The following is a 69157-nucleotide window of genomic DNA, read 5'->3' as shown; positions in this document are numbered from 1 at the left end:
TGACATGCGGGTCCCATGGGCCAGCAGGTTCCTCAACGTTTTCAAGGGCGGCATGAGATCGAAAGAAAAAGGCAAGTGACCAAAAATCAGAGGGTGAAAAATAATCCAAGAAAATAAACTTTTATTGTACATAGAGGATGACATGCTGTCCCAACGATTCAAATGCGGCTTGAGATCAAAAGAAAAAGAAAGTAGCCAGAAATAAGGGGGTAAAAAAAACTCCAAGAAAAGAAAATTGATTGTACATAGAGGATGATATGCGGGTCCCACGAGTTAGCAGCTTACTCAACGTTTCCAAGGCGGCAGGGGATCAAATGAAAAAGGAAATAGCCAAAAATCAGAGAGTGAAAAAAACCCTAGAAAATAAACTTTTGTAGTACATAGAGGATGACATGCGGGTCCCATGAGCCAGCAGGTTCCTCAACGTTTCAAACGTGGCATGAGATCAAAATAAAAAGGCAAGTGACCAAATATCAGGAGCCAAAAATAATCCAAGAAAAGAAACTTGATTGTACATACAAGATGACATGCGGGTCCCATTGTGCGGCAGTGGTCCCAACGTTTCAAATGCGGCTTGAGATCAAAAGAAAATGAAAGTAGCCAGAAATTAGGGGGTCAAAAAAAACTCCAAGAAAGGAAATCTTTATCGTTCATACAGGCTGACATGTGGGACCTATGAGCCAGCAGCTTACTAAACGTTTCAAAGGCGGTAGGGGATCAAAAGAAAAAGGAAATAGCCAAAAATCAGAGGGTGAAAAAAATCCAAGAAATCAAACTTTTATTGTACATAGAGGATGACATGCGGGTCCCATGAGCCAGCAGATTCCTCAACGTTTCAAACGTGGCATGAGATCGAAAGAAAAAGGCAAGTGACCAAATATCAGGAGCCAAAAATAATCCAAGAAAAGAAACTTTATTGTACATAGAGGATGACATGCGGGTCCCATTTTGCAGCAGCGGTCTCAACGTTTCCAAGGCGGCACAGGACCAAAAGAAAAATGAAGTAGCCAGAAATCAGGGGGTGAAAAAAATCCAAGAAAAGAAAGATTTCAATTGGGCTGCATCTGTACATCTGGGCCTTCGAACTATCCTTCTGGGCCTTTTGACTCGTACAATTTCAGCCCACTCCAGAATATGAAAGTTCGGATTTTTCTCAAAAAAAACAGGAAAGTCCTATGCTTCGCCAAAACAAAAAACAAGGAGATTCAAGATATAAGTTGTAAAAATAAAGATTTAATTTATCGCAATAGCTCAGAGCGAAATACACTGTTTATTGTCTGCAAAATAATCAAGATATCACATGTTTCTTGTACGGGGAGGCTGACATCAGGGACCCATGAGCCAGCAGCGTCGTCAATGTTTCAAAGGCGGCAGGGGATCGAAAATAAAAAAAACCAAAAATCAGTTGGTAAAAAAATCCAAGAAAAGAAAACATTTATCGTTCTGAGAGGATGACATGCGGGACTGATGAGGCAGCAGCATCCTCAGCGTTTCCAAGGCGGCAGGGGATCAAAGAAAAAAAGGAAATAGCCAGAAATTAATTAGGGGTAAAAAATAAATCCACCAAAGTAAACATTTATTGTTCATAGAGGATGACATGTGGGACCGACCTGCCAACAGCGTCCTCATCGTTTCAAAGGGGGCAGGGGATCAAAAGAAAAAGGCAAATAGCCAGAAATTAGGGGTCAAAAATAACTCCAAGAAAGGAAACTTTTATTGTTCTTAGAGGATGACATGCGGGACCCATGAGCCAGCAGCTTACTCAACGTTTCAAAGGCGGCATGAGATCGAAAGAAAAAGGCAAGTGACCAAATATGAGGTGCCAAAAATAATCCAAGATTTATTGTACATAGAGGATGACATGCGGGTCCCATTTTGCAGCAGCGGTCTCAATGTTTGAAATGCGGCTTGAGATCAAAAGAAAATGAAAGTAGCTAGAAATTAGGGGGTAAAAAAAATCCAAGAAAAGAAAGTTGATGGATATAGAGGATGACATGCGGGTCCCATGAGCCAGCAGCTTAGTCAACGTTTCAAAGGGGGCAGGGGATCAAAAGAAAAAGGCAAATAGCCAAAAATCAGAGGGTGAAAAAAAATCCAAGAAAATAAACTTTTATAGCACATAGAGGATGACATGCGGGTCCCATGAGCCAAGAAAGGTTCCTCAACGTTTCAAACGTGGCATGAGATCGAAAGAAAAAGGCAAGTGACGAAATATCAGGAGCCAAAAATAATTCAAGGAAACTTGATTGTACATAGAGGATGACATGCGGGTCCCATGTGTAAGCAGCTTACTCAACGTTTCCAAGGCGGCAGGGCATCAAAAGAAAAAGGAAATAGACAAAAATCAGAGAGTGAAAAAAAACCATAGAAAATAAACTTTTATAGCACATAGAGGATTACATGCGGGTCCCATGAGCCAAAGAAAGTTCCTCAAAGTTTCAAACGTGGCATGATATCGAAAGAAAAAAACGCAAGTGACCAAATATCAGGAGCCAAAAATAATCCAATAAAATAAACTTTTATAGTACATAGAGGATGACATGCGGGTCCCATTTAGCTGCAGCGGTATCACCGTTTGAGAGGCAAAGTAGGGATCGAAAGAAAAAGTCGAGTGACCAAATATGAGGTGCCAAAAATAATCCAAGAAAAGAAAGTTTTATAGTACATAGAGGATGACATGCGGGTCCCATTTAGCGAATTTGTATCACTGTTTGAGAGGCAGCAGGGGATCGAAAGAAAAAGTCAAGTACCAAATATGAGGTGCCAAAAAAATCCAAGAAAAGAAAGTTTTATAGTACATAGAGGATGACATGCGGGTCCCATTTAGCAGCAGCGGTATCACCGTTTGAGAGGCAGCAGGGGATCGAAAGAAAAAGTCAAGTGACCAAATATGAGGTGCCAAAAATAATCCAAGAAAAGAAAATTTTATAGTACATAGAGGATGACATGCGGGTCCCATTTAGCAGCAGCGGTATCACTGTTTGAGAGGCAGCAGGGGATCGAAAGAAAAAGTCAAGTACCAAATATGAGGTGCCAAAAATAATCCAAGAGAAGAAAGTTTTATAGTACATAGAGGATGACATGCGGGTCCCATTTAGCAGCAGGTTCCTCAACGTTTCAAACGTGGCATGAGATCGAAAGAAAAATGCAAGTGACTAAATATCAGGAGCCAAAAATAATTCAAGAAAAGAAACTTGATTGTACATAGAGGATGACATGCGGGCCCCATTTAGCAGTAGCGGTATCACCGTTTGAGAGGCTGCACGGGATCGAAAGAAAAAGGCAAGTGACCAAATATGAGGTTCCAAAAAAAAATCCAAGAAAAGAAAGTTTTATAGTATATAGAGGATGACATGCGGGTCCCATTTAGCAGCAGCGGCATCACCGTTTGAGAGGCGGCAGTGGATCGAAAGAAAAAGGCAAGTGACCAAATTTGAGGTGCCAAAAATAACTCCAAGAAAAGAAAGTTGATTGCTCATAGAGGATGACATGCGGGTCCCATTTAGCTGCAGCGGTCTCACTGTTTGAGAGGCGGCAGGGGATCGAAAGAAAAAGGCAAGTGACCAAATATGAGGTGCCAAATAAAATCCAAGAAAAGAAAGTTTTATAGTACATAGAGGATGACATGCGGGTCCCATTTAGCAGCAGCGGTATCACCGTTTGAGAGGCGGCAGGGGATCGAAAAAAAAGGCAAGTGACCAAATATGAGGTGCCAAAATAAACTCCAAGAAAAGAAAGTTGATTGCTCATAGAGGATGACATGCGGGTCCCATTTAGCTGCAGCGGTCTCAACGTTTCCAAGGCGGCAAGGGATCAAAAGAAAAAGGAAGTAGCCAGAAATCAGGGGGTCAAAAAAAATCCAAGAAAAGAAAGAAATTTGGTTCATAGAGGATGACAAGCGGGACCCATGATCCTGCATCGTAAACGGCTCGATCGGAGAGCGTTGAACGAGATGGCGCGATCGAGAAAAAAACAATGCTAGAGAGGCTGCCATCTGGGCCCTACATCCCTGGGCGGTGCGGATTTGCGTTGACTCGGCCGGTGAACCCGAAAATTCGCGATGCACCACGTCCCGGGCCACCATACGCGACGTTTTGGCCGCTTTCGTCGGGCTAGGTGGCCTCAAAAACGAGAAAAAAAAGTTTTGACATGAACCACGGAGGGACCAAAAATCGTCGGCCATGGTGCACCAGCAACCACGGCGCGACTTCAACTTCGTCGGCCATGGCAACTTTTCTTGTAGTGTGTTTACATGGGTTGTACTATATAGACTTCCTTCTAGGCGTAGAAACACCGCAGCTGCGCCACGTTCCACGGGTTTGGCTCGTCCTTTTCTGTCTTCTTGTCCTTCAGCCTGTAGGCTCCTCCTGGAATTACTTCAGTGACTATGTATGGCCCCACCCATGGAGACTCGAATTTTTCATGGCTATCTTGCTTGAGTCGAAGTACTAGATCACCAACTTCGAACGACCTGGGCCGCAGACGTCGACTGTGATAGTTCTTGAGATTTTGTTGATACGTGGTTACTCTCGAAAGTACCTCGTCTCTAGCTTCGTCGAGTGTGTCTACATGGTCTTCGAGTGCCTTTCGCGAGATTTCTTCATCGTATTCTGTTACTCTGGGAGAATTATGCTCTATTTCTATCTGGAGCACCGCCTTGGCTCCATGAACCAGAAAAAACGAAGTTTCTTGGGTCGCTGTGTTGGGTGTTGTTCGTATGTTCCATAATACATTGGGTAACTCATGAACCCAAGTGTGTCGTGCTTTCTCCAGTGGTGTCAGCAATCGCTTCTTGATGCCATTGCAAATAATGTCGTTTGCTTTTTCGACTTGGCCATTGGTTTGCGGGTGCGCCACCGATGGAAACTGTAGTTTGATACCCACGCCTTCGCAATACTCTCTAAATTCTCGGGAAGTAAAATTGCTGGCATTGTCCGTAACTATGCTGTTAGGGACACCAAATCGAAAAACTATTGCCTTGATGAAGTTCACCGTTGATGATGCGTCTACCGACGTTACTGGTATTGCTTCAATCCACTTTGTAAATTTGTCGACAGCCACCAGAAGATATACGTGTCCTCCAGGCCAGGACTTGTGCAATTTCCCGACCATATCTAGGCCCCATTGCGCAAAAGGCCACGCAAATGGTATGAGCATTAATTCTGCTGCTGGTGAATGAGGTTTGGATGCAAACATCTGACAGGCTTCACATGTGCGTATGATTTCCTTTGCATTCTCTATTGCTGTCAGCCAATAAAATCCTGCCCAAAAAGCTTTGGCTGCTATTGCTCGGCTGCTCGCGTGGTGGCCACATATTCCTTCGTGTATATCCTTTAGTATGACTCGCCCTTCTTCGGGTGTAACGCACCTTTGCAGCACCCCTGATATACTTCGTTTATATAACTCTCCCTTAACCACAGTAAACGCCTTGGATCGTCTGATTACTCTTCGTGCCTCCACTGGATCCTGAGGTATTTCCTTTCTTGTGATATATGCTGCATACACCTGCATCCAGGGAATTTCAATCATCATGACTTCCTCTGGTTCTTCCTCATCATCTGACGTGTGTGCTTCTCGAGCTACTGGAGCCCCCGAGTCTTTTTTGGCCTTTTCCTTTTTCTTCGGCTGCTTCGGTGCCTTTTTCGCCTTAGTTGATCTTTCGCTGATTTCCTCCCAAAAGACACCAGGTGGGATCGGCAAGCATTGCGAGCCGATGTTTGCCAAAATGTCGGCTTCATCATTACTGAGTCTGCTGATGTGATTTACTTCGCAACCGTCGAAGGTTTTCTCGAGTTCATTGTACACCTCCTTATATGCTATCATGCTATCATTAACTGCGTCGCACTTGTTCATCACCTATTGAGCCACCAGCTGTGAGTTGCCGAAGATTTTTAAGCGGGTGGCGCCACACACTTTTGCCATCTTCATCCCATGGATCAAGGCTTCATACTCGGCCCCATTATTTGATGCATTGGGTAAAGTCATCCGCAATATATACTTCATGAACAAAATCAACGAGATCAGGTTGGGCATGTTTAACTCTGTCTTGCTTGCTGTCGATGATGCTGACGATGTTGATGATGCCATCGAGATCACCTCCTTGTCGCCTCCAATCCCCGCAGACGGCGCCAATTGACAAGGGATTAACTTGTCAATGCCTACAGATTGTAGAGTTAGGGTTTCGCAGAAAGTAGAGGGCAAGTAGATCTCGAAGGTTCAGCTGAAAAAGGTGCTCGACTATGAAAAACTAGGGTGTATGTTGACAATAGATTCGATGATTATTCACCCATCGGCTCCCCTTTATATAGGAGGGAGAGCCGAGGGATCTCTTGTCGTACAAGTTACAAACTCCGGGAGACTATTCGAGTCTTTCCCGTACAATTATATGACTCTCAATTCCTAATATAACTCTATCTTCCATATTGCCATTTGATGGGCTTCTGGGCCCTGAAAGCTTTGGGTCGTGGGCCTCCATATATCCTCAGGTACCTTATTCGACGGGCCCATTCGGGATACCTATATCAACAATGTTACGAACATAATAGTATTTGACATTAATGTGCTTCATTCTCTCATGAAATATTTGATTTCTAGCTTATTATATGACACTTTAAGTGTCACAAAACAGATCAACTCAAGAATCATCTCTACAAAGCTCAGCAAAATATTTCAACCAAACAAATTCTTTTCATGCTTTAGCAATAACCATGTATCCAGTCTCAGTAGTAAATTGCCCAACAACTGCTTGCGGTGTTGCCTTCCAACTCAAAACACATCCGCCAACTCCTCTTATCCAAATTGTTAGCAAAATCTGAACTCACATAGCCAGCGAGTCCCTTCGCTAGTCTTGCTAAATTTCAAGCAAGCATTGGATGTGCTACAAAGGTAGCTGAAAATCCACTGACCAACTTTACAATGTTCTTTTCTATAATTAGCCATGTATCGACTCACCAAACTCATAACATATGAATATATTATATAGCAGGACGAAAACAAACCATGGCATACATCAAGGAATCAACATCACTAGAATATGAAACTCGTGACATATACTATAAAATCTTTATCAATACTAGGACATTGCAATGCCGACAACTTAAAGCGAGGAGCAATAAGAGTAGCAACAAACTTAGGATCAAGCATATTAAAACGTTGAAGGATTTTCTTAATGTAACTTTGCTGACTAAGAAATAATAAACCACCATACCTAAAATTTTCTTAGCATCACCAAGATCCTTCATATCAAACTCACTACTTAATTGTTCCTTTCAAGTAGTGATCTCTTTCTTGCTCTTGGCAGCAACCAACATATCATCAACATATAACATGAAGTATATATGTGATCCATCAACAAAATTGATATAAATTCACCTATCATATTGAGATCTCTTATAATCATGCGCAAGCATAAATAAATCAAACTTTTTATTCCATTATCTTTGAGACCACTTTAGATCATGAAGGGACCTCTATAACTTGCAAACAAGATCCTTCTTATCGGGCACAACAAAACTAGGTTGGTCCATGTATATCCCATCCTAAAGTTCTCGATGCAGATAAGCAATCTTCACATCTAACTACTAAAGCTTAGGATCATTGATAGCCACAGTACAAAAAAAATGCACAAATTGAACTATGTTTGACAAGAGGAGAGAATACATAATCATAACCAATACGTGAAATCTCGATGAAACCTTTTGTTACTAACTTTGCCTTAAACGTTGGAGGATTATTAGGAGATAAAGCTTTATTTCTCTTGAAAATCCACTTACAGCGAACATCCTTTCTTTTGTTCAGGCAAGCGTGCAACATCCCATATGTCTTTTTTCCCAAGCAACTTTATCTCCTATTGCATAGCAGAAATGCACTTCCGATTGTTAATGGATGCAACGACTTCATTATATGTAGCAGGTTCAGAATTGTTTGCCACATATTCAGCACAACTCAAAGCATAATGAACGACGTGGATCTTTGTTATGCCTCGGCCTATTAGCAGCAATGAAATTATTTGTTTGCCGCAAAACAGGTGGTGAATGTGGAAAATTAATATTATCATTATCATTTTTAGCAACCTCATTTACTTTCTCCTCCATGTGCTCCACCTGCACACTAATCTTCTTCTGCTCATCATCAGAAACATCAAAAAGATCAGAAGCATCAGAAACATATGTAGTTATACATAAAATCCTAATTAGAAACTAAACTCTGGCTCATCAAAACCTTTTTAGTTTCACGATTCCATAAATTTAATGCCTTAAAACTCCCGAACCATAATTAACGAACACAACTTAACATTCCTAGGATCTAGCTTTCCATTATCAACAGGTGCACAAGCTATGAATACTTAGCAGGTTAACCAGACCATACCCAAATGGAAGTTTTCTTATCAAGTGGAATGCATATATAATGACCTGTTTAACAAGTAAAAGGTGGTGGAGGTTGCTTTGGCCCAAAAAAAAATTGCCCATGTAAAAATTTGAAAGCATGCATCAAGCCTTGGAGATGATAGTTCTATTTATACATATAGACACACCATTTTGTTGAGGAGTATATGCGATGGTATGCTGCTTGACAATGACTTTATTTCTACAGTAATCATTAAATCTTGTAGAACAAATTTCCATCCCATTGACAGTAGAGAAATTTACTTTCTTTTCTGTTGCTTCTCTACCATTACTTCCTACTTTCTAAAAGCATCAAACACATTAGATTTAGGTTTCAGAAATCATCAATGATAGTAAGCATATAATTCGCACCACTGATAGAAGTCTTGCGAGAAGGTCCCCGCCATCAGCATGCACATAATCTAAAATCCCTTTAGTGGTATGAAATCTGAAATCCCTTTAGTGCTATGAATGGAAGTATTGAATTTTTCCCTCTTATGCTTACCAAAAATGCAGTGCTCGCAGAATTCCAACTTACTCATGTTGCATCCATCCAACATGTCTTTCTTGTGCAATGATGCATGTAAAATTCATACATGAACTTTGCATTGTATTACTTATATTTCAATCATATTTGCATCATATAAGGGTTATATCATTGTTTTATATTGATTTTGAGGATATTTCACAATTTCCCTATTTTTCTGTAATTAATCCTGCACTGTCAGAAAACCCTTTTTTTTTCTATATTTTGATGTTTTAGGGACTTAAACGGTGTCGAATACACATAGATTTTACGAGGATCATTTTTTGGAAGGAAGGAGTACGAGCCAAGGAAGCGCAAAAAAGGAAATCTGAGGACCAAAAGGGGTAGGCCCACATGGCCAGATTCCTTGGCCGCGTGGGGTGCCCCATCCTGGCCCTCGAGCCTCCGATGCCGTCCGTTTTCATCTCCGTGCTTCCGTCTTGACCTAAAAATGTCTATAAAAATACTCCTCTGATGCCTTTCGGAAGGGAGCGCCGCCAAAACACAGAAACACAAAAACCGAGACCTAGAGCTGCAGATTGGAGGGGGGAAACTCTGGCGGGGCGTTGCCGGTGTGGTCTCCACCTCCTCCAACGACTCCACCATCGTCACCTTGATGAAGAGGGAGTAGTCCACCCCTGGACTATGTGTTTGTGGAAGTAACTTATGTATCTCTCCTCTATTTGATCTTCACTAATTAGCACCGTATGAGCTGCTAAACATGATTACGGTCATCCATGTAATACCTTTGTGGTGGATCTTTTTATGAGTTAATATATGTTTGAGATTGCAATAGTTTTGTTTCACTTATGAAAGTAGATGCATATTATGTACCCCGTTCTTGTTTACTTGTTCTGATCAAACTTGTGTAAGAGGGCATGTGAGGGGGAACGTATGCATTAGATGGAGTAACGAGGGGTGGCTAGTGCGGTGAAAGTGACAGAAATTCCGCGACCCACTCGGGTGTTTACCTTACTTTGTTACCTCGCTAGGGATAAAGAGAATACCATGCTACCGGAGATGTGGGGTGACCTTTCCACTTCTCCATGACTAGATCTAGCATGTTCTTATTTTAACTGCATGTCGTCATAGAACTTAATGATATACTCTGATTTATCTTAATTACTAGGGTATTATGATTTAGTTCGCATCTTGGTGGAGTATAAGAGAGATTAATACACAAAAGATCTCTATATTAGGACGTGATGACCATATAACTAGTAACTTGTCATAAAATCTTTATGTTGCAATCATATATGTCAATTCTAGTGTTCCATTGTCTACCACTTTATAAAAGAGAGAGTGCATTTGTGAAACTATGAACCCTAGTCCATTTTTAATCATAAGAAATACATTTTCAATACTTTATACACACTTTTTTTATATTTTCAGCCATTTAAAAATCCAAAAATACAAAAACACTTTTATTTCTTGCATTCACAATATAAAAGGCAAAAGTATCATCCATTATTGTTTCCATCATCCTTGCATATTTATTTACCATCATTTGCATATCAAGTTGTTTACTGGAGCTGTGCAAGTAGAGAGATCTATCCCACTAGTTTTACACACCACATTATTTTCTAGCACCGTTGCATTACTATCCATATCATTGCATATTTATTCCTTGTTTGCATTTATTATTTTTCACATCTTTTCTCACACCTTGTGCTTAACAACCACTTGGTGAGGTTGAGGGCACAAAACATTTTGCTTTGTTTTGCAGGTCTCATAAGAGAAGGATAAGAAGGTAAACTCTTAACACACACTTCCCCGAGAGTTCGATATAACCCTCGAGTCACCCTCGTGGGGAAAACACGTATTCCACATCTACAAACTCTACACTTGGAGCTCAACCTAAGCGTATACACTCTACGCCCATCAAGACTGTTTTCTGAAGCCATTGCCGCGGAGCTAGTTGGAAGTCAACTTCATCACCAACTTGTGTAAACACCTAAGCTTGGGGAGGTTGCACGCACGTGAGCACCATATTATCCATATTTACCTTCAAAGCATTTTATTTTGTTTTGTTATTGTCTTGCATATTTCGGTTTGTTATTTTATTTTAAGTTTTGCATTTTGTGTTGCATTTTTTATTTCGGTTTGCATTGTTTTAGTTTCATTTTATTTTCAGTTTGCATTAAAAAAATTAAAAACACATAAAAAATTGCAAAAATAGGAGAAAGAACTAAGTTGTGTGATTATACAAACACTCCAAATGATCAATTTATTGCTAGGCCCATTGCCATACATGAGATAAAAGCTGATAGTTATGAAGTAAGTCCTAGTTTGTTGAACTTGATAACTAGGAAACAATTTGGCGGTAGTACTATGGTGGATGCCTCTATGCATCTTTGTGATTTTGTTGAAACATGTGACATGCAAAAATTTAAAAATGTGGAAAGTGGTATTCTAAAACTGAAGTTATTTCCATGCTCACTTAATGGGAAAGCTAAAGAGTGGTTGCATTCATTACCTACTGGTGGCATTAATTTTTGGGATAATTTAAAAGAAGATTTAATTAAGAAATATTATCTCCCGTTGAAAAATTGCAAAATAGAAACAATATTCTTTCTTTAGTGTGGATTTGCTACACACATAGGTAGGTACGCATGCGTCCATGGCCGTTTGATCCGCGCACAGATTCGTACTCACTTTGTTCTCGCTTTAACTGTCCCACGCCATGTATAGTAACCGAATGAGCTAATCCATGAATCCCCCAATAGAATCGTTGTTGCTGGCCACGATAGGACCTGCACATGGAAGCAAAGCCGCTCAAACTCTCTTGATCTGGAACGTCCTCCTCTACGGATTCTGGCACGCCGTCCCTAGATCCCGACGGATTCGCTGCCGCTGGAGCAGTACGAATCGGAGCGAAGCTCCCCCGTTAATAACTAACCGAGGCGAGGTGGAGAGAGGGCCCGAGATTTGGGACGAATCGGACGGGGCGAACCGTGCTGCCCTGGATCCCGACAGATACGACGAGCTCCCATTGACTCGAGCTCCGGTTAAATCGAGTTTGACGAAGAGCTCATGTGGACTCCTCTGGCTTGCAAAAATTTCTTGCTCTCTCGCTCTCCAATTCCGCTCATACCACAGCTGCTAGATGTCGTCGATGTGCTGGTCCGATTCCGCGCGATGTTGACCAAGGAAACCATGCGACAACGGCGTTTAACGACCAGGGGCGGCATCGTTTATCGCATAGTGGCGGCGAAGCTCTGAACCCAACTGTGCCGCCCTTCCCCTGCCCCTATCGCCGCCCGGCCCCATGACGGTGCAGGGCGGCGGTAGTTTTGACCTCCGGTTCGTGGGGCGATTGGGAGTTGCGAGTGGCGGCGCTAGGGAGGAGGTCCTGGCGCACGAACACCGGCGGTCCCCCCCGCACGAGGCGGGGAATGGTAGGGCTGTGCTAGGGATGGTATCAACATGTTGTGGTGTGGCATCCATGTGTGCTAGGGAGACGATAAACATCTTTCACTGTCAGTGTCAGGTTCGCCCATTGTTCTTGCGAAACGGCATAGCAGAAAAACGAAAAGTTAGGATTTGATTATTTGAACACGTTTTCTACTCTCAGTGTCGCCACATGTTATTGTGAAACGATTTCTCAGGATCTTTTGAAAAACAAAATCTTATGACTAGCAGGATGGTTTAGTAAATATATGAGCAAACAATTAGGGAAAAAAGGAATATCAAAGCCAAGTTTCGATCTTGGGACCTGTGGGTTATGGGCCCACCACGCTTCCGCTGCGCCACTTTGATCTTGTTGTTAAGAAGTGGTTCATGCTGCTATTTTACTCGTTGGGGGCACAGGGCAGAGAGCAGTCACAACCACGCATACAGAAGCTACTGTAGTATATCGTACAGATAGACATTGGGCACATAGCAATCCTGGCTTGGCCGTAAAACTGATTGCAAGTTCCATTCACAACCTTGCGACTTACGATCATTAAGTTCAGATCGACCATATTACTACGTATTCCTCTGGTCTTTTTTAATTGATTCGAATTTAGCACAATTTTATACTAAATCTGAATCAATTAAATAGGATCGGAGGGAGTACTACTCACGTAGACAGCACAGTCGCGCTTCCCAGGACAAAGCCAAGACCCCGTCTCTCGAGTGTCGACACTCTCCGTCCTAGGCACCGGCGACCACACCGACCAGCCCCTGTGATCCACCGGCCGGAACCGACGTGAAAAAACCAAGAGCGCAATCCACAAAGCGAACCTTAAAATATAGTGGCCACGGCCGACCAATCCTCGCGGGGCAGGCTACGCTGCCCCAGGCCAAGCACGCGACTACGCGAGGGTGGCCATGTCCGCGGGACGCGTGTACGCACGAACCCGCGCCAGCGGCCACGCTATATATCTCTCCTGCGGCACGGCTCCTACTCGAAGATTATCTATCCCTGATCGATCTGTTCGGAGCTTCCTGCAACACACTTGCGAGTTGACTGCTGGTCGTGGTTCTAGTTTCGATTCGGGATGGAGGACTCGGTGGGCGAGCAGGAGAGGAGGGAGCAGGAGGACGCCGTGGCCATGGCGCAGGGGAAGAAGCGCGGGCGAGAGGAAGAGCAAGAAGAAGCGGGCGGTGGTCGGGTGGTGCAGGGGAAGGAGGAGGTGGTGGCGGTGGCGGTGGTGGAGGAGGCTGGGTTCCTGAGCAGCATGGCGTCCAAGATCGGCGCGGCCATGTCTGGTGCCAACGGGAGCGGCGGCGGCGGCGAGGACGGCGCCGAAGGCAATGGCAACGGAAATGTGGTCTCTGCTGCCGCTGACGGCCAGGATGAGGAGCAGAAAGACAGCAATGGCGGCGGCGGGATCTTCCACAGGCTCCTGTCCAGCTCATCTCCTCCCGCACCGGTCACGGGTAAGGATTTGCGCGTTTACTCTCTGTCATCCAATTTCATACTCTACAATATCAGAAGAACAGCAGAGTTCGCATCTTCCGTCCGTGAAACAATCTGATTATGTGTCGGGGGCAGCAGGAACAGAGGAAGAGAAAAGGGGAGGGACAGATGCGGAGGAAGGCGGAGGCGAGCAGGCTGGCATACTGAGCGCCATGGCTTCCAAGATCGGCATGGCCATGTCCGGCGCCAATGGTCACGGCAGCAGCGCTGAAGACGCCAAGGCAAGCAATGGAGACGCTGATCACAGCAAAGGCGAGAGCAAGGAGGAAGAACACGAGTCCAACTCCAACGGGATCGTCAAGCAGCTCATGTCCAACCTCCCCACTTCAGGTGCATTACCAAGCCTACTCCTTGATCTCGTCCCTTTTTGCCTCGATTGATTCGTTTCAGATGGCCTGATTGTTCTCTCTGTTACTGCCTTGGTTGCAGATACCAGAGGGCCGAATGCTGAAGAGGCTTCCATGCTCATCGCCATAATCGAAGACTAGACTAGGCACTTCTTCAGGGAGAAGACATAAGAGGCTGTGATTTTAGATCGCCAAACGTGGCCTCTTGATGCGGATGTGAACTCTAGGGATGCTAGTGTAGATGTTTTCTTGTTGACCTAAGACATTACAGATGTTGCACCTTGATGAAGTGTACTCAACTGTAGTCACATTTTACTGCTACCTGAGAGAAATGTTCCTCGCTTGTTTTATCAGTCTATCACGCTACAAGTCCGCAAGATTTCAAGTCATTGTTTTTTTTGGGTTTCAAGTCTTCTTCCGGTGTGCAGTGATACACGCATGTACTTGTTGCAGATTTGTCTAAAATAAGAGAGTTCTCTGAAAGTACTCAGAGTAATAGAGTATGCTGCATTATAGGTCACAAATGGGGGCAGTAAGGGCATCTTCACTGACGTGTCCCACAGCGGTCTCGATAGCGTTTTGGGGCCCGCAGCGAAAATGAGCTTACACCGGCGCGACCCAAACGACGTTGGCTAATTTTCGAGCCCAATAGAAGCGCCGGCAACCCCGTGCCAGCCCCTTGGCATCGGGCGCGCCGGCGCCTCGCGCACGATGGTCTTCGCGGGTGGAAGCGCCTTGTCAGCGAGAGGACGCCGGACACACCGAAAAGCGAGGGAAGCGACGCGGGGCCGACGCGTCAGCGACACAGAAAAAATTCGTCCACCGCTCCCGCCTAATCGCGCCTCTCCCGCCGCGCATTTCTGCCATCCCAACACACCTATCCCGCCCGCCGATTCATTTCTCCCTCCTGCCGTCGCTACGCTGTTCCTCCCGCCGCCACCCTCTCCCCATCCATGGCACCACCGACTGCCTCCAAAAAAATGGCCAAGAAAGCGGCTAAGAAGCCGCCGGGCAATGAGACGAAAGGGGCAAAGGCGCCCTTCGCGAAGCCGCGGAAGGCGCCGGCTCCGAAGAAGAAGCCGGAAGATGTCGACAGCGGAGCAGAAAGGACGAAGGGCGGCGCAGCTGGAGAAGAAGGTGTTGGCGGCGCGCGCGCACCAGCACGCGCTGGCCGGGTGTATCGCTGCCACCAACCGAGCCCATGGAGTACGACGGTGCCGCCGTATTTTTCGGGAGTGTTGTCCACGTCGACATCCGGGTTCCACAACGACGGCCCCTCCGCCACTCCCGGGTGCGTGACGCCAAACTTGTCACCGCGGTACGAGGATGCGCTGCCTCATGGAGGCTTCAAACCCAATGCTATGTTCTACTCCCCGACGTACGAGGTAGGAGCCGGCCCAGAGGGCGCCCCGTTCAATGGCCGCAGGGGCCGCTCGAATTCAACGGCGCCGATGCTGAGGAGGAGGAGGAGGAGGTGGAGGAGGACGAGGAGGAGGAGGGGGAGGGGTGGAGGAGGGGGTGGAGGACGACGAGGACGAAGAGGACGACGAGGGTGCCAGTGAGGATGCCGATGATCTCGTGGAGGTTGACGCGGACGGCGTGAGGAATAAGAAGAAGAAGGCGTCGGGCACACGAGGCCCCAATTGGATGCCTCTGGAGGATCAATGTCTATGCGAGTCGTGGGCGACGGTGAGCCATGACTCCATCATCGGCGCCAACCAAAAATACGGGAAGTATTGGGCGAGGATCAAGGCCAAGTTCGATGAGCGCAAGCTCATCAACAGCGACTATAACAAAGTGGCAATGAAGAGGAGCCAAAAGGCAATGTCGACACGATGGGCCATCATCCAAGCGTCGGTGAACATGTTCCATGGATACCATCATAACTTAGAGACCAGAGGCGACAGCGGCGCTGATGTCAGCCAAAACTGGTACGACTCTTTCTTACATAATATTGGCAACTCCATCGCATTTCAAATCCCTGCAAACAAACACATGCAACACATGTGTGGATCGGAGGCTTTGCATATACAACACATGTGGAGGCTTCGCATACAACACACATGCACGTGATCGAGACGCTTTTCGCGCATGCGCATAACACATGAGCTTCGCATAACATATGTGCACACACACGTGTGTGTGCAAGACGATCGGAACCGGTCACACACAAAGCATAAAACCAACAAAGTTACCGATACGGCGAGACCTAGAGTGTTGGATGAGGTAAAAAGTTGAGATTGAGTAGGGTATTGAGCTAAGAAAGCTTCACCATTACTTACCTATGAAGAAAATTAAGTTTACCAACTTAATTTTGGTGAATGAAGAGGTGAAAATGAGGTGGAAAGGAGGGGCAACACGACCAGATCCAGATTTGGTGGTAGGTGGTGGTGGAAGAGTGTTTGAGGAAAGTGGGTGGCACATGTGAGTGGAGGGTGAAAAGCAGGAAATGGTCCCAGGTTAGCAGTGGCGCACCACATAGCCGTGCGCCACTGCTAGGGTGACATAGCAATGGCGCACTGCTAAGTGGTGCGCCACTGCTACGCCTCTCATCTCTAAAGGGGCTCTGGCCACCCCCTAGCAGTGGCGCACCTAATGACATGTGCCATAGGTAACCTATGTAGCAGTGGCGCACCGCAGCAGTGCGCCATTGCTAAGCCTATCATCTCTAAACGGTCTCTGGACACCTCCTAGCAGTGGCGCACCTCTACAACGTGCGCCATAGGTAAGGAATGTAGCAGTGGCGCACCCCGGAGACGTGCGCCACTACTAGGTTGGGGAAGGACCTGGCCTCCTGTCACCACTTACTTATGGCGCACCAGAATCAAGGTGCGCCACTACTACTTTTGTAACAGTGGCCCACCGTTTTGTGGTGCGCCACTGCTAAGTAGTAGTGGCGCACGGCAGCCATGGTGCGCCACTGATGGCAGTCTTACGGCTAGGCCTTTTCCTAGTAGTGCAACTGGTACGACTCTTTCTTACATAATCTGTAGCGCCTACATTGTGTTCGATGAAATGATTGCGCTTCCTTTGGTTAGTTTGACAAAGCCACAAATTTGTACTGGAAGAACTCGGATGGGCATATGTCGTTCACGCTGATGCATTGCTATAGCAAGCTCAAGAAGAACCACAAATGGAAGTTGACGCGCATTTCATTGTCGAAGGGGAAAGACGCCATTGATCTGGATGCGCCGCTGGCAACATCGGCAGGGCGCCCTATCGGCAACAAGGTTGCCAAGGCCGCCTTGGCCGACGCTGCGTCGTCCGAGAAGACGCAAGCGTCGCTCACACAGTGCCTCGTCGAGGACTCCTCGACCTTGCTCTCCCGTGACAAAAAGGCCGAGGAAAGGTGGATGGCGCTGCTCAAGAGGAAAGAGGAGAAGATGGAGCTGAAGAAACACAGGGACGACATGTCCCTGCTGAGAGCGTCGACAGAAGGAATGTCTCCTCGGACGCGGGCGGCGTACAACTTCTTCAAAGGCCAGATCCTCGACGCCATCGAAGCCAAAATGGCGGCGACCGAGGTGGCGGCCCAGGCAGCGGCAGCGGCCCCAACCCCGGAGCAAGAGCCGGCAGACGCTACTACACCTGCGTTGGCCTCTGCCTCGATGTCGGCGACGGAGCATGCACACCGGTCAGATCACGATGAGTTCATCGTGATCGACGGGCCTACGTCGACTCAGGATACGTCGTCGGCGTCGCCCAACCCCTTCTTCTAATTTACATCGGTCTATAATATGATCGCGCGCTCAGTACTTTGATCGCCGCTACTCTGATCGTGACGACTTCGGCGGGAACGATCTCTTTTGAATGCAAACTATTTGAATTCCTCATTGGGGACGGCCTTTGGGGGATGCGACTGGGGAGCGACGTCACCCAAACGCGGCACGAACAAAACTCGTCCCCCAAACGCTCGATCCGGCGCCGTTTGGGGGACGGTTTGGGGGATGCGACTGGAGATGCTCTCAGCTGCCATGAATAAAACTTGGTTCTCCAAACCCGCACCAACGTTCTCCCCGCTTGCACCGCAAAGCTCGTTGTCGACATATCCACCGACCTTAGCTTTCCCCGAGACTCAGCAACCTTCGCCGCCCTCCCGACCCACTCATATTTGTCTTTTTACACATGTGGGGACCAGCTTGGCCACGGACCACTATGAAAAATGTAAAAAAGCTAGGACTTCTCTTACCTCGCCCGAATCTCGAGGACGATGTGCGGTGATAGATGTGGTTGCCACAGCTATCGCACATACCAAGAGTTCTCTCTATATATATATAGATAGATATAGATATAGATGAAAATAACAGGTGATTCTTGTCATTTCTCTCCTTATCTACTTCCATTTTCACTTGTAATAAAAAGTATTGCCTCTATCCATAATGTTAGAGATTTGTTTATGATATATATTTTTTGAATTCAAATATATCTATACACTAAACTTACGACATCTTTTTATGGACAGAGCTAGTATGATGGATGCTAGCAACCACCCTAGTGCAGATGTAACCTTATATCTTAGCTACGTGTCACACCATGTTTCAGATTTATAGGTTTACACAAACCAAACAAAAAACACATGAAGGGCTGCGCAGTTTACAACGATCTGTCTCTTGTATCTTAACACATCAATTACCGGTATGCAATCTTCACTTTAACTTTATCATTGTCTTCAGTGCAGATTGTCTTTTCAGGATCGTCGCGATAGAAGGTAATATCACCTTGGAAGGAGATGGTACGACCATGATCATCATGATCTTGATTAGATGTAACGCACAGGTTCATCTTGATTGTCAGGAGAGGCTTCAAGTATATTGGTACAGCAGCCCAGTTACGTGACAGTGGAAGTTTGCCATCTATAACCTTTGCTTTGTCCTCTTTTCCATGAGAAAAGAGAATGACATCCTTGCCGCCATAGAGTTGGTGGAATGCAGTAATTCCACCATAGACATAGTAGATGCTGCCACTAGATATGAGATCAAGGGTGACGTACACATTGACCTGTGTAGCAGTGTGTATCGGCACAAAAGTAACGTCCATTTTCCTGCCGCGTCGAGTTGAGATGGTGTGCGTTACAGCAATGTCGCACGTGTAAGGGTCCACTGTGTAGGAGAACACTCCTACATCAGTTATCCTGTTGCCATTCTCTGGGATAGTAATCCTAATAGAGAATTGGTCACTAATGGCCTGGCCTTCTGAATGTAGCTTTAAATAACCCTGCAGCGTATATCGTCAATGGGACAAAACGCTTCAGAAGGAGATATGGAGAGCAAAAGGTTAAAGATATAGTATCACATGCATGAATGTATACCTTCGAATCTTGTCCTCTTTGTGAAGATGAATAGCATTCAGAATAATCGGTAAAGGCAACAAAGGTGCCTACGAAGCTGAAGCGAGGACGCACAGCCAGCAGCTCTACCATGTACCGAGCATTGTAGCTATCCATACATATGTTATCGCCATCTCCATGATAATAAGGAACTGTGAAACTCGGTGGTGGACGACTTCGATCAATGTCGTCACCGAGGTCATGGAAGTTGTCGACTGTGACATAGCCGCCGATATCCTCGTCGTAGTAGTAACAGTCGTCCTCGTCCAAGCATACGTCATATTCATCACCAACAGAGCTAGTTTCTGTTTCTGCCGCTCCCGCTAACTTGACAGCATCACTGACGATTTCTTCTCCCGTTCCTGTTCCTCTACTAAAAAGAAGTAGAACAATATCTCTAGTCCAGCCATAAAGGATTATACCGGGCTCAAAGATACATGCCTGTTTCAGAGAGGGAGGAGAGAGATAACAGAAAGAATAAGGCGCCCATCGATCTACAACGATCTGGTGAAAAATTATTTAGACTAGCTAGGAACAAATCAAAATAAAAAAGAGCAGATACAGATATCGTAATACCTGCAGATCGGACAAGATGGTACCAAAAGATGCTTTTTGGGGCTGCCGTCCGTCGTCAACGGTCGGCGCCATACCTCTCAAGCCCTGCGCTAGGTCGGCGGCGGCAGCGCTTGGGGGGCCGAGGTAATCGAAAAGGGTTGGGCGTGCTCTCCCTGTTTTAGCAGACGATGTTGGTCGAGCACAACAAGGCTCTCCGGTAGCAGACAATGTTGGGCTCGTTCGTGGCGATCCGAGTATCATCGTGCGGCCCAAAGGCCTTTGATCGAGCGGGCCTTTTCAGCATCGTTTTGTTTTTTGGAAAATTTTCTACAGGCCACCGTTATTTTCCATCGTTTGCCAAAATACATCGTTCAATTGTATCTTTGCCAGATATCATTAAACTTTTGTGTCACATTTGCCAGAACACACTGGCTGGGATGAACATGCTATGACTGATTTTGAAAAAAAAGTGCAAAACTTTCTGTTTTTTTGGACAGGTGGGGTGTTCGGGCAAATGTTCCATAGACCTATCAGCTAAACAACATGTCCATCCATCCTTTATCACAGGCTATCAACAAATTGTATCATGGCACCTGGCAGAGCTAAAACTCGGAGGAAGAAATACAGCCCAGCCGTAGCAGCCTGCTATTGCATCAGTAAAATTACAGCAATGACATAACATAGCATCGAATCGGCAGACAGACTGCTAGAATTATAGCTACTCAGTGCCAAGGATAGCCGGAAGTTACAAAACTTAGGTTACAAGATCCCTGGATACATGTAACAACCACTAAATATTGCAAAATTATAACTAGAAGTTCTCCAGGCAATGCTGAATCCTGCTAATGCTTGCCACAAAAACGACCACTTGATTTACTGACATGTATAGAGGATGCAATGTTTCCACCACTGATTCAAGTATGGCGATCCATGAACTTCTCAATTGCCACCGAAAAGGCAGCAAAACCCGCACAGCCCATACAAGCAGCTTGAGGGCCACCTGCAAGGAAATAAAAATTTCCTTAGAGGATGAACTTTCGAATCGAGCCACATAACGAACAACAGCATAGGATATTGGACGTGCTAGAGCGATTGGTAATTGTTGTCCATGGTTTTGTCTTCATTCATAAGACCTATTTACTCCTAAAATTAGCTGGATCATAAGTACCAAACAATTATTTCAAAAGAAGCGATCACAACATTGGCTAAGCAGTAAAAAATTAAGTTATAGATGAGGAAAGTTATCAAAACACCATAACAGGCATAAGTATCTCCAAACTCCCAAGTACCACAAAGTATCTGAAATATGAGAATAGAGAATTTGGGACATAAACTGATGGCTGGGCACACCGACTTCATGTTCAAGTAAGATTGAGTGTGCTCAGTCCCTTTCCTACATCCGTAACGAAATGTCGGCTCATCCAACTCAAGTCAACCTAAACATCTCTAATGATCGCATCAAGGGAAATGAACTAGAGAGCATAGACTGATTCATGGTAAAATTATGTTGGATCTCATTCACAATTATTACAGAAAAAACTTACCTTTCACAGCTAAAGCTCCTCCTGTGACACAACCAGCTACTGCTGAATTGGTAACGTCATGCCTTGCCCGAGCCTGCCACATCATGACAATTCAAAGTATCCAAATAAGTATAAATTCTTAAAAACTGCGCACAATTGAAAAAAAACGTCACAGTGCATCTACCTTCTCTACGACACATTCAACTGCAGAGAAAATCAGGCCCATTACTGCAAAGGTCTTAGCATTGCCCATACTTCTCCTTCCCATCTGCTTTGCCTGGTAGACTATTTGTTGCCTTGCTGTCATCTCCTCTGCCATGACTGGATTCTCCAAAGCTCCAAGAAATAGTCCCATCATTACACCAAGACCACCACCTATCAAATGTAAGCAATGCAGTCAACAACAGTTTTGCATGAGATATTTGTCATCGATTATATCATTTAAATATTTGTTAGAATAGGAATTTGATAATATAAATTTGTAGTATACAACATATAATTCATTAGTTATAAATTAATGGTCAAAGCTGGAAGTAGAAATGTGTGTGTGCCAAGTAAATAGGTACATAGGGAGTAGAGTCATTAGCTAACATGGTTTCTACCTTAGTAACCAAATGCCAAACTTTAAGGAAATACTGATACTCACGGTACCGACATCACTGGTTCTATCCTCTAAACCATCAACAAATGAGTCATTACACAAAGCAAAATTGGACGATATATACTTCCACATCACAGGCTGATGCAAAAAAGATTGTGCATCATTAATCCTCGACTCTACAAAAGCTCTTTCAGATTTGTAAAAACTTGGTTTTTCTTAATCCTTGACCATCTGACTGACTTGTAAAGACAAACTCTTCAAAGTTAAGTCTCGGAAATTTTATCGAGTCGACTCTTCCATGACCACAAGTTTACATGACAAATCACTAGAGCAACTTTACACCCCAACTCTCCGAGGCAAGTTCATTTGAAGGAAAAAAAAAAGGCACCTCCATTATGACATTGTGACATGTGTTTCACATGACGGTTCACTGAAACGGGAGCAAAAAGGTTTTCTTTTATCGCCTGCAAGGATTTCCTGTCAACCAAGGTAACTAACAGTAAACAGCTCTAAGCAAACAAAGCCCAACGCATGAAAAGATCAAAACAAGCGAGTGCAACCTTTGAACATACATAAGTTAGTATGTCGCCGCTCCTTGGAACAAAATTAAGTCCATATCTTGCAAAACTAGCACTGTTTTGTATCTAACTCTCGAGACAGACAGGTAAACAGCCAACCATCTAAAGAATGAACCTCTAGCCTCCATGTCACACCATCCAAACTCCGACAGCACGCCACTCGACGAGATCATGGAGACATATTGACTTTTATCATGATTCAGTTACTACACATTTCTGTGCCCCAAACTCCCAGTACAACAAACAAACAAACACTGCCTCAAAGTTTCCCCGTGAGAACCCGTGGCTGACTAAGCAGTACGAGCAACCGAGTAAAAGAGATTTTGAGTTGAGGTCGTTACCCATGACACCACTCAACACGCTCCGGACGACGCAGTTGTTGTACGTGTCCTGCATCTTCATGTCCTCATGCGACGGCAGCCGGATCGGCTCCACCTCGACGGCGGCCGTCTGGGCCGCCGCATCCCCGCCCGCCGCCGACGCCTCCGGCGAAGCCATCTCGCAGTCTGACCGCCCCCTCCACTCCCGGTAGCGCGGCGGCGGAGGAAGCTGCGGGTGGGAATCGCTAGAAAGGCAGAGAGAGGAGGCAATGGGGGGCGGAGAAGGAGAAGGAGACGAGCCGGGAGGTTCCTCCCGGCGGCTACTTGTCCTCCTCCTTTCCTCCGCTCCAAGAAAAGAGGCGGCGGCAAGGAATGGCAGGAAGAGGAAGGGGATCCGGTGGTGGCTCTGGCGTGAGCTGCACGAGCTCCCGGCCACTCTTCTCCACAAACGGTGCTTCGGTTACGTATTCCGCAGAGTACGCTACCGTCACACGAACCTGCACAACCAGAAGTCCGTCAGCACCGTCGGATCGTGCCCCACCCGAGAGAGCGGCGTACAGCAAAGCAGCATATATCCTCTGCCCGCCGCCGCCCTCCCACCGACCAAAAAAAACCCAAGCAAGCAAACCCTAGATCCGCCGCGCGCGCGCCCCCGTCCAGCTCCGGCGACGGCCCGGGGCCCCGCCCGGCCGCCGGCGCGATGCCGAACCTGGAGTGCCGGATGTACGAGGCGCGGTTCCCGGAGGTGGATGCGGCGGTGATGATCCAGGTGAAGCACATCGCGGACATGGGCGCCTACGTCTCGCTGCTCGAGTACAACAACGTGGAGGGCATGATCCTCTTCTCCGAGCTCTCGCGCAGGCGCATCCGCTCCATCTCCTCGCTCATCAAGGTCGGCCGCCAGGAGCCCGCCATCGTGCTCCGCGTCGACCGCGACAAGGGATACATCGACCTCTCCAAGCGCAGGGTCTCCGAGGAGGAGGCGCGCTCATGCGAGGACAGGTACAACAAGTCCAAGCTCGTGCACTCCATCATGCGACACGTCGCCGAGACGCTCGAGATCGACCTCGAGCCCATCTACCAGCGCATCGGGTGGCCGCTATACCGCAAGTACGGCCACGCCTTCGAGGCGTTCAAGCTCGTTGTAGCTGACCCCGACGCCATCCTCGACGTGCTCACGTACGAGGAGAAGGAGATCGGCCCGGATGGCGAAGAGGTTCATATTTTTCTTTGTCCACCCCACCGAATATCGCACATCCATTTCGTAATCTGATATATACACTATGTCCTGATCTTACTGATAAAATGCAATTACTACATGTAATCACTACTAAATCACCAATGTCAGATCTTATTGACTGATCTGACTGATTAAATACAATTTTCATGTAACCAATAATACTCGATGTAATTAAATTCGGAGTTCTTGACTTAGAAATGCACTTCAATTCACTTGCAGGTGACTAAGGTGTTGCCTGCTGTCACACCTGAGATTAAGGAGACCCTAGTCCAGAACATCAGAAGGAGGATGACGCCGCAGCCACTCAAGATCCGTGCGGACGTCGAGATGAAGTGTTTCCAATTCGATGGGGTGCTCCACATTAAGGTTCTTGTTAAACACATGTTTCTGCTTTAGGGTTCCATGGAATCTTTTGTGGTGCTTACTCTATTTGAAATTGCAGGAAGCCATGAGGAAGGCTGAAGCTGCTGGTACCACTAATTGTCCTGTGAAGATTAAGCTTGTTGCTCCTCCTCTTTATGTTCTGACTACACAGACTCTTGACAAGGTTGGTTTTTTCTCCAGCCTCTTTTCATGATTCATGAAGGCTTTGGCTCATGGAATTCTGCTTGATTGATTAGATTGACCAGTTCTCATTTATAGAAAGAAGCTCCTAGTTTGACACGGAATTTAAGATTAACAGTCACTTTAGGCTTTTGCTCATGGTATTTTTCATTGATTAGGTGTACTAATTTTCGGGTAAAGGAAATGATATGGATCAATTTGTATCCTAATTATCAGGATGGCTGTTGTAGTGCTATACTTGTGGATCTTCCTATGGGTATTCAGTGCAATGCATCTTTGATTACAGCAACAATAACACAACACCTATAACACTGCATATAATGTTTGGTAATTACTTATATATAACCTATAGTTTGTTGTTTCTCCTTGTCATCTAGAAATAGAGTTGATTGCCTGGTCACATAGAAGGATGTGTATATTATAATTGCCACATTCAGGTTAATCTCTTTTTCTGAGTATGAGTGCTTTCACTGTTGCTCATGCTTAATTAACAGTTAGATAGAAAAACCGAAACTACCCATTGTGTAACAGTTATTATCTGCATGAAATATCTTGAGCATGTCTTCTGTGTATAACAAACTTGTAAATGCATGCAAATTGTAAGGTCCTTTGAGCTTACAGCCTTTTGATCTTTTGTAGACCTCATGTATCTGAATTCATTCAGGCTTGGTATTGCTTTTGGAAGTTATAATGTTTCAGCTCTGCTGAAAATAATAATTGATCTTTTGCACTTTTCTGCTTTCTATAGGACCAAGGCATCTCAGTACTCACTGCTGCAGTTAAGGCGTGCACAGCAGCGATTGAAAAACACAAAGGAAAGCTAATAGTGAAAGAAGCACCGAGAGCTGTAAGTTTTCCACATGATTTATTAATTCGTAATCTCTAGTATAAATGTTTTAATACAGTTGTACCTCCTGGCTATTTAATAGTTACATAGTAGCTTTTCCTAGTTCATGATTCATTATTTTTTGTATTATTTGCATTTTGTATAAACAGGTGAGTGATAAGGAAGATAAGCTATTGAATGCCCACCTGGATACCCTGGTTGAGAAAAACGCGGAGGTTGCTGGTGATGATGACAGTGAGGATGAAGAAGACACAGGAATGGGTGACATCGACCTTGCAAACAATGGCGTCAATGCAGATTGAGTCTCCTTTAGTTGTTTTGGATGAGATTTGTTGTATAGTACCAGCCAAGATCCTAAATCGCCCTGCTTATAAAAGCACTTTGGTTTCACTTCTAGTGCCATCTTGGGTGTTAATTAGCCAGTGCAGGGTTTTTACTTTTTGATTGAGTAGTACCTATTTTTCTCTGGAGCTTTACAAAGTTTTGTTGCTATACTAGTGTTTTTTATGTCCAATATTGCTGTGTTTATTCCTATGATTCTATTAATGCATAATGTTAGCCCCCTCTCACTTGTGATCCAATTTTCTGTATTGGCTGTAGTTGTTGATTTTGCTAATTCTAATTAAACATATTTCGGTTTAATATGTGGCGAAGCGTGTGAACTCCTTTGCAGTGACCAACCCACCATCCTCGGCCGCATTGTACCTACTCTTCCTTGGTCGTCCTCCATCTTGAACCCTACCAATAAACCCTTCCCATGGAGTCACCTATCAGGCCTTCCCTTTCTTCCTCAACGACCCTGCAGAAAACGTTCTCTCCAGCTTAGTGCTCTTATGCCATTTTCCCTGCATTGTCTACCTGGTGCGAACCCTGCCGGAGTGCTGGTGCTTGAATGCTACGTTGTCGTCGTGATGCTGTGCTTTTCAGTTCACGAAATTCAGGATTTGGGGCGCGCCGGACAAAAAATCGTTCCCAGCCACGTGCTCCAAAGACCTTTTTTGTCCGACGTGGCTCAATACGGTGTCCGGCGACCCGAGCCCGTCCCTGCTACACAGGAGACGCTTCGGACACGCCGGACACAACGAGAAGCGAGGTGAGGAGACACGGGCCCGACGCGTCAGTGGGTCGGACGCTTAACCGCTGCCTACGTAGCGACGGTGCAGTTGCCGCGAAGGGGGGAACCGTCGCATTGGCAACCGCGTCGATCGACGCGCGAACCGCTGGAATGGTGCGCGAACTCCGCGGAGAGCAACCGCCGCTCTCTTCGATATTTGCACCGCCGTTCATCCGCGCTCAGTAAGACAACTAGCCATTCATCGAAACCTCTCTTCTCTCACAATGAGCGACCTCTCTCGGCTTCCACCAGACACCGACAACGAGGGTAAGCCGCCGAGATGGCGCCACTGGTGGGACAAAGCTGCGACGCCTAGCAGCGATGATTCCCCGCCGCAGGACATCGTCAAGGAATGGGAGGCCGAGGAGGAGGAGGAGGAGGTGGAGGAGGAGGAGGAGGAGGAAGAGGCTGAGGCGGCGGTGGCCCGGGCGGAGGCGAAAGCAAAGGCGAAGTCGAAGACGAAGGCGCAGCCGGCGGGCACCGTCGAGGACGAGGAGGACACAAGTTCCTCCGACGCGTCGAACGACACCGCCTCTTCGGAAGAGGTGACGAGTAGGAAGCGCCACCGCGAGGACGACGAGGCGGGGCCATCAAAGAAGAAGTAGTTTAAATTTTTATATGTAATTTGTTTATGTTTTTCGAAGTTTTTATATGTAATTTATTTATGTTGCACCGCTTTGAATATTTGTATAGAGTTACCTACACATTTCTTCTATCCATTAAAATAAAATATAGTATTTTAGAGTTTTAGGGCACCTTTAGGGCGGTTGGGGAGTAACGCCCCCCAAGCACGGCACGAAGGAAACACGTCCCCCAAACATAAATTTAGCGCCGTTTGGGAGCCGCTTTGAGGGATGACGGCTGGAGATGCTCTAAAACTATGAATAAAACTAACTATCGTCTCAATGGGATGGTGAATCTTTGGGAGCATCACTCTGTCCATCGGTGTTCAAAAGGGTGCCCAAGTCATCAATTGTAGCCGTGTACTTAGGGCATATCATCGTGGTACATGTGCATGTGGTAGACATCTGCATACTTTGTACTCGCAAATACAAGTACAGTAGGATGAATTACTTAACCTGAGGTAGAAACATACAATCACCCTAAAAAAAAACATACAATCAGCTGCCTCTGCCTCTGAGTCCGAAACTGCAAACCAGTGTGCAAGGTGCAGCTAGAAACATCAAATTTGGGAGAAGAGCAAATCCCCCTGTACATTCTACATCAACTTTGGTAGGCAGCAGGGCGGCAGTGTACCCGGAACACAAGGCATCGGCAATGCGGCCCGGTCGCCGCCACCCGCTGCCGCCACAGGCACCTGCGCTCCCGCTCCTCCTCCTTCCCCTCCTCCTCGCCGTCGCGCCGCCGCCGCAGGCCGCCGCGGTGGGCGTGAACTGGGGCTTCGCGGCGTCCCACCCGCTCCCGGCGGCGCAGGTCGTGCGCGACCTCCTCCTCCCCAACTCCGTGCCCCGCGTGCGCCTCTCCGCCGCATCGCCCGACGCGCTCGCCGCCCTCGCCGGCACCGGCGTCGCCGTCACCGTCGGGGTCCCCAACGAGCTGCTCCGCCCCCTTGCCGCCTCCAGGAAGGCCGCCGCCGCCTGGGTCCACGACAACGTCACCCGCTACGCCCCCGGCGTGCTGTTCCAGTAAGGCCCGCGTCCCCTTCCTCCCTTCCAATGCGGCAATTCCATTTTCTTACTGATCTACTGTATTTCTTTTCTGGTCGACATGGCATTTTATACTGATCTTGTATCATGAAATGCCAAGGGAAAATGCCTGTTCGTTACATAGTTACTGTGTGTATAACGCTACTAGTTGACTATAAAGGAATCAAGTCTAAATACTTGTGTGCAGTATATGTTTCAGGTTGACCAATTTCTTGTGCTGCTATATTTAGAAACAGTATGGCCACTGTTGGCATCAGATGACTCGATTACTCAATTTGAATCCACTGGATTTGCCCATCATGCAACGCTGACATGCTCAAAACAAACATCATTAATAATGTTGACAGTTGACCAATCTGAGCTGAAGATGGAAAATGCTGGTTTATTTTAGTGCATTGGTTGACCTCAATGTTGACCTCAATGTATATTAGGTAATGTGCTAATATTGCAGTAGGCCACCGGGGTTTTGTACTAGGTATCTCAATGTTTTTTTTTCTCTCATGAATCAAACGAGTATGATTTCGGAAAACTCAACAAATGACATACCAGTGTGGTAGTAAGTGTGTATATTATACAGAGTTTCATGTCCTCTGCATCTGACTTGTGTTGAATTTCTCTTGGTGGGCTACAGAAGATACTACGGACTTGCATTGACCTAGTTCACAATCGGTAAAATTGGGTGTGTAGCACAGCTAATTCCAATCAGTTTTTTCTGAATATTTGTGGGTGGACTATATTATTTTGAAGAGCTGCAACCTTCAACGGGTATTTTGTGAACTGTACTCATCTGTTACAAAACTTGGCCTTCTGGCTTCTAGGGATTTTGGTTCCTGGATAAGCATTCTCCGTTTCTTTTCTAGGCCAAGTAGCAGAGATTCTTCTGCACTATCAAATGTGTTTCTTATATCTGTATTAAGTCTGAATTTATTGTAGTGAAGTGTTGGGTAATAGTGGTTGTGACCAAGATTGCATTGCTGTGTAGATGAGGTGAATCCAGGATTTGAAGCACACTGTCTGTTTCATACAATGTAATCTGTTCTGTTTCATACATGCATCAACGATTTCTTGATATTATATACTTTATTGATAAGCAAAGTAATTTGTAGGTATATTGCTGTTGGAGATGATCCATTTCTTATCAACCATGGGCAGCAGTTTCAACCTTTTGTGGTTCGTGCAGCAGCAAATATTCAACAGGCATTGGACGATGCAAAGTTATCCAGCAAGATGAAAGTTGTTGTGCCTTGTAGCTCCGATGCATATCAGAACGCATCTACTCTGCCTTCCAAAGCTTACTTCAGGCCAGATGTTAACAAAACCATGGCTGAGCTCCTGACGTTTCTTGCTAATCACAGCTCACCGTTTATGATCGAGCTGAATCCGATTTTGAGCTTTCGACAGAAGAAGAATATTTCATTAGACTATTACCTGTTCCAACTAATGTCACGTCCAGTAAGTGATGGTCGTAACAAGTATGACAACTACTTTGACGCGAGCATAGATGCTGTGGTTACTGCTCTAACTAAAGCCGGTTTCAGTAACATGAGCATCATGGTTGGGAGAGCAGGATGGCCAACGGATGGAGCTGTGAATGCAACTCCAGCTATTGCCCAATCCTTCATGACAGGCCTGGTCAACCACCTGGCAAGAAAATCCGGGACACCACTTCGCCCGAAATTTGTTCCAACTGAGACATACCTTTACAGCCTTGTAGATGAAGATCAACAAAGTATAGCAAGCGGAAGTTATGAGAGACACTACGGTGTTTTTACGTTTGATGGCCAAGCCAAATATCATGTCAACTTGGGCCAAGGTCCTAAGGCTCTCAAGAATGCCGTTGATGTGGACTATCTTCCGTCGAAATGGTGCGTGCTGGATGACAACAAGGATCTGCCCAATGTTTCTTCCAGTTTTTCTGCCGCTTGCTCCAACGCCGACTGTACTGCTCTGTCACCTGGTGGCTCCTGCACAGGTATTGGCTGGCCTGGGAATGTGTCGTTTGCCTTCAACAGCTACTATCAACAGCATGATCAGAGTGGTGAGAGCTGCAGCTTCAATGGCCTAGGTTTGATAACCACCGTTGATCCATCTGTCGATAATTGCCTCTTTGCAGTTGGAATTCGCGCTTCTGCTTCTACTTCCCTTCACCCGGCATTTTGCTTGTTGTGGATACTAGCTTTGTGGTTTTTTCATTTACAGTTTAGTCTGATGTAGCTTCCTTGCCTTTTTTTTTGGGCCACTTTGAGGCCCAACTGGAAGTCTTAGTGCACTATCAAGTATGTGTGAAGTTGTGTAAATTCTGATGTACTCATTAGATGACTCTAGCCTTAATCAGATTTGCGGAGATCCTTAAATCACACAAGAGTTGCTGTTTCTAATGGTGCATGATATTTGAAGAAACCATACCCCATGCTTCTTCCATGTATTAACTACCAGGACATCTCAATTTTTTTAAAAAATAAGAAAACAGTAAGAGAAGCCCGGGCAGTATAAATAGGGTCCTACATTTGTGGACGACTCAACAGTGGCTCCTACTAGTAATATAGATCATTGATGGTATTACCCAAACCTTTCATGTTCTGGTGTAAGTTACACCTTGTATTTGAAGCTCATTATTCTGCATTATAAACCATCTAGTAATAGATCTGCATTTCCACTTTCTTTGTAAACTAATAGTAGTATAAATAAAGAAATTTGGTTTTATAGCACTGGCAGATCCAAGGTTTGGGTCCTTTGGGAAAATACCACCAAACTTCTGTTTCATTTTAGTGCCACAAAAATTGCACAAACACTCCCTTCTTTTGTTAGTTCTAGCAATAGGTCGCCATGGGAATTCAATATTTTCAAACTTGTACCACTAGTTTTGTATGCCGATCCACTTTCCTGCACTATTTTTTTTTTTGCAGACCAAAAGACAACATGCATGCTTAATACAATTTCAATATGTTAGCATAGAATGACTGAAAACGCACGTCCTGTGCAGGGCACCGGTCGGAGACAACAAAATGCATGGACATCACATTGCAAAATGAGTAGGAGTACACTTTCCTCTTCCAAATAAGCACGCAACTGGAGTAATTGCATGCATGATCGCACCAAATCAAGCGGACCTTTTCATATTCTCTAAGTTGCAGTTAACACTAAACCAAGGGCATTATGCCCACCACTACCACTAAATACTATGCCTTCCACATTCTGAAATCGAAGGCTTTTCGCCTTACGAGAGTTACTACTGCTAGCACGATGATCGTCATGTACTGCAGTATAAATCGTCAGCTGTCTCACACCGTAGCACAAACGCATCACTCCGTCCTACCCATCACTAGCTAGCTAGAGTCGACCAAAGAAGATGGCATCTTCTCGCGCCCTCCTTCTGGCGCTCCTGCTCCTTCTCGCCGCCGCCACGGCGTCGGCCGCAGGTGCACGTCCTGCAACCACTACGACGGCGGCGACATTTGTCCGGTTCGCTCCGGCGGCGAGCCTGGCGGAGCGTCTGGAGGGCGATGGCCCGCAGCAGTGCTGGGAGTCGCTGATGGACATCAAGTCGTGCACGGGGGAGATCATCCTCTTCTTCCTCAACGGCGAGGCGTACCTGGGCCCCGGGTGCTGCCGCGCCATCCGCGTCATCGAGCAGAGCTGCTGGGCCGCCGACGCCATGCTGACCGTCATCGGGTTCACCCCGGAGGAGGGGGACATGCTCAAGGGGTACTGCGACGCCGGCGACGACGACGACACCGGAGGCGACGGGCACCACCACAGCATCGGCGGATCGTCGGCCCCGCCTCCCAGCGGCGGTCTGGACGACGTTGCCAGCGACGTCACCGTGGCCGCAGCGGCGGGAAGGAAGGGGCGCCTTGGTGCGCAGCTAGATGGTTAATGATCACGGTGCAGTCGTTGTGCAAGTGTGTGTCCACGACCACGTAGGTTCTTGCTAGTCCTGAACTTCTGATGATATGCTTGCAAAGCTGGGACGCAAACTGTTTACGAGTTACGCTCCTGTGTAACACGAGCTGTACCTCTTGCTAACCCCAGCAACGACTGAATAATGCAATAAAAAGCATATTACTACTGCCATTTTGATGTGAACTTTATTAGCAATTAAGTTTTGATTTTATACGAAAATTGTGGTCATGAATATACAGTATATATACAGACCTTGCCTGTCGTCGTCTTCTGGAGTACTAATAATTAACAACACACCAGAACAGCTGCAGTGCTGCACCGTAGGCCAGCACGTGGGATGCAGGCCGCGCCGCACAGAGGCGGAGGCCACAACGGCCGGGACCAAGAGAGACACGCGACACGCCAGCTCGCCCGTGCTGCGCCCTGCGACCAGCTCGCCGCTCGCCGCTCGCCTTGTCCGGCTCTTCTGTGCCGTGCTCGGTGCTCGCCGCTCCGAGCCGCCGTTTCGAATGCCGGCACCCAAGTCGCGCCTGCTGCTGCTCGTCGCGGCAATATGGAGCCTGGGCCTGCTCTGCCCAGCCGCCGGGGAAGCTGGAGGCGGCTCCTGCGAGCTCTCCGTCGCGCGCGGTGGCGCGCTCTACAACTTCAGCCTCGCGGCGCCCACGCCCGCGCACCGCCACGGCGTGCTCAGCGAAGATGGGTAACTAGCTAACTGTTCACTGCCCGCACTACCTCCACGGTTAGATTCCTCGTGATTGGCGGAGACGCGCTTCTCGTGTTTGACGAAATGCTTATTATTATCGACTCCTCTGTGAATTGAGCATACTCTATACAGAACTATAGAAGTAGTTGCGCGGTGCTAATTTGCCATGTTGAAGCATCCGGGGATGACATGCTGTGGAGTTCTGGGGACCCCTATTAGTATTCGCATCATTGGCCGGTTAGGAGATTCGTATATATACTCCATGGGGAGCAGAGCAAGATCTCTCACCATGTTTATGCGTTGGTCCCCGCTTGGCTTGTTTCTTGAAAATTGAGACCATGATTAAATATTCTTTGTGCTTATTGTCGAAGGATTTCAGTCTTCCCAAGCACCGCAGCCCCTGATCACGTGCTTATAGGCTGTCAACTGTTAACACGGTGCTAGTGTACTAGCTATATCTGTTTCCACTCTGTCCCGTAACAATGGGCATCTTGTGTTTCAGGTTTTACAAGGTTGCAGTGAATGATTCAGTAATCTGGTTCCAGGTTCGTTTTGCTACGATACACTTTATTTGTCCCTTTTTTTTTCCCTACATGTTGGAAAGCTATAGTGCAACAAGGTGGACAGTGATTGCAAAAGGGAACCTCTACATGTAACCTGGAGCATTTTGTGTTCCACTCGTAACTGTTTCGCTCATTCATTGTCATATGCAGCTGTGCGATCAGATGATATTCAACTTTGACCCACCCGTCTGTCTTCGCTGTGAGGTACTCCCCTTATCCCAAAATTCAACTGGAAAGCTTTTAGTAAATTTCCTTATCTGGGTTAGCTTCTGCGTTTGTGATTGTTAGTCGCACGATGCGTCTGATTTCCAATCTCTTTTTTTTAGGCAAGTTCCATCTATTTCTTGTTGCTTTATCTGGTTCTATGTTGAGTATACCTCATTGGCTTAGCCTGAATCTTCTCATGCTTTAGCTCAAGAAACTACATTTCTATGGTGTTTAGATGGAGAGAGAGCACCTTTTTTTCCAGGAAGAAACTTCACAGTGGATGCTAGCTTTGGCCAGCTCTAGTGATGTATTAAGGTGGCCCAGATCCACCTAAGGCTGTGCTCACTACTGTGAGAATTTCATGATAAGGCATTACCCCGTGTAAATATTTCTTCTTATATGAATAGGCATTTTTCTCTAAAATGAAATAAAATGTTGGAGCCTGCCTGTTATTAAAGAAAGGAGCAGAGTGTAGCAATACAACTTTCCTATGCGAACAAATAATACTGTGACCAAAACACGCTCTGTTTCAACATTTCAAAAGACCCAGCAAATTGCAGTCCAGATTGACCACGTAAGACTGTCCACCTAAGGCTGTGTTCACTATTCTTAGGATTTCGCCATGAGGCAGCATTACCCCGTGTAAATATTTCTGCTTATAAGGCAGTTTTCTCTAAAAGAAAAGAAAACATTGGAGACCTGCCCTTTATTAAAGAAAGGTCCAGAGTGTAGTAAACTAGTAATACAACTTTCATATGCGAACAAATGATACGATGATCAAAACACGCTCTGTTTCAACATTCCAAAGGACCCAGCAAATTGCAGCCCAGACTGACGATGTAAAACTGCTCTCCAGAATCCAGGGCATAAAAAGGCAAACCCAAGAAAAATATTTAGATAAAGATACATGATATGAATGTTACTTTTCTGTCATGATTGCTGCATGGATACAATAATTTTTGAATGAACTCTGTTTCAGTAAGAACTCCATTCACCGTATTCAACAGTGGAGTTGTCTCATAGAAGAGCATTGCCTGTCAGAAATGCATACTTTACTACTTATTTGCATCGATTGAATGCCAAGTTAGCATTGAGAAGTAGCATGTGGTGTGTGGGACATAGATTTTTGCATGTGCTAGAGTGCGCTCTTGCATCTGTTGGCAAACTTTGATATGCTGAAGTGTATATGTGAATTGCCTAGCCCTTTCCATCAGTTCAGAATTTTGGTTGCGTTAGCTAGTGCATGAAGCTTGACATAATAAACTCCCATGTTAAGGATTAACCTAATTAGATCCATCTACCCACAAATATTTTTTAAATCCGTCGGTAATGTGAATATATGATGTTGCTTGGATAATGTTTTTGTAGGAATGCATTTGGATTTGTCCCCTGTATTTTGTAGTGACTTTTTTCTTCTTGCAATTAGTTGATTCGTTTTTCTATCCTAACCATTTCCTTGCTAAATTAGGACTGTGGTGGTCCATTGAGGTGTGGCACCCAATGCAGTGCACTTGTGTCACATTACATTCGAGGTACTTCCATTGTCTTGGTTCGATATATTTTTACCAGTTTTTTCTCCTTGGTGAATCTTTAATGTGCATCAGGTATAATACTAGAGTGGTGGGACATTTAAGTACTTAACACCATGCATTTTTTTAATGATTACTACTTCCTGTTTAGAACTCCTTAAGTTGCAATCGTTATTAAGTATAGTTCCCACTTCCCAATATGCAGTTTTTATTCATATTTTTTGGTATAAACATGAGTTTCAATGTTTTGTTTGTTGCTACTGGTATTGGTGATTTCGTGCTCAGCGTATACATTTTGCTTTCTGCAGGGTATGATGTTTGCACAACCATTGGAAGGGCATCTGAATCTCGCATCTCTCTAATAGGCAAGAATCATGGTATAATTTGTCCCCCAATATCCTTGCTATATGAATCTTACGTAGTGGTTTGTTTTCACCGGGGAAAAACAGATGAAAGTAATCCTCAAAAGGGTGTCATTGTCAAGATGTCCTCGTCAAAGTGCTCCATTTCAGTTTTTATCTTCTGTGATTCAGCTGTAGTCCAAGTGAGTAGATTCTTTCAAGTTAACATGCTTTTCTTTTCTCTGCCAATGTTTCATTCTTATTTTACTGTGTTGCTTTCTTCCCTGTTTTTTTCAGCTACCAGATAAATTTAGCCACTCTGGAAATTGTGATTACGTGGGTACACAAAGTTTCTCAAAAATGGTACAATTTGGGTTGGCAGATTTTCTTATATGACATTAATAAAGTTGTATCTCACAGGCTACAGTACTTAGACACCCCTCTGGTTGTGCAAGATCGGTTTCTTCTTCTGGAAATGGCTGGGGATGGTTAAGAACTTCGTTCATAACGTATGTTCTTTTGAGTTACATTTATTTATGAAACCTCAATTAGTTGTTAAAATACTGATGAATGTTCGTCGGGAATACTCAGTGCCAGCAAAGTTTCCACTTCTTGAGTTTTGGCTTCATTAATATTTAACTGTTTTGCAGAATGTTGTGCCTTTTTGGAGGGTATATTTTGATCGGTGCAATTTATAGATATTATTTCCTTGGGATTCGTTCTATAGAGGTAATACCAATCCTGCATAAGGTTCTTGATCTTAATTTTATGCAATAATTACTACATCTACTTCATGCTATTTTGGGGTACGATCAGCTGTTCCTGTGTTGTTTAAACTCTCAGTTTTATAGATAGGTCAGGCAATGGTTCTGTTAAAATTTATGAAGTATTTCACCAAGAAGAACAAGTTAGATCCACTCACTGAGTCGAGATACCAAAATAGATCTGAAATTGTGCCTGAGCCCAATGCTGAGACTTGAGAGACCGAAATGGTTAATGTCCAAATCATACCCCCAAATCGACGTTGGTGGGCCAAAAATTATAGCCCGTTTCGAGTGACTTGTTATTTCAGCTGCATTACTTGGAAGATACTTGGCAGTAGTGGAAAAATATGGTTTCAAGTGAAAAGCTCAGTTTCAGTGATTTACCTATTGTTAGAGTAAAATAAATATTTATTTCTTAGTTCTTCAAAGAAGTACACTAGTAAGGAATAGATTCAGAAAACCAAACTCTATCACTGTTTCATGAACCACACTCTTTGGGATTTCAGCAGAAATGATTAGGCATCCTGGCGTGAACAGGGACCGGTGCCACTTCATTACGACATTACAAAAGTGTGGATTTGCAGAACTACTTAATTTTTGGAAAAGTTAATGTTTGTCCTAGAAAATCAAGTTTTGTTCTATTGTTAATAATGTGCTGAATTTCCGTCCTTTTTCCTGTATCTTTGAAGAATTACTTAAAAGATAGTTAACTACAGTAAAATGAACAAGCAAAACCAAAATAAAACTAACTAAATCATAGTGCGTCTTGTCAAATTGCACCATGAATTAACCATCAGCTGGTGTTGATATGTACACTGTCTTATGTGTAAACAGTAATTTACAGATTAGTGTCGAGCATTACAATTTATTTTCCAGTTTTATGCTTTCATCATGCATTAAACTTTTTCAACCATTTTAATGCTCCAAACCACATTCTTGTCTTACTTTTTTCCTGTACTCTAGGCCATCCCGAACATGGAATTTTGGATCAGCTTGCCACAAAAAGTTAAGGTAATTTTAAAAAGAACATGCTTTGTGTGTATGAGTTATTCATTGCACTTGGTTCATTTTCTATAGTTTACCTTGTTCTGCACTTATTTTATCTCCAGTACCACCAGAATTAATGATACATTGCTATGACTATTTCAAGATGAGTCTGTTATGCAATTACTGATGCATTAAAATAAGCTCCATTACTAATAGCATATAAGATAGGTCTGCATTATTTAAATTGTATAGATATCTGTCATTCTCAACGCGAACTAGATCTTGTTTTCTCCGATAGGGAAATGGTATTATGCAGTTTAATCATGTACTGATTGTAAAAATTCTGAGTGATAGGATGCTTGATAGTCATCAAATGTAACCTTATGGCTTGTTATCTGTCACAGAGTGTGTTTGTTCCTTCAACAAGAAACCCAAGAAGTCGCAGCAGAGATACCAGAGGTCCTTATGCCCCTGTAAACAATTGAGAAGTAGAAAAAAATCCAAGAACAGTATTGGAAGCCATACAGTTAAAAGCATATGTGTAGGGTGGAAGCTAAACCTTTGATCTATGTCAATATGTCAGGTACCATCAATAATATCCCCTTGTATGTTTGTGGTGGAGTATCTATTTGTGCTCTTATGAGCCAATGATTATAATTAAGTCCAGTCGGATCTTACTCCCGCAATTAGCTCCTTTTTACTCCTTTTCTCTTTCATTTCCAGGTCGAGGGGGAAGCTTCTTACATGTCCAATAGTTGATTCTCTTTTTTTTTTTTTCTGAGAACATGCAGGAGAGGCAATAGTTGATGTTTCACTATGTACTCAGATGAAATTATTAAGATTTGGTTCAGTGGCACCCTAAATGTATTGGCCTTTCACTTATTCAGTTTTTTGAGACCTTGAATTTAGGAACATAAAGCCATGATCTGTTTCTCGAAGTTAAATTGCTCTGATCAGGTGCTGCCCCTCTATTCTTACTCCATCTTACTCAAATTCACTCTCCCATTGATTTTCACTAGCAGATGAGTCCCAACCAGGCCTGGTCCCAACCGCGGTGTATGCGAGTTTTTCTTTTTTGATGCTTTGAAAATCGACGAGTTTCTTTTGTTTGGGTGAATCCTTTTTTCCTGTCTTTTTATTGGAAATCCACGAGCTTTTTTAGGAGAAAAAGAAAAGAAAGGGACGAGCTGGTCAGGGCCGAAGCGTCCTCTCTCTGTTGGAAACGGCCCGGCCCGACAATGAAACCCGCCGTCGCGGAGGAGGAGCTGGGAAATTGCGGCAGCGACGAAGACGATCGACCTTGCCCGCGCCGCCCTGGAGATGATTCATCTGTTGGCCGGGTGAAAACCGAGGGGAAGGGAGCCAGCTGGGCAAAGAAGGCTGCACAAGGCGCTGCGCAGATCGACGTGGCGAAGGCGAGTCTAGCAAAGAGGAAGCCTAGAGAAGCCGTGAGGGTAGCGGAGGCGAAGGCCGAAGAGGCTGCGAAGGCAGCGGAGGCGATGGCCGAGGCGAGGCGGCTGAGAGCAAGTACAATAAAACTAACTCAGCAGGCTATAAGAATTAAAATAGTGTTGTTTTGCTTAGGTGGATGAGAGAGAAGTGGAGAAAGAAGATAGATGAGCTCTCATGCAAGAGTCAGCTCTTGCACGTGCTCCTAGGCACTTTCTGAGTATGTGTGGTGGACCTTTTACATATAAAGTTATCAATCCTTAAAACCAACTATTGTACAAATTAGCTATAAACTGACTATAGCTAGCCTTATAGCCACCACCCGAATGCACTATTGGAACTGCTCTGAAGGACAAGGAGACGAATGGGCGCACTGCGAGGAGGAGTCGTTCGCCTCTAGGTTCCGCCCGTTGTGGAACCGATATTTCGCCAGAATCCACGGCACCAACTTCCATGAAACTAGTAAAGTCTCCGCCTCCTCCTCTCTGATATTGTGCTATGTCAATGGAACCACTAATTTGATATTGTGCAAAAGCGAACTAAATACCAACCTCCCGTTCTGGAATCAACCTGCATTCCGAATTGCAAATCCCCTTCACCCAAACCAAGGAAACCTTCGGTACCTTGAAGATGGTTGCCGGAAAGCTTATTCCTTGGCTAGGCAAGCATGCTTCCATGGCCGGGCGCACTGTGCTTGTCAAGGCGGTTCTCACAAGTGTTGTCATCTACTTTATCACCGTGCTTGAATTACCATTGGAGGTTCTCCTGAAGATTGATAGTATCCGAATGGCATATCTTTGGGCGGCTTGTGAGAAAGTGTCGGGAGGAAAATATAAGGTTAATTGGGATCTCGTTTGCAAGCCAAAGAACAAGGGAGGCCTTGGAGTCCTAAACCTCCACAAATTTGCCTCGGCGCTCCGGTTGAGGTAGCTTTGGTTGGAATGGACGAATCCCTCCAAGCCGTGGAGAGGGCTAGAAACCCCTTGCAATGCAAATGATAGAGAGCTTTTTGCGGCGGCCACAAAGGTTGCCATTGGTAACGGTGAGAGGGCCCTTTTTGGGATTCTCCTTGGCTTGATGGAGGGCGGCCAAAAGATATTGCACCTCTATTACAACATATCAAAAAAAAAAAGAATTGCACCGTTCGGAAGGCCTTACGAAATAACTTTTGGGTCTCCCAAATCAATTTGCAACATGGGCTCACCATTGAACATATCACCCAATTTGCCAACCTTTGGGAGAGGCTCTCAACCGTTCACATCAACGAAGACGAACAAGATACAATCGCTTGGAAGCTTACTACTCATGGTTGCTACTCCTTGAGCTTGGCATACAACATGCAATTTGAGGGCCTCACAAACTCCACCATGCCGGCCATGGTGTGGAAGCCTTGGGCTACCCCCAAATGCAAGATTTTCACTTGCCTTGTGCTACAAAATAGAGTGTGGACGGCGGATAGGCTTGAGCGTCGGGGATTGCAAAATTGTGGAAATTGCAGGCTTTGCAACCAAGTTCAAGAATCCACGGCCCATATTATTTTTACTTGCCGTTTCACTAAAAGAGTTTGGCTCAACATCAAGGATTGGCTTGGACTTGTCGATCTCAACCCGGAGAGGTGGCATGAAGCTTCTACCATTCATGAGTGGTGGATGTACTTTGTGCAAAAAAGGTCAATCCAAAAAGGCGATATCTTCGCTTGCCATGCTTGTGTCATGGGAGGTGTGGAAAGAGAGAAATGCGCGTGTCTTTTGGAACCACTACTCCACCGTTGATATGGTGGGCGCAAGGATAGAAAAACGAGATGGCTTTATGGGTCTCCGCTGGGGCAAAAGCGTTGGGTAATGTAATGCCGCGAGAGTAATTCCCCTTGTTTTTGGGTCTTGGCTTCGGCCTTGATCATGTTCGGTTTGTAACACTCTAAAACTTCTTCTCTATCAATAAAAATGGCAAATCTTTTGCCTCGTTTAAAAAAAAACCAAGGAAACCAGTAGCTAGTCCCACAAGCACAAACTTCATCATCACAGAGCCGCACATGTGAAACACGAGCAGTTCTCCCACCAACTTAATAGGCACCACACATCCCAAATATCTCCTGAAAATGGATCACTCAATCTAGTTTAAATATATTATTATTTCGATTTGTCTTCACCCTTGTTTCTACTACCAGAGCCTGCACTCTTAGACCTTAAGAATAGTAAAATGCTTGCCCTCTTGTCTGTAGGGATTGTATATTTAATTATTTAACTAACTCTGATTACTATCAATTATACATGTGATGCAGCATCTGTCCCAGCCATGCGTTACACTTACCCTACTCCCGAGGATGAGTACGACACCAGGACCATGGAAACTATGCAGATCATTTCGGTCAAGGTCGCCTCGATCAAGGATCCTTTGCGCTGGCCACTGCAAGTGTTTGGTATCGTTGCTGTATGCGATGTCTTGGATCACAAGCGCAATATAGTATTCCAGCGTCCGAGGAATGGCTGCCAAAACATCACCGAGGAAGTTCGTATTTTAAACCTTTCTGCTTAATTCCTTTCTTTCCTCCCCTTCTCTAACAACTTGCACTTATATTTCTGCATTTTCTACTGTCAGATTTAAGTCGTTATATTTTCCTGTCCGTATTTCTTAGGTCATGGTCATGTAAGAATAGATTGGTTACAGTCCACTATATGCAGTCTTTTACATTGATTTGATAAACAAAACATTGTTGTTTACTTCAACAGTTGTTGCTTGCAGGATCCGTACCTTGCATTGACTGGTCCTAGTCGTGCTGTTGCGGTGTCGATGAAACCTACATTTATCGAGGTTTCACTGAAAGTGAAGGGCGCAACTAAATCCGATGATAAAGATTTAAGCGAGCTAGTTGTGAACTTTAGATCTGGATGCTGGCTCGTAGGTGCTTACCCTAGCAGGCTTAGCACGCTGGAATTTAAATACGATATCGTTATGCACTCTGTGGAGGCCACGATCTGCATAAAAGTCACTGGTGGGTCGTGGCCAGGTGGTTTCCGAGGCGTATTCAGCGCGTTCACCACTAGTGCTGCTGACCTGAAAGTCAAGTTACTTGATTTTGGAGACGATGGTGGAATGCCTGTCGATGCTGGTGGCATGGTCAAGCTCTCGCGTAGCGCGGTTTCTGTTGGACTCGAGGAGATTCTGAAAGTGTCTGCCGTGGCATGTCCTATAAACGAGGAACGAGTTTGTGAGAGCAGCGAGGCATCTTTTAAACCTGCAAAGGCCGGTATAAGCCACTCTGATGTTGAGCTGAAGGTTGGCTCTTGTAGTATGGAAGTCAGTGTTGCCTGGTCACTTTTCTGTTGCTGATCGGTACCTCGGATGGTAGATGCTAACAAGAGATCTAAACTCGTCTGATCCGCTGTGCTTATGTGATGATGCAGTGATAGCTGTTGCTTATGTGGTGTGTGTTCAGTAGTATTTATACATGCTAATGCGGTCTGATCACACAGACAAAACAGTGGTGCAAATGATTGGGTGGATTGAGAAACATGAATGAAAAATAATTATGTGACGAGATCTATTAAAACAGTGGTGCAAATGATTGAGTATGTGATGATGGCTTTCAGAATCAGCGCTTTGGAGAAGACTTTGGAGGTTTCGATGTGGAATACTACTAAGGTAACAATAGTCAATAGTCTTTACTATTAAAGTGAAAGATGCAATGTCACACTTCTTTTGATGTCACACTATTCTGATGTCACACTTCGCACTATTTACGGAACAAATGCCACCGCCAACAACCAACTCACACATCACCCTCTTCTCGCGTAACTCCAGAAAGAATCGCGGGCGGATAAAGCTATCCTGGTTTTCAGCGTTTTGATAGCCCGACGTCTCAACCGAATCTCACGCGCAAAATATATTTCTGGTCAAGGTTGTTACTATCGTTTTGGTTTGTTCCTAAACGCATGGATTGAGCTAGGCTTCTAGATCCTCTATACGAGCTACTCCCATAGAAGAACGAAAAGGGATTTCCATGGCCTGACGGCCTCTCACCCTAGGCTAATCAGATTTGCCTTCTCTGGTACCTTCCCGACCCAGATTCCTTAAGCCATTATCGCGGGACACAAACCCAGACCGAGTGCCAGCTGATGCGACGGCTTTGGTCGTGGCGGATGGACGACCGACAGATGCAGGGCGGCCACTTGATTTTTGCCAAAAGCAAAGTTTGTATATGTGTGCATCGGACGATCCCTGTAAGTCCTCGCTCGTCTCGCTTGATCTGTTCATCGCTTTGGAGAAGAAAGGAGAAGGATGAAAGAGATGAGCTAGCTTCGAGAAAACTAGGCCTCGCTTGGATCGAGTGAAGGGATGCGTTGGTGGTCTTGTGCGTGTGCCCGCCTCCGGTGAGCCGGACCTGTCTTCCACCGGCCTTGTCCTATGATAGCCGCTTCCTCAAAGTGGGTGACGCCGCCATTGCCAATGATGGATGTGTCCCCCAAGGAGACGATGATGAGTGCGGGGACGCCATCTTCAGCTGAGTTTGGAATTGGGTCGCTGAGCGCAAACAGCAGTGCCAAAAATTGCGAAGTGCATAAACTGTCTGAACTTATTCTCTGTTGTTAACTACTCAATGCCAGTTGTTACTCCTAACTGAACTGAACCAAGTGGTTTGGCTGAACTAAATGGGAACTGTAACACAAGTACACGTTCAGAACTAGTAAATGTACATGGTGTGAATTAATCCCAACACTGGAGCAAGAAAACAAAGAGCAAAAAACAAACAGAAAGTTGCAGTTTGTATATTATAAACTCAGCTCCACAAGGTTTCTGCACAGCAGTTCTCAAATTCCTTGCCAGTGACAAACATTTACAAACCGAAATCTTCAGAAGGTCGGCTACAAAAAATTGTGTGCTAGCAAGTGATAACACGATCGCCGCCTCGCCGGCCACACATTTCCATGACATCAGGGATTGCATGGCATCTAGCAAAAACTAAAATATTTCAGCCACAACCCAGTAATGAAGTCATCAGTGATCATCTAGCAATGGCGGCGGCACCCTCTGTGAGGAAGCGGCCATCATGGGCAACGCCGGCGGTGAGACAGTGCTTGGCTCACCGGCGCTGGAACCATCGGAGGATGAAGAGGCGGAGGCGCAAACGCACGCCTCCCGCGAGATGCGGCCGGGAGACAGAGCTGGGCGGTCGACGGCGATGGCGACTCCATAGTCAGAAGCGACCCGTTACTTGGGTTTTGGGCTGCTGCGGTATATTTCCTGCTGTTGGGCTAGCTCCCATCGGATGGTGACGGACGAACGAGATTCACTACGTCCCTCTGCAGTTTTTCAGCTTTACGTCAGAGGATCTCGTTCCGCGGCAGGCGGGCAATCAAATCGGCAACACCATCGGCGCAAGGGTTGGGACAGTAGTACTCTAGGACGCGGGGCGGTGGCTCGGTGGCAGTTCTCCTGTTCATCTGCTCCAGCTCGTGCAGTAGGGCGTATGATTTTGTTTCTATTATGTTACAATAATATTGTGTGCATCAGATAATGAATTAGTAAATCGTCTAATGTATTCCCTCTACAAGGATCGCACCTTGCTTCTCACGCCTTCGAAGAGTCGAAGGAAGAGAGGATGAAAAAAACGCTGATGAGCGTCTGGGTTCATTGATATTGGAATTTGGAATATCTTCTTCAGCGTCAAAGAAAGACAAATTATTTTGACATGCAAGGGTCTCATGTCCCCGAGAAGATTTACTCAAAAATAGGTAGGAATTTTTTTTACCACAGAAGAATAGAAATATGTGTATATCCTACTTGAGACAATATATACTACTCCGTATTTGATTTCTCCCTAACATATATAGTATTATAGTAAGATCATTCAATATTTTGCCATCCTTCTTTTGTCTCATAAGATGTGTTTCCCATTAGTTCTCATTTTCTTGCTTAAGTACAACTTGCAAGATGTTTCTAAAATTCACATGTTGTTAGTAGTCGTGCCTTTTCTATATAATCCTAAATGCATTGTTTTATAAGGTGAGTTTTATTGCATGTAAAAATAAATCTTTGTGATCTGATTTTCTTTCTGCCCGCGTTGAATAATCAAGTACGCCTTCTGTGTACTCAGATTATGTGCTTCATTTAGGAAACATGGAAAACCCTGATGTGACTTCGTTGGTTTTACACCATTATAGCTTGTAGATTTTTTTCAATAGCTAATATGAGAACTCAACATTCCCAAATTGTTACTAATTCCAAGATACCCAATTCTCTGCAAGTTTAATCTTTCATGCATATTTTTCTAGAAGGAGTCTTTAACTATTAGAAATAGCCTGAGATTGATCAAGTTCAACAGTAATATTTATTATCTTTCTTCAATTCCGCTTTCTTGTTCCCTCCACCTATTTGATGTCTAATGAAATAAAAAATGAATAATTAAAAAGCACTAATTGTTTTTAGAAACATGATAACAGTAGCACTAAATACAATCCTCAATTATTTTTCGAGACTTAAATCCGTACTGAATTTGTTCTAAGCTATTAGTATTTGCTATTAAGTTCATAGAAAGGAGAGTCTGAATCAGGGCCGACTTTGGCCATAGGCGACCATGGGCAACGCCCATGGGCCACCGCCTGGAGGGGGGCCCTCAACGACATTTGTCCTCAGTCCTCTATGCATTCATGCAGAAAAAATAAAAAAGAGCCAACGGCCCATGCGCCCAGCGAAACATGAAGAGAAAAAAGCCAGGGAGAAGAACCTCGCTCGCCAATGCCTCACGCCCTCGCCCAGTCGTTGAACGCCTGGACTCCAAGTTCCCAGATCGCCAGCGTGAGGCCTTGCCGATCTTTTTCTTCCGATGTTGATTTCTCATGCTTCTTATTGTTTAGGTAATTCCTTCCACTGATCCGCTCCCAGGGCAGTTTGCTCCATCTTATTTGTTTACAAATTATAAATTGTGTGACCCGCTCCTTGGTAACTCCTTCCTATCATCCTTTGTAAATATTATGAGAGATCTATTAAATTTCTTCATAATATTAGGTGTTCCAATGCCAAAACAGAAACATATATCGGGTGCTTTGAGAAGGAATGAAAAAAAGAGTGAATCAACTTATCGAATCACAAAGTGGTGCTTTAAATAGATATTTTTTGGAAGCAAGTAGTGTTGATGCCCATGACAATAATCAAACGCAAGAATCGCATCCCGAAAAAGATGATGACCAAAGTTTAAGTACAGATCATGAGGTCAATGAATAGCCTTTGGAAGCAAGTAGTGTTGGTGCCCATGACAATAATCAAACGCAAGAATCGCATCCCAAAAAAGATGATGACCAAAGTTTAAGTACAGATCATGAGGTCAATGAATAGCCTTTGGATCACAATAAGTAACTAACTAGCATCTATTTTGTAATGTAACTTACTAACTATAATTTGTTGAATTCAAATGCATATCTTGATGTTGATGTTAATGATGACATTGTGGCTGATAATTTGCAGCATTCACCTGATGCTTCGAATGGTGATGAGCAAGATCATTCTCTTTTATCTATTGATGATCCCAAAACTAAAACATTATTATCGATGGAGCCATTGGAATTTGGTTTTATTTGAGGTAATAAAACTAGCAGAAAATACTACTTGTTATATTTTGCTACTCTATTTTATCTTCTTGTCATTATAGGACATTGCTTAGTATTTAACAATTATTTATAGACATCTCAGACTATAAGTGTATGGTGGATGTTAATTTTCAATATTTTGCAAGTAAAACTAGGCACATATATCTATATACATTTGTATGCGTACATATATATGTTAGTTTTTAGGGCCTCTTTCATCAGCTCTCCCAAAGGCCACGCGAAAGATAGAGCCGGCCCTGGTCTGAATCGAGAAAGGAGTTTGGTGGAAGAGATAATCCAGAGCAGAGAAACAACGAAGATGTGAGATTTTGCATTAGCTCGTAGTTCCAATCAAGTCGATTTTTATCATTTACATGATAGAACTGACATATTAAGTTATACATGCATTATCACCTGACCAGGAAAGGAGTGGCTAATTGGATTTTTATATACCGATTTTTTAGGCATCAAGAACAAACAGAGTTTCTACCTGCACCAATTGGAGATAGGGAAGACTCTACTGCGGTGTTGCCTTGGCGGAGATGAGCCTCTCGGTAGATGCCGGTGTGCTCAACATCTAGGTGAATGGGAAGAAGGTCGTTGTCAGGGCCTTCGTCATGGACACCGTCTTGGCCACGAAACCGAGGTAGTCTTGTAGGGCACATTCAAGATATCTGACAATAGAGGCACACACACACGGAGTGGGGCGACAGGCTTCGAAGCTAATTAGACTCGTTCGGTACTTTCGTGCATCTTTGGTGCCTCCGTCGTGCAGAACTTCCCAAAATCTTTGACGGAGATTGCTTCCCATAGTTACTATGATGGTAACCCGATCCAGATATGGCCAAGGGGGGCTAACGTGCGACATAGATTTTAAAAAAGGCTATGATGCAGCAGAGTTCGTGGGGAATTGATTATGGACTCACTGTTTATGGTTTTAGTTAACATGTATGATGAATTAAGATGGGGGTTATTAGCTTTTTCCTGATGGGTGTGAGGGAGTAAATTGATTCTACGACGTGCCGTAGAAGGTCGGTGACTGAATGAAGAAACAAATCCCATATTTATTTTGTACTCTCTAAGTGTACTGATACCATATCAGATAAGGTATTATTGTGAATCAGAACTTCTTTCCTACTGTATAATGTTTTTTATTTGGAAATATTTACAGAACATGATAAAAACAAGTGATCGTTGATTTTGTACAATATATCTCTAATAGGACATGGTTCTAGAGCGAAAATTCCCAGCGATAAATCTGAAGTTTAATGATCTACCCTATAAGATAAGAGCCAACTTAGCATAATGGTGTGCTTTGAAGTTTAGACTTCTTGCTCGCTTCAAACTGGTTTCTGGTTTATGTGGATGATCCTTACAGCTGCGTTCACCAAAGTATCATTGTGAGAGAGAAATCAAAGCTGTTGGAGATGGAACGCTCCGAAATTGCTATTTCTATCTCGAATCCAACGGCCTCCGCCTAGAATGCAGATGTTGCCGGTGGTGAGCCAAACTCTCTTACCATTTACTGACTAATCATGGATTTCACTTTAATAGTAAAATTAATAGTATTTCCGATGTTATAATTGAATCTTTTAGTTTATTTTTATGAATTTTGTTCTACTAATTGCATAATTTTTTTCAGCCGTGGCGAAGCACGGGCATTCAACTAGTTTTGGTAATGGTTATGTTAATGGGAATTGAGGTTTTAATAGATCTCGCCAGTTTTGTCAGCAAGACTTCAGTGGATCTATTATTAAATTAAACATGACGTCACATAGAGTCTTGACATGAATGGAAATTATTGCAGCCACGATATCCACTGAAGTGCTGCTGACGAAACTGGCGAGATCTATTAAAACCTCGATTCCTATTAACATAACCATTACCAAAACTATTGTTACCTTCGTAGTATCTTTCGTTGAAACCTCCAAACATTAGAGTTGGTGTTTGCGCTTTACTATGGGACATTTGGCATGTCCATAACGATTTTATCTTTAACAAAAAGAGTTTTCCATCATTTCTGCATGTCATCCCTTTGGTTACACACTGGATCCGTATGTGGTCCTATCTCCAGCCGACGGAAGCGCGCTAGGACGTGGGTATTGGGTGCTACCTTTTGTCAATGGTAGCACGGGATTTTTACTGCCGGTGCGGTTGGCGGCCTAAGAGGCGCCTTACATGAAGACTCTTTGGAGTTTTTTTTTTTGCTTCTGGTTATTTTTAAGTGGCTTATCCATGTCGATACTTTGAGTGATTCATGATTTGTAATAATTTTTAACTTTTGGTACTCTCTAAATAATGCAATAAAGAGCCGTATACATCAATTGATATAGGGGCTGCCTCATTTAAAAAAAATATATTAGTATTAAGTAATGTGAGTCGGAGGAAGTATCTTTTTCTTGTTCAATGGATGCCACTCAAAGGTGGAGCTTCATTTTCGTTTGTACAGATAAATATGTCTCTTTATAGTCTTGTGGGATATTTAAGCATTTAGCATTTTCAGAATCTGAATCTGCCACTAGGGCCTGTTTGATTGCCCACAATGCATTTTCTCGCATACGTGGAGATAAAAACGGGCGTTTGGATGCCCATGGGAGAAAAATTCTCTGCATCGCACGAACTTTAAAACACCTGAAAAGTTGTATGAGGGAGCACGCTCGATTCGGCCATTTCTAGCGATGCAGTCTCGTCTCGCACTTGCTGGAGCCAAAATGTGCCGCACCGATGCAAGGGAGGGATGACGGAGCCCGCGCTCGCTGGAGCCAAAAAGTCTGATACTCCACCCTACTCACACCTTCCCGCCTCACCGCCCAAAGTCGCGCCACCATTTTCCCCGTTCGAGCTCTCTGTCCGCAGCTGTTCGTCGGTGAGCAAGGTAAGGGACATGCTCTTCTCAAGCTGGTGGACCTTCGCAGCGGCAGTTCTTCCTCTGCCGCCTGGCCGACATGTCGTCATCCTCCGCCGGGTCCAACTACCAGATCACTGTGAGTACCTCTCAACCCTAGCTTAGATCTACACTAAGGTCTAGGGATGGAGAGTTCTTGGTTCAATCTACTTGTTTTCCTTACTTGTTGCTTCGATCTGTAAGACCAAAAATTGTTATGCTTAGTTTGTTTCTTCGATTTGTACTTGTAGAGTACTTTTGCTACGTTTATGCTTTGATATGTAAGGTCTTGCTTCGATCTGTAAGAGTACAGTAGATTTGCTTAATCCTTACTTTGATATGTAAGAGTAAAATAGTTTTGCTTAGTTCTTGCTTCGATCTATAAGCTTATAGTGGTTCCTAAGATTTCTAGTGGTCTTTATTTCGTCGAATACCTCTTCTTCTAAGCCAAATTGTCCACGTATAAGCATGATAGTTGGTACGAGGATTGGTTCTACGATGTGTACAACTACTCCTTGTACCAGATATGCACTTATACATGGCAGCATGCAGAGAAGATTAGTACTTTGCTATTTTCAATCTGTGTGCACACAATTTGTTTGGAACTTCACTAAAGCTTGTTATCATGCTTGCTTGCTTACCATGGTTGCATAATTCACGTTTTCCTTAGAGCTTCATAGTGTGAAACAAGTAGCTTGCTTACCAATGTTCTTGCACTTTGCTACTTTCATTGTCTATATAGGCCGCGACCTCTCCTGATCTATCACTGAAGTCTGTGTTGCATGATGTACCACTCTGGTACACCCCGGCGCCTGATAGGCACTTCCCTATGAAGAAGAAGAACATGATATGTCATGCCGCTCTGTCCACCTTTGTGTTGAACCGGGTGTGTGAGTTGGTCATAGAAGAGAAGGTCGGAGTGCAGTTCTTCACGAGCCGTGACCTCAAGGAGATTGTGAAAGTGCATGGAGCCCCCATGTGTGGTTTTGGTAATTAATGACAATCCCTATGGACTAATGTTTGCATTGAGTTATATTTGTAGGAGTTGTCCATAGGCAATTCTTGAACCATTTGTTGGCTTCAAGGTTGCAATAAGAAGAAATTGATGAAGGATATCAAGTATCAAGTATGTCTTGAAGATGAAGATGAAGTGAGCCCTCAAGTTACTTCAAGACATCAATATGATGAAGAATGAAGAATGAAGTGCAAGTTCAAGATGAGCCAACTCAAAGAGATCATAAGCTTGAAGCTTGCCATGGACAAATGAAGTGCAAGTTCAAGATGAGCCATCTCGAAGAGATCCTTTGCTTGAGTCTTGCCATCCATATGGTGATCATGGATATGTGAAGATGCGCCAAAGAAGAAGCTCTCCCATGGTGGATTATGGGGGAGCTATCCACATGGTGGTCATGGTTATGTGAAGATGCATCGAAGAAGAAGCTCTCCCATGGTGGATTATGGGGGTGCAATCCATAAGACTTCGTCAAGCAAGCACAAGCAAGAAAGGCGTTCCATCTTGTTGAGGTCAAGATCATCGTCATCGAGCTCAAGTGGAATGCGCAAGTATAAGGTTTGCTCTTGATAGGGTTTCTTTCTCACCGGTCTCATAGTGTAGTTGGAGACCGGTTTATAGTTTAGTTGCCGTACTATCAAGAGGGCTCTCGAGTGAGTAACTCGATCGTATCGTTCAGAGAGAGCTCAAACCTTTGCATCCTTGCATCATCTTTCTTGGTTGTTATTTGGATCTTATCCATGTGATGATTTATAGCTTGTGCTTATTCTCATGACAATCTCTAGTTCATCAAGAATGGTTTTTGCACGGGCAACTTGTTGCATTTTCGAGATTGGAGGTTTTATCGGTATGTCTTTTTAGATAGGTCAAACCTTTCATCATTTGTTTCTATCCTCCCTTGTTGGACTATGATGGTTTCCTGCATGATCTTGTAGAGCTTGTTCCTAGCTTCAAAACAAGCCCAAGATCATCAAAATTGGAGTTCGGATGCTAAAGTTATGCCCGTTTTAGTTTTTGTGTTTCTGCAGTTTGCCAGGCCGGATTTTCCGGGCCGGATTTTTCGGAAATATCCGGGCCCCTCGAAATCGGCTAAGGACCAGAAGAAAAGCAGCTCTGGACAGGGGCGGACTTTTGGCCGGATTTTTACCAGGTTTTGTCCCTGAGGCCGGATTATCCGGGGGGGGGGGGGGGGTGATTATCCGGCCCTTACTTAGGCCGGATTATCCGGCCCTGGTTTTGCCCAACGGCTCGATTTTCTTGGGGGGTATAAATACCCCCCTTCTTCCTCCTTGGGCTGGGGCTTCTCTCACTCTCTCTCTCCTCCATTGTTGAACTAGAGAAGCTTGCACTATCTCTCAATCACTCCATGATTCTTGCCCCCATTTGAGGGAAAAGAGAGAGGAGATCTAGATCTACATTTCTACCAATCAAATCCATCTCTTTGTGAGTGGAACTCTCTAGATCTTGATCTTGGTGTTCTTTGTGAATTCCTTTGTTCTTCCTCTCTTATTCCCCCAATAGCTTTTGTAGCTTTGTTGGAATTTGAGAGAGAAGGACTTGAGCATCTTTGTGGTGTTCTTGCCATTGCATTTGGTGCATCGGTTTGAGTTCTCCACGGTGATTCGTGGTGGTGAAAACAAGAAGGTTGTTACTCTTGGGTTCTTGGAACCCTAGACGGATTCTAGGCCTTTGTGGCGGTTTGTTGGGAGCCTCCAATTAAGTTGTGGATGTGTGCCCCAATCTTTGTGTAAGGCCCGGTTTCCGCCTCGAAGGAAATTCCTTAGTGGAACCGTGACCTAGGCCTTTGTGGCGAGGGTCACCGGAGATTTAGGTGAGGCGCCTTCGTGGCGTTCGGTGTGTGGTGTGAGTACCGCATCTTGGGGTGAGGCCTTTGTGGCGTTGGTGTGCATCGAGCAACCACACCTCAAGGTGAGCCTCTTGTGGCGTTCGGGAGCACTAAGCCACCGCACCTCTCCAACGGAGATTAACACTCGCAAGAGTGTGAACTTCGGGATAAATCATCGTCTCCCGCGTGCCTCGGTTATCTCTATACCCGAGCTCTTTACTTATGCACTTTATCTTGTGATAGCCATCGTGCTTGAAGTTATATATATCTTGCTATCACATACTTGCTTGTATTGCTTAGCATAAGTTGTTGGTGCACATAGGTGAACCTTTGCTTAGAATAAGTTGTTGGTGCACATAGGTGAACCATAGTATATAGGCTTTGGGCTTGACAAAGTAAACGCTAGTTTTATTCCGCATTTGTTAAGCCCATCTCGTAAAAGTTTTAAACCGCCTATTCACCCTCCCCCCTCTAGGCGACATCCGTATCCTTTCAGATTGTACATGTTGTTCTGAAGTTCGCTGGTCGTGAGTTTGGTGTCGATCAGGTCTACAACCATCTAAGGCACTAGAGAGCAAGGTGGGCTCAGGTATGCATGCTCAAAACGCTAGAGGGGGTGCGTTGGGTGGAGAACACGTTAGCTATCATGATGGACGATGATGCGTACTATGCCTACACCAAGATTTGCGCATTGCAGTTTATCTTGCACTTCATTGACTAAGTAACTTATGATGGATGTTGTTAGCTTGAACATGAGGAAGAACTAAGTAATCTCATCATCGCAGACTCACCCTAGGGACGCGGATCTCATCAACAAGCCCATAGAGAACTCTGCTCAGATGAAGAAGATCTACGACGACCGTTTTCTAGCTGGTCCGCTCACTGCCGTCGGGTCCACCGTGCTCTGAGTTACCTCATGGTTCACAAGGCACAAGCCAAACGGTATCTCATGATGACCCCTGCTAACAGGATGGTCTGGTTCAGCGCCTTCCTGACGAAGTATATATTACCCGTGAGGAGCCTAAGCATTGGATGCTTGTTGTCGTGCTTGTTGTGCTGCCGATGATGAACATTGCATTCAGGGTGTACATTTTGGGAGTAGCTAGGTTTGATCTGCACTGATGGCACGTCTATATTTTGCGAGGTGGTATTTACGTAACCCCTCAGTTGATGAACTTATGTTGCATCACGATCTGTTGCTCGTGACCTCGTGGTGCAACTCCACTGCTAGAACTATTATCTGTATGCTAGCATTACTGATTATGTGATCTATGGTTGTTCTCCTATTATTTCCTATTTCGCAGAACACCTTGTGGGCATATATGGTGAACTGGGTAAGCTCACCAAGAAGGGTAGGAGGTGATCGTATTCGGCACGCTGGCTGTAACCAAACAACCATTGCATTTGTTGAAACACGATTCATGCGCAACGGACTTTGCTTCACAACTGATACGGAGTAGGAATTTTTTGCAACCAAGTAACTTGCACAACATGAATTAGAGGTTACATTTCCTCGGACAACATCCACGGAACCATGTTCCACAGATGCGATTGACACGCGTACAGCACGCGACCGTTGGGAACCCCAAGTGGAAGGTGTGATGCGTACAGCAGTAAGTTTCCCTCAGTTAGAAACCAAGGTTTATCGAACCAGTAGGAGTCAAGAAGCACGTTGAAGGTTGATGGCGGCGAGATGTAGTGCGGCGCAACACCAGGGATTCCGGCGCCAACGTGGAACCTGCACAACACAAACCAAGTACTTTGCCCCAATGAAACAGCGAGGTTGTCAATCTCACCGGCTTGCTGTAACAAAGGATTAGATGTATAGTGTGGATGATGATTGTTTGCAGAAAACAGTAGAACGCATTGCAAGAGATTGTATTTCAGTATAGAGAATTGGACCGGGGTCCATAGTTCACTAGAGGTGTCTCTCCCATAAGATAAACAGCATGTTGGGTGAACAAATTACAGTTGGGCAATTGACAAATAAAGAGGGCATGACCATGCACATACATATTATGATGAGTATTGTGAGATTTAATTGGGCATTACGACAAAGTACATAGACCGCTATCCAGCATGCATCTATGCCTAAAAAGTCCACCTTCAGGTTATCATCCGAACCCCCTCCAGTATTAAGTTGCTAACAACAGACAATTGCATTAAGTATTGCGCGTAATGTAATCAGTAACTACATCCTCGAACATAGCACCAATGTTTTATCCCTAGTGGCAACATCACATCCATAATCTTAGAGATTTCTGTCACTTCCCTAGATTCACGGAGACATGAACCCACTATCGAGCATAAATACTCCCTCTTGGAGTTACAAGCATCTACTTGGCCAGAGCATCTACTAGTAACGGAGAGCATGCAAGATCATAAACAACACATAGACATTACTTTGATAATCAACATAACAAGTATTCTCTATTCATCGGATCCCAACAAACGCAACATATAGAATTACATATAGATGATCTTGATCATGTTCGGCAGCTCACAAGACCCGACAATTAAGCACAATGGGGAGAAGGCAACCATCTAGCTACTGCTATGGACCCATAGTCCAGGGGTAGACTACTCACACATCACTCCGGAGGCGACCATGGCGGCGTAGAGTCCTCCGGGAGATGATTCCCCTCTCCGGCAGGGTGCCGGAGGCGATCTCCTGAATCCCCCGAGATGGGATTGGCGGCGGCGGCGTCTCTGGAAGGTTTTCCGTATCGTGGCTCTCGGTACTGGGGGTTTCGCGACGAAGGCTATTTGTAGGCGGAAGGGCAGGTCAAGGGGCGTCACAAGGGGCCCACACTACAGGTCGGCGCGGCCAGGGCTTGGGCCGCGCCGCCCTATAGTCTGGCCACCTCGTGGCCCCACTTCGTCTTCTCTTCGGTCTTCTCGAAGCTTCGTGGCAAAATAGGACCCTGGGCGTTGATTTCGTCCAATTCCGAGAATATTTTCTTACTAGGATTTCTGAAACCAAAAACAGCAACTGGCACTTCGGCATCTTGTTAATAGGTTAGTTCCAGAAAATGCACGAATATGACATAAAGTGTGCATAAAACATGTAGATATCATCAATAATGTGGCATGGAACATAAGAAATTATCGATACGTCGGAGACGTATCAGCATCCCCAAGCTTAGTTCCTGCTCGTCCCGAGCAGGTAAACGATAAACAAAGATAATTTCTGGAGTGACATGCCATCATAACCTCGATCATACTATTTGTAAAGCATATGTAGTGAATGCAGCGATCAAAACAATGTATATGACATGAGTAAACAAGTGAATCATATAGCAAAGACTTTTCATGAATAGTACTTCAAGACAAGCATCAATAAGTCTTGCATAAGAGTTAACTCATAAAGCAATAATTCAAAGTAGAGGCATTGAAGCAACACATAGGAAGATTAAGTTTCAGTGGTTGCTTTCAACTTATAACATGTATATCTCATGGATATTGTCAACATAGAGTAATATAATAAGTGCAATATGCAAGTATGTAGGAATCAATGCACAGTTCACACAAGTGTTTGCTTCTTGAGATGGAGAGAAATAGGTGAACTGACTCAACAATAAAAGTAAAAGAATGGTCCTTCAAAGAGGAAAAGCATCGATTGCTATATTTGTGCTAGAGCTTTGATTTTGAAAACAAGAAACAATTTTGTCAACGGTAGTAATAAAGCATATGTATCATGTAAATTATATCTTACAAGTTGCAAGCCTCATGCATAGTATACTAATAGTGCCCGCACCTTGTCCTAATTAGCTTGGACTACCGGGATCATCGCAATGCACATATTTTAACCAAGTGTCACAAAGGGGTACCTCTATGCCGCCTGTATAAAGGTCTAAGGAGAAAGCTCGCATTGGATTTCTCGCTATTGATTATTCTCAACTTAGACATCCATACCGGGACAACATAGACAACAGATAATGGACTCCTCTTTTATGCATAAGCATGTAGCAACAATTAATTTTCTCATTTGAGATTGAGGATATTGTCCAAAACTGAAACTTCCACCATGGATCATGGCTTTAGTTAGCGGCCCAATGTTCTTCTCTAACAATATGCATGCTCTAACCATAAGGTGGTAGATCTCCCTTACTTCAGACAAGACGAACATGCATAGCAACTCACATGATATTCAACAAAGAATAGTTGATGGCGTCCCCAGTGAACATGGTTATCGCACAACAAGCAACTAAATAAGAGATAAAGTGCATAAGTACATATTCAATACCACAATAGTTTTTAAGCTATTTGTCCCATGAGCTATATATTGTAAAGGTGGAGAATAGAAATTTTAAAGGTAGCACTCAAGCAATTTACTTTGGAATGGCGGAGAAATACCATGTAGTAGGTAGGTATGGTGGACACAAATGGCATAGTGGTTGGCTCAAGTATTTTGGATGCATGAGAAGTATTCCCTCTCGATACAAGGTTTAGGCTAGCAAGGCTATTTGAAACAAACACAAGGATGAAGCGGTGCAGCAAAACTCACATAAAAGACATATTGAAAACATTATAAGACTCTACACCGTCTTCCTTGTTGTTCAAACTCAATACTAGAAATTATCTAGACCTTAGAGAGACCAAATATGCAAACCAAATTTTAGCATGCTCTATGTATTTCTTCATTAATAGGTGCAAAGTATATGATGCAAGAGCTTAAACATGAGCACAACAATTGCCAAGTATCACATTATCCAAGACATTTTAGCAATTACTACATGTATCATTTTCCAATTCCAACCATATAACAATTTAACGAAGAAGAAACTTCGCCATGAATACTATAAGTAGAGCCTAAGGACATACTTATCCATATGCTACAGCGGAGCGTGTCTCTCTCCCACACAGTGAATGCTAGGATCCATTTTATTCAAACAAAACAAAAACAAACCGACGCTCCAAGCAAAGCACATAAGCTGTGATGGAATAAAAATATAGTTTCAGGGGAGGAACCTGATAATGTTGTCGATGAAGAAGGGGATGCCTTGGGCATCCCCAAGCTTAGACGCTTGAGTCTTCTTGATATATGCAGGGGTGAACCACCGGGGCATCCCCAAGCTTAGAGCTTTCACTCTCCTTGATCATGTTGTATCATCTCCCTCTCTTGATCCTTGAAAACTTCCTCCACACCAAACTTAGAACAACTTATTAGAGGATTAGTGCACAATCAAAATATACATGTTCAGAGGTGACATAATCATTCTTAACACTTCTGGACATTGCACAAAGCTACTGAAAGTCAATGGAATCGAAATATCCATCGAACATAACAAAACTGGCAATGCGAAATAAAAGGCAGAATCTGTCAAAAACAGAACAGTTCGTATTGACGAATTTTATTGAGGCACCAGACTTGCTCAAATGAAAATGCTCAAATTGAATGAAAGTTGCGTACATATCTGAGGATCACTCACGTAAATTGGCATAATTTTCTGAGTTACCTACAGAGAATTTTGCCCAGATTCGTGACAGCAAAGAAATCTGTTTCTGCGCAGTAATCCAAATCTAGTATGAACTTTTCTATCAACGACTTTACTTGGCACAATAAAACACTAAACTAAGATAAGAAGAGGTTGCTACAGTAGTAAACAACTTCCAAGACACAAAATAAAAACAAAGTACTGTAGTAAAAACATGGGTTGTCTCCCATAAGCGCTTTTCTTTAACGCCTTTCAGCTAGGCGCAGAAAGTGTGTATCAAGTATTATCGAGAGATGGTGCATCTACAGCGGGGTTTGGAGTTTTCTCAGCCAAGCACAGTATATTGGATACATAAGTTTAGCGTCTCCCTTTTCATTAGTCTTAGGCTTGCTACTCTCATCGAACAAATTTTCAGGAACAAGCCAAGCATAATTATTTTCTAGTGCATCATTCATCGCTAGGAGCTTGCATGGTATTGGTGCTTTGATCTCCCCACCATCATTAATATTATTAGTGTACTTTATTCTATCCATATCCATTTTTTCAAGGAGACTAACAAAATTGGTGCAAGAACCAAGCATATTATATTTAGCAAAAACCTTTCTAGCCTCTCTTGCTAGACCACCAAATTCTCTAAGAAGGGTTTCTAAAACAAAATCTTTCTTTTCCCCCTCTTCCATATCACCGAGTGTAAGAAACATGTGTTGGATTATAGGATTGAGATTAACAAATTTAGTTTCCAACATGCGAACTAGAGCAGCAGCAGCAATTTCATAAGTAGGAGCAAGATCTACCAAGTGTCTATCTTCAAAATCGTCAATGGTACTAACATGGTTGAAAAATTCTTCTATATTGTTTCTCCCAATTATAGACCCGCGTCCTACCGGCATGTTTTTTACGGTAAAATTAAAAGGAAACATGATGGAATAAGTAAAGTAAATACAAGTAACTAATTTTTTTATCTTTTTGATATAGAGTGCAAGATAGTAAATAGAGTAAAACTAGCAACTAATTTTTTTGTATTTTGATTTAGTGCAGCAAACAAAGTAGTAAATAAAACTAAGCAAGACAAAAACAAAGTAAAGAGATTGGGATGTGGAGACTCCCCTTGCAGCGTGTCTTGATCTCCCCGGCAACGGCGCCAGAAATTTAGCTTGACACGCGTACAGCACGCGACCGTTGGGAACCCCAAGTGGAAGGTGTGATGCGTACAGCAGTAAGTTTCCCTCAGTTAGAAACCAAGGTTTATCGAACCAGTAGGAGTCAAGAAGCACGTTGAAGGTTGATGGCGGCGAGATGTAGTGCGGCGCAACACCAGGGATTCCGGCGCCAACGTGGAACCTGCACAACACAAACCAAGTACTTTGCCCCAACGAAACAGCGAGGTTGTCAATCTCATCGGCTTGCTGTAACAAAGGATTAGATGTATAGTGTGGATGATGATTGTTTGCAGAAAACAGTAGAACAGTATTGCAGTAGATTGTATTTCAGTATAGAGAATTGGACCGGGGTCCACAGTTCACTAGAGGTGTCTCTCCCACAAGATAAACAACATGTTGGGTGAACAAATTACAGTTGGGCAATTGACAAATAAAGAGGGCATGACCATGCACATACATATTATGATGAGTATTGTAAGATTTAATTGGGCATTACGACAAAGTACATAGACCGCTATCCAGCATGCATCTATGCCTAAAAAGTCCACCTTCAGGTTATCATCCGAACCCCCTCCAGTATTAAGTTGCTAACAACAGACAATTGCATTAAGTATTGCGCGTAATGTAATCAGTAACTACATCCTCGAACATAGCACCAATGTTTTATCCCTAGTGGCAACAACACATCCATAATCTTAGAGATTTCACACTTCCCAGATTCACGGAGACATGAACCCACTATCGAGCATAAATACTCCCTCTTGGAGTTACAAGCATCTACTTGGCCAGAGCATCTACTAGTAATGGAGAGCATGCAAGATCATAAACAACACATAGACATAACTTTGATAATCAACATAGCAAGTATTCTCTATTCATCGAATCCCAACAAACGCAACATATAGAATTACAGATAGATGATCTTGATCATGTTCGGCAGCTCACAAGACCCGACAATTAAGCACAATGGGGAGAAGACAACCATCTAGCTACTGCTATGGACCCATAGTCCAGGGGTAGACTACTCACACATCACTCCGGAGGCGACCATGGCTGCGTAGAGTCCTCCGGGAGATGATTCCCCTCTCCGGCAGGGTGCCGGAGGCGATCTCCTGAATCCCCCGAGATGGGATTGGCGGCGGCGGCGTCTCTGGAAGGTTTTCCGTATCGTGGCTCTCGGTACTGGGGGTTTCGCGACGAAGGCTATTTGTAGGCGGAAGGGCAGGTCAAGGGGCGTCACGAGGGGCCCACACTACAGGTCGGCGCGGCCAGGGCTTGGGCTGCGCCGCCCTATAGTCTGGCCACCTCGTGGCCCCACTTCGTCTCCTCTTCGGTCTTCTGGAAGCTTCGTGGCAAAATAGGACCATGGGCGTTGATTTCGTCCAATTCCGAGAATATTTCCTTACTAGGATTTCTGAAACCAAAAACAGCAGAAAACAACAACTGGCACTTCGGCATCTTGTTAATAGGTTAGTTCCAGAAAATGCACGAATATGACATAAAGTGTGCATAAAACATGTAGATATCATCAATAATGTGGCATGGAACATAAGAAATTATCGATACGTCGGAGACGTATCAGCGACCAAACCTTGCTAGCAACCAATCAGGACCTAGCAGATTGGCTGCAGTTCCACAGACCCTCCCTTTATGGTTTCATGAAATTTCCATGGTCATTCATTCTCTTGTCTGTTATGCTCCGCGTCGTACTTACCGGATCAAATCGTGGAGACCTAAAAACCTGCTGAGTATGTAGGCCTCAATTGTGAAAGAACCTATCCAATATGATATGCGATGTTTCTTAGATTCAGTGAAGTTTATGTACTGCCACAAAGCTGTTGGTCCCTGAATCCTTGTTGATGTCTGCTCCAAACTTTCATAACCTTGGGGTGAATATGAACTCACTTTTATACACATAGTGAAAACTATATTTGTAAGTTCAAAAACTATGGAAAATTCATGCCTGTAGAGAATGAAGTCAAATATGTGTGTCTAATTTTGAAACTAAGATATGTGCTTCTGTAATATGTACAAAAATCATTAACTAATTCAGGTTGTATACCAAGTTAAAAAAATTGGAACTTAAACACGACAATTTGTGATCTCATGATTTTTGCATTGTTCGCAAGCAATCTAAACTTGTTATGAAAAGTTTATACGAGTACATTTCTACCTCGTATATGTGTGTTTAACTTTTCCGTTAATTTCTGAAACTTACAAATATACTTTCCACTTAAGTTATAAAAAATGAGTTCATATATACCTAGGTTCCATTGATGATTTTTATATTGATGTTTGTTTCTCTGAACCAAGAATCTTATGACTACAGTTCCGCTGCAGAATATTCTGCTCATGATGCTGCAGATGCATAAATTATCAGGATGGGAGGAGTTACAAACTGGAACCGAAAGTATCGGCTTCGTGTGTTAACATTTTCTGAACCTTTACTCACAACTGCCATAACTTTCCTCTTTGTTATTTAATTTATGAATACTAGATCTCAGCTTACTGTTTCCAAATATGTTCTTTTTGTGGAAGAATAACTGTTGTGTGCGTTACCAACAACTGAAACAGGAACAAATAAAGCTAACAATCTGGATATACAAATTGCTGCTCCGTCTGTGTGTGGTTATCAGTATATACAACTTGTTGCTCTTCACACCACAGTCACTCTAGCGAGACGACTCTATCTCTTTTCACAAGTACAACAATTGCGCATCAACGACAGCGGTACTGAGCTATGGAATGTCTAGAAAGGACCTAATAAAAGGCTACTAAAGGTATAACTGACCCGCCTATAGAATCTATTGGCTTGGCTGGACCAACATGAAATGAAAGAGAGGAAGGCGAAAACTATTGTTGACTTGTGTTTTGTATATATGAGACCAAACTATTCCGGAGCAAGTTTATATCCCTAGAAATTCGATCTGTCTTTTTTCCAGTATTCCAGTGCATTATCACCAATCCAGGAAAAATCGGTGTAGCCATATGGTTATTTTCAAGTGGATAAAAAATAAGACATCCTTAACTGTGGCTGGGAACCAAACAGGCCCTTAGTCACTTCGCACATAGATGAACTCATATATATATTCTTTAACATGAAAATATTTATTTTGGACTGCCTTCCTTCTAATCACAAATTTACAATCCAAATTAAATTTGGAGTTTAGTCCTAGACTCAATATGGCGGGAATAGTTGATCAGCCAGACATGCTAAACAAATACTGGATCCGTGTATAGTCCCTATTAGATGGGAGGTTGATCCTCTAGAATACCACTGTTACTACTAGTATACTGCATGTGCTTTGCCCGCTCGCCAAAACGTACGACACTATGGATTTGGTGTTCAGGTACGTGCGCACGCTTTCATTACCATTGGATCAACGTTGAGATTCATTTTATGGCTCACGGCAACTATACGGCGTGAATCTCTTTTTGGCTATTGTCGTATTATTAAAAAAAGCAGCCCCGGCATCTTCCCCACTACTCCACTTCATCCACAACAGGCAGACCCAAACCATGTCCTCCGCCGCCAACCCCTCCCCCGCGCATGGCGGCGGCCGCCCCGCGCCTCTCGGCTCAGAGCACCGGCGCCGCCTGCCGCCGCCGCTGGGAAGACGACGAGGCAAACCGCTGCCGATCTTCAACGCCATTGAGGCCGGGGTTGCCGCCGTACAGCAGGCCCTGCTGCTCCGACGGCCACGAACCTGGCGTCTTCGCTGTGGTGTCCCTGCCCGACGAAGAATCAGAGCGCTACCGCCCTGGCCAGAAACACTGCCGCCGCTGAATCAATTTTGGGCCGCCCCTTGAAATCCCCTTGGAATCCGCCGGCTGAATCGATTTTGGGACGCTCGATTTGAGCCGCAAGGCCGCTCCTCGAGCTGTACCACTCCTCCTCCTTCCGCCATGGCATCTCCGAAGGTGAGGCTTCCCAGCTGGGCATGGGCAGCGCGCGGGGTCGTCTGGGCGGCAGTTGCCTCGCGCCGGCGGAGGAGGAGCCTGGGCGCACTGCTCCTGATGTGGCTGCTGGCCGCCGCCGCTGAGATCCTCGAGCGCGAGGTGGGGAACGAGGGGCACGGCAGCGACCCGCACCCTGCTTATTCCGGCCCAGCTCTGTTTGGAGCGATACAAGCACTGCATCAGCAAAAAAAATTGGTTTCTTTTTATCCTATTCTATCTTCTTTTCTGAACTGGTGGTGTAATGTTTGTAAACTGATAGAGATTATTTGATAAACACGGCAGTCCACAGAGTTTTAGTCCCAGTTCTCGACCTGTAATTTGTGGATTAATCGGCTGTTCCTCCTGGTTCGTGTGATTCGACGGCAAGAACAACTTCACTAACAGCACGTCCAGGGACCTCCCTCCCCTTGTGCCGGTAAGAGCAACTTTTGTACAGGTTAATTATTTTATTTACAGGCTAACGGCAGAATAAACGGTGTTAGACACGTGTCGCATAGCAAACGCGTGCTCACCTACCCATGTGAAATAATAATACTTAGCATAATTCCAAAGTTGGCTACTACACTTGGTTACTTAAAAGTAGCAACGACTCTGTCTGATTTCGCATGACTGCTGATATATATCTCCATAAACATTGATCTACAAACTATTCACATGTGTTCACCATAGAAAAAATATACATATACTTCTTCATGAACATTGATTTGAGCCTTCGTTTGCAGAAATATGTACGTTTTGTGCATTTTTTCTATTTGCAAAAAATTAAGTTAAATTGCTATCAATTCTAGTGGCGCATGAAACGACCAAGAAAGAGTTTTGACCATTTATATCATATCTAAAAATGTATCTATCACATCTTAATAACTGATATGTTTTTTACCAGACACAAAAATTATTTTCACCAGTCAGTAAAATGTTTCCACCATAAAATAACACAATGTAGCCATATGTAATCTATGGCACACCAATTCGTTTCCATCGCAATAACATAATACAAGGTCACACAGTGTAAGACTGTTCATAGTGGGAGTAACATAGCTAGTAACATCACACATTTCAAGGCATTGTGATGACATGACATGCTAATAAATGAAGAAAGAGAGTGAGGTGGTAACTAGCTATGTTACCATAACATCACACACCTCAAGGCAAGATGAGTCTACAACATAATAAATGATACAATACATGACACCACATATAAGTTACTACCACTATAAAGGTAGTAATATACACTACTAACATGACATATGTTACTAGTCTAAGTTACTCCCCACTATGACCATCCTAATCATCTATAAAGATAACTGACCCCCCCAGAATATAAGGTGCCCTTAAATTTCGTTGGTCAACAATTTACAACTTTGACTATGATTTGTATTCATAATATATTCATTTTTTTTGTAAATATAAGTGTATATATATGACAAATGTGAGTTGCAAGTCAAATGCACCAATATCATTTAAATATTCTCAACCCATATACTTTAGTGTATATTAGTGGTCAAGTTGTGCATCAAAAACCATCCGAAATATCGTGGAAACATAAGATTGATGTCTTGTCTTAGAACGCATGTGATTAAACTTTATTATATACAACAATAATTAACCTTGGGGAATTGCAACCTTGTAATGAAAATATATTTAGTACGCCCTCTATCACAGTTTATTAGACGTGCGCGTACCTCTAGGTCGTAAATTTGATCAAGTTAGTATTAGTTATATGTTATAAAAATTATATCATTAGAAAATTTTGATGTTATATTTTCTAATGATATAATTTTTGCATTATATAATTTAAATTATATAGGTTAAATTGGTGACCTAGAGATACGGGAAAGACTAGTAAACTGAGACAGAGGGAGTACATCTCATAAACGATCCACAATTTTTATATTGTCATAATTTTATATTTTTGTACTCATGTAATCATACTTAAAATAACGTTATAAAATGGAAACTCAAATGGTAGAGACTATATGTTTCTGACATTTGTTATATAATGGCATATCAGTAGTCTCTTGTTCCCTATATCTCTCTCTCTTTCTAGGGGGGTTTTTGAAAATCATGTCAGAAACAACCAGACCATGACGCGACAAAGCAAATGAGAGGAGGCATGCCACATGAATGGGGCCCTCAACCTGGCAACCAAATGACAAATGTTTTTGCTCCTACAGTGGATATCACTCGAAGTTTCCAGCAACTTTATCACGGGCGCGGGAATGCGGGTGGCAAATCCTAGGGCTTATGGCTGTAAGATCAGCTATGTTTTGCTCCGATGAATGACACGTACAAGCTCCAGTATGGAAATCAACATCTTGGATTGTTCCAAATGTGCATTGGCGAGAAGGTTGTGGAACTAAGTGGTAAATTCAAATTTTAAAAATCGTGTATTATATAGTGGTATAGATAAAATGCAAAATTTCCTTGCTTATGGACCAAACAATCAATCAAGCAGTCGTACAGAAGCAGATCCATGGTATTTGTACCCGAGATGACTTAGAACAAATAAATTTTATACTGAACTTTTATATATTCATTGATTTCTCAATTTATTGTACTACAATCTCGATGAGCTATGCTTTTTTATAGCCATTTGACAATAGTTAATCATATATAAAAGTTGTTATTGTTCATAAGAGTGTTTTTTTCATATATAGTTGTAATGCATATCACTGCAAGTCTTGTATATAATGTGCTAAATTTAAATCGTATGTTACTAAAAAGGGTTTCTTTTAATTAATATTCTGATTATTGTATATATTATAGTGCATATATATGTAGGTATGTGTGTATGTGTTCATGTCTATTTTAATGTCCTTAAATATCATAGTCGAGATATACAAAGCATACATTCTAACAAATATCTTAATAGTGTCTTCGGGTTTGTGATTGAACATATTTATGTCCACTTTTAGAGTATCAATTGAACCATTGATGAATGTGCCTTGAAAGTTGGGTTTTACTAAATTAAATATATTTGAATGCTTTGTATATAGAATTAGAAAAATATTTGATTGTAGTATTCGCCGGCTATCTTTTCTTGTATATGATTTAATTATTTTATATGCTCATCTACACCCCACTTAGTATCATCAGGGTGTAGGTGTTGGAGATATGCCCAAGAGGCAATAATAAAATAGTTATTATAATATCTTTGAGTTTATGATAATGTTTACATACCATGCTATAATTGTATTAACCGAAACATTGATACATGTGTGTTATGTGAACAAAAAGGAGTCCCTAGTGAACGGATCGTAGCGAACAAGAGGGGGGGTGAATGGCGCTACGGCAAGTTTTAGTCTTTTTCAAGTTTTATGCAACGGAAGGTAAAGGTGTGACTTTTAGTAATGGGGGTGATCCTACAATGAAGCTAGAGCATGTGCAACAAGTAAAGGAATCAACAAGATAACAAAAGTAAGGAGCAAGACAACCGGGGGGGGGGGGGCGCGAGGCGAGTCGAGGTTTGTTTCCCGCAGTTCCCTCCACTAAAGGAGGTACGTCTGCGTTGAGGAGGTGCTAGTCTCACACAAGAGACTAGGCGGCCACACCACGAAGGAAGGCCTCACCCTCTTCCTCGAGAGAGCTCCACGGAGGTGCTCTCCCTCTTCCACTAAGGCACCGGTCGAGGCGGTGATTCCTTCACAAGGTTGGAGCGAGCTCCACACACACAAGGATGCTCCCAACACCCTATGGAGCTAGTACATCACCAAGCTAGACTCCATAGCTGCACATCTCCAATGCTCCACCATAGGAACCCATCACCAATGCTCCACCATAGGAACTCTTCCAATGCTCCACCAAGAAACTCTCCAAGGCTCCACCAAAGGAACTCCCCAATGCTCCACCAAAGGAACTCTTCTCCAAGATCCACCAAAGGAACCCTACCATCAAGATCCACTAAGGAATAGCTAGTATTTGTGAAATCTCTCTTGGTAGAACTATAGATCGGGGTCTCCTCCACCTATCCTCAAAATTAGGGCAAGATTGGTTGGAGGGGGAAGGAGATCCTCAAGGATTAAGCTCAGCAACAATGGAGGAGAGAGAAGGGGAAGAGATAAAATCGGGTGGGGAAGAAGGGGCCCTTAAATAGGCTCCTCCAAATCCAACCGTTATGTCCAGATTTGGCCTAAGCGGTACTACCGCTTTGGGGTAAGCGGTACTACCGCTCTGAGTTCAAATTCGATCCAGATCTGGTCAAAGGACACAGAGCGGTACTACCGCCCGCGGTACCGCTCGAGGTACCGCAATAGGGTCCAGACCTTACTGGATCCAGAGCGGTACCAGGGTGGCACCGGAGCGGTACGACCGTAACGCGTTACGGTACCTCGAGCGGTACTACCTCTCGTGAGCGGTACTACCGCCCCAGGTACTGCAGGGGTACCGCAGCGTGTTTCTGGAGGGCAAATGAGCACAGACTCAGAGCGGTACCGACATCGGTACCTATAGGGGTAGCGGTACTACCGCTACAGGTACCGGTAGTACCGGCCTGGCTAAATCTGGTTTTCTTCCCTTTTTCTCTCCAACTTTGTTACCTCGCTAAACACACACAAAACCAGAAAACCTATCAACTACGCTTCAGTCTTCTGATCTTGACGCGTCCGGTGAGGTCACCGTGTACTTGCAAATCTAACAATGATACTCAAGGCACACGGTGAGATTAATCAAGTGTTGTCATCAAACACACAAAACTTGGGGTGTGAATTTTGCTCTTACACCTAGTAAGCCTCTTGTATAACTAGCTTGTTGATTAATAGATGATCATGGTTTCGTGATCATAAACATTGGATGTTATTAATAACAAGGTTATGTCATTATATGAATGATGTAATGGACACACCCAATTAAGCGTAGCATAAGATCACGTCATTAAGTTATTTGCTATAAGCTTTCGATACATAGTTACCTAGTCCTTTCAACCATGAGATCATGTAAATCACTTATACCGGAAAGGTACTTTGATTACATCAAACGCCACTGCGTAAATGGGTGGTTATAAAGGTGGGATTAAGTATCCGGAAAGTATGAGTTGAGGCATATGGATCAACAGTGGGATTTGTCCATCCCGATGACGGATAGATATACTCTGGGCCCTCTCGGTGGAATGTCGTCTAATAGCTTGCAAGCATATGAATGGTTCATAAGAGACCACATACCACGGTACGAGTAAAGAGTACTTGTCATGAGACGAGGTTGAACGAGGTATAGAGATACCGATGATCAAACCTCGGACAAGTAAAATATCGCGTGACAAAGGGAATCGGTATCGTATGTAAATGGTTCAGTCGATCACTAAAGTCATCGTTGAAAATGTGGGAGCCATTATGGATCTCTAGATCCCGCTATTGGTTATTGGTCGGAGAGAAGTCTCAACCATGTCTACATAGCTCGCGAACCGTAGGGTGACACACTTAAGGTTTGATGTCGTTTAAGTAGATATAGAAATATGGAATGGAGTTCGAAGTTTTGTTCGGAGTCTCGGATAGGATCCAGGACATCACGAGGAGTTCCGGAATGGTCCGGAGAATAAGATTCATATATAGGAAGTCATATTCCAAGTTTGGAAATGATCCGGTGCATTTATGGCAGGTTCTAGAAGGTTCTAGAAAAGTCCGGAAGAAGGCACTATGGAAGGTGGAGTCCCGGAGGGACTCCACAAGCTTGGCCGGCCAAACCCTAAGGGAGGAGTCCCAGCTGGACTCCACCTGAGGTGGCCGGCCACCCCACCTCAAGGAAAGGTGGGAGTCCCACCTTGGGTAGGACTCCCCCCTTGAGTAGGTTTCCCACCTTTGGGAAGTTTTGGTGTTGGGGTCTTATTCGAAGACTTGGACTACAACTCTTGGGGCTTCCACCTATATAATGAGGGACAAGGGGAGGGTGGTCGGCCACTCTTGCCTCCAACCTTGGCTGCCCCCCTTTGTGGCCGGCGCCCAAGGCACCCCCTCTCCCCAAACCCTAGCGCCCCTCCTCCACTACTTCTCCCGCATCCTGTGGTGACCCTGCATACCACTGCATGTTGTAGTATGCCAGTCATTGATATAACATTCACGAAGTACCATTCCGCAAATATTACATCCCTCAGAGTAGTACAACAGAACATAGCAGGTCCATAACTCATTCATTTATTATTACAAATATCATACACATATCGTCTTGGAGCTCCTCTTGGGTCCTAAGAGGAATACTCCTGGGTTCGAGGCGAACCCAACTTAGCTTACAATATAAGAGTCTCATTAAGTTATACATTTATTTTCTCGAGCAGCTAAATACTAAGAGTTCGGGCTGCTCGGATACTACTACCACTGGATGTTTCTAGGCTTGATCTCCTTC

At 44.2% G+C, this 69157-nt stretch overlaps 8 protein-coding genes across 10 annotated transcripts; 6 read left to right on the top strand and 2 right to left on the bottom strand.

The window, feature by feature from the left end:
* The first annotated feature begins 13226 nt into the window (after positions 1-13226).
* Positions 13227-14646, top strand: LOC127348974 (uncharacterized). 2 transcript variants are annotated; one of them, XM_051374818.2, is made up of 3 exons: positions 13227-13776; positions 13895-14146; positions 14246-14646. In XM_051374818.2, the coding sequence occupies exons 1-3, from the start codon at positions 13395-13397 to the stop codon at positions 14302-14304; spliced, it is 693 nt and encodes a 230-aa protein (XP_051230778.1). In that variant the 5' UTR covers positions 13227-13394; the 3' UTR covers positions 14305-14646. The 2 variants fall into 2 exon arrangements, with proteins under 2 accessions (XP_051230778.1, XP_051230777.1); XM_051374817.2 differs by having other exon boundaries at positions 13231-13776; positions 13892-14146.
* A 4012-nt stretch (positions 14647-18658) lies between these two features.
* LOC127295774 (uncharacterized) lies at positions 18659-20212 on the bottom strand. The gene is made up of 3 exons (XM_051325772.2): positions 20066-20212; positions 19472-19930; positions 18659-19377 (listed from the first exon to the last, which is right to left on the bottom strand). Exons 1-3 carry the CDS (start codon positions 20135-20137, stop codon positions 18793-18795), a joined length of 1116 nt encoding a protein of 371 aa, XP_051181732.1. The 5' UTR covers positions 20138-20212; the 3' UTR covers positions 18659-18792.
* Positions 20213-20656: 444 nt separating this feature from the next.
* On the bottom strand, positions 20657-23483 carry LOC127295773 (mitochondrial import inner membrane translocase subunit TIM22-4). Its single transcript, XM_051325771.2, has 4 exons — positions 23088-23483; positions 21752-21942; positions 21589-21661; positions 20657-21044 (listed from the first exon to the last, which is right to left on the bottom strand). The coding sequence occupies exons 1-4, from the start codon at positions 23242-23244 to the stop codon at positions 20959-20961; spliced, it is 507 nt and encodes a 168-aa protein (XP_051181731.1). The 5' UTR covers positions 23245-23483; the 3' UTR covers positions 20657-20958.
* Positions 23484-23672: 189 nt separating this feature from the next.
* Positions 23673-26286, top strand: LOC127295772 (eukaryotic translation initiation factor 2 subunit alpha homolog). The gene is made up of 5 exons (XM_051325770.2): positions 23673-24282; positions 24526-24672; positions 24749-24853; positions 25619-25717; positions 25867-26286. Exons 1-5 carry the CDS (start codon positions 23767-23769, stop codon positions 26017-26019), a joined length of 1020 nt encoding a protein of 339 aa, XP_051181730.1. The 5' UTR covers positions 23673-23766; the 3' UTR covers positions 26020-26286.
* A 1677-nt stretch (positions 26287-27963) lies between these two features.
* LOC127295771 (glucan endo-1,3-beta-glucosidase 9) lies at positions 27964-30860 on the top strand. Its single transcript, XM_051325769.2, has 2 exons — positions 27964-28477; positions 29605-30860. Exons 1-2 carry the CDS (start codon positions 28110-28112, stop codon positions 30710-30712), a joined length of 1476 nt encoding a protein of 491 aa, XP_051181729.1. The 5' UTR covers positions 27964-28109; the 3' UTR covers positions 30713-30860.
* An 897-nt stretch (positions 30861-31757) lies between these two features.
* Positions 31758-32487, top strand: LOC127348973 (uncharacterized). The gene has a single exon (XM_051374816.2). It carries the CDS (start codon positions 31848-31850, stop codon positions 32373-32375), a length of 528 nt encoding a protein of 175 aa, XP_051230776.1. The 5' UTR covers positions 31758-31847; the 3' UTR covers positions 32376-32487.
* Positions 32488-32743: 256 nt separating this feature from the next.
* On the top strand, positions 32744-38451 carry LOC127295770 (uncharacterized). Of its 2 annotated transcripts, XR_007848092.2 has the most exons (12): positions 32745-33101; positions 33607-33649; positions 33818-33871; positions 35343-35406; positions 35712-35768; positions 35853-35947; positions 36042-36080; positions 36165-36253; positions 36395-36473; positions 37472-37519; positions 37900-38078; positions 38219-38451. XR_007848092.2 is itself a non-coding variant. In XM_051325767.2 (11 exons), the coding sequence occupies exons 1-11, from the start codon at positions 32911-32913 to the stop codon at positions 37978-37980; spliced, it is 840 nt and encodes a 279-aa protein (XP_051181727.1). In that variant the 5' UTR covers positions 32744-32910; the 3' UTR covers positions 37981-38107. The 2 variants fall into 2 exon arrangements, 1 of the variants encoding a protein (XP_051181727.1); XM_051325767.2 differs by lacking the exon at positions 38219-38451 and having other exon boundaries at positions 32744-33101; positions 37900-38107.
* A 282-nt stretch (positions 38452-38733) lies between these two features.
* On the top strand, positions 38734-42386 carry LOC127347719 (uncharacterized). Its single transcript, XM_051373882.1, has 3 exons — positions 38734-39022; positions 41226-41452; positions 41687-42386. The coding sequence occupies exons 1-3, from the start codon at positions 38734-38736 to the stop codon at positions 42272-42274; spliced, it is 1104 nt and encodes a 367-aa protein (XP_051229842.1). The 3' UTR covers positions 42275-42386.
* Positions 42387-69157: the final 26771 nt, after the last annotated feature.

Source organism: Lolium perenne, chromosome 4, assembly GCF_019359855.2.
Source record: "Lolium perenne isolate Kyuss_39 chromosome 4, Kyuss_2.0, whole genome shotgun sequence".
NCBI classification, from domain to species: Eukaryota; Viridiplantae; Streptophyta; class Magnoliopsida; order Poales; family Poaceae; genus Lolium; species Lolium perenne.
The sequence above is the reverse complement of the archived record's forward strand: the minus strand, read 5'-3'. Positions and strand labels throughout refer to the sequence as shown.

What these genes read in the sequence shown, in the direction of transcription:
- LOC127295773 (XM_051325771.2), bottom strand. Translation starts at nt 23,244, where the DNA reads ATGGCTTCGCCGGAGGCGTCGGCGGCGGGCGGGGATGCGGCGGCCCAG. An exon ending in CGTGTTGAGTGGTGTCATGG is followed by an intron (nt 21,943 to 23,087) that starts GTAACGACCTCA and finishes TACATTTGATAG; the next exon opens with GTGGTGGTCTTGGTGTAATG. An exon ending in AGGAGCTTTAGCTGTGAAAG is followed by an intron (nt 21,045 to 21,588) that starts GTAAGTTTTTTC and finishes ATTTCCTTGCAG; the next exon opens with GTGGCCCTCAAGCTGCTTGT.
- LOC127295770 (XM_051325767.2), top strand. Translation starts at nt 32,911, where the DNA reads ATGCCGGCACCCAAGTCGCGCCTGCTGCTGCTCGTCGCGGCAATATGG. An exon ending in GTGATTCAGCTGTAGTCCAA is followed by an intron (nt 35,948 to 36,041) that starts GTGAGTAGATTC and finishes TGTTTTTTTCAG; the next exon opens with CTACCAGATAAATTTAGCCA. An exon ending in ACTCTGGAAATTGTGATTAC is followed by an intron (nt 36,081 to 36,164) that starts GTGGGTACACAA and finishes TGTATCTCACAG; the next exon opens with GCTACAGTACTTAGACACCC.
- LOC127295772 (XM_051325770.2), top strand. Translation starts at nt 23,767, where the DNA reads ATGCCGAACCTGGAGTGCCGGATGTACGAGGCGCGGTTCCCGGAGGTG. An exon ending in ATGGGGTGCTCCACATTAAG is followed by an intron (nt 24,673 to 24,748) that starts GTTCTTGTTAAA and finishes TTGAAATTGCAG; the next exon opens with GAAGCCATGAGGAAGGCTGA. An exon ending in TGAAAGAAGCACCGAGAGCT is followed by an intron (nt 25,718 to 25,866) that starts GTAAGTTTTCCA and finishes TTGTATAAACAG; the next exon opens with GTGAGTGATAAGGAAGATAA.
- LOC127295771 (XM_051325769.2), top strand. Translation starts at nt 28,110, where the DNA reads ATGCGGCCCGGTCGCCGCCACCCGCTGCCGCCACAGGCACCTGCGCTC. An exon ending in GCCCCCGGCGTGCTGTTCCA is followed by an intron (nt 28,478 to 29,604) that starts GTAAGGCCCGCG and finishes AGTAATTTGTAG; the next exon opens with GTATATTGCTGTTGGAGATG.
- LOC127347719 (XM_051373882.1), top strand. Translation starts at nt 38,734, where the DNA reads ATGAAACCCGCCGTCGCGGAGGAGGAGCTGGGAAATTGCGGCAGCGAC. An exon ending in GGCGAGGCGGCTGAGAGCAA is followed by an intron (nt 39,023 to 41,225) that starts GTACAATAAAAC and finishes CATGTGATGCAG; the next exon opens with CATCTGTCCCAGCCATGCGT. An exon ending in GCCAAAACATCACCGAGGAA is followed by an intron (nt 41,453 to 41,686) that starts GTTCGTATTTTA and finishes TGTTGCTTGCAG; the next exon opens with GATCCGTACCTTGCATTGAC.
- LOC127348974 (XM_051374817.2), top strand. Translation starts at nt 13,395, where the DNA reads ATGGAGGACTCGGTGGGCGAGCAGGAGAGGAGGGAGCAGGAGGACGCC. An exon ending in TCCTCCCGCACCGGTCACGG is followed by an intron (nt 13,777 to 13,891) that starts GTAAGGATTTGC and finishes TGTCGGGGGCAG; the next exon opens with CAGGAACAGAGGAAGAGAAA. An exon ending in GTCCAACCTCCCCACTTCAG is followed by an intron (nt 14,147 to 14,245) that starts GTGCATTACCAA and finishes CCTTGGTTGCAG; the next exon opens with ATACCAGAGGGCCGAATGCT.
- LOC127348973 (XM_051374816.2), top strand. Translation starts at nt 31,848, where the DNA reads ATGGCATCTTCTCGCGCCCTCCTTCTGGCGCTCCTGCTCCTTCTCGCC.
- LOC127295774 (XM_051325772.2), bottom strand. Translation starts at nt 20,137, where the DNA reads ATGGCGCCGACCGTTGACGACGGACGGCAGCCCCAAAAAGCATCTTTT. An exon ending in CCATCTTGTCCGATCTGCAG is followed by an intron (nt 19,931 to 20,065) that starts GTATTACGATAT and finishes TCTCTGAAACAG; the next exon opens with GCATGTATCTTTGAGCCCGG. An exon ending in AAAGAGGACAAGATTCGAAG is followed by an intron (nt 19,378 to 19,471) that starts GTATACATTCAT and finishes TATACGCTGCAG; the next exon opens with GGTTATTTAAAGCTACATTC.